The sequence below is a fragment of the Argiope bruennichi genome, chromosome 1, assembly GCF_947563725.1.
Source record: "Argiope bruennichi chromosome 1, qqArgBrue1.1, whole genome shotgun sequence".
Taxonomy (NCBI): Eukaryota; Metazoa; Arthropoda; class Arachnida; order Araneae; family Araneidae; genus Argiope; species Argiope bruennichi.
This window is the reverse complement of record NC_079151.1, coordinates 123,770,597-123,842,685: the sequence shown is the minus strand read 5'-3', so window position 1 is coordinate 123,842,685 and position 72,089 is coordinate 123,770,597. Positions and strand designations below refer to the sequence as shown.

Genomic DNA, 72,089 nt, shown 5'->3' with positions numbered 1-72,089 from the left:
AACATTATCACCCGATAGTTTTCAAATGATGCAAAACAATATGTACAGAAATATATTTTGACGCGTAGATCCTCCCACACATGTAGTAATTAGAAAATAATTTAATTGTACTTGCTTGTAATTTCGTTGATATCTATGTATAGGTCCCGAATGGAGCAATCAAAGAATAATCATACACAACACATTTGCATCGTTTTCCAGCTATACTTTTATTCATACACATTTTTGATTTGTATGTTTTGATTTATTTAATTGATTTATTGTTAATATTTTTAAATTTACAGAAAACTAACATATTCAGGGTTTTGAACGACTGAAAATTCTGAAATATTTCAAACATTAGCAAGAAAGCGTAAGTTTTGATATTTTCATATGTTCCGTCTTAGAGACGCCTTTCCCCTATTCCAGCTGTAGTCATCAGGAAACCGGCGCATGCGCAGTTTCTGTTGAACTTTTTTTTTAGTATGTTTACTTAGCTATTTAGAATTTGTAATGTCTAATTAGAGATGTAACGTTGAACGATGTTTCTTTGTGTTCGTGTTCGTCAATAAATGTTATTCTGTGTTTTGTGATATCTTCGATTCATTGAAAGCTAGAAATAGATTTTAGATGTTTAGCGGTATGTGATGCGCGAGGATAGAACCTGGGACCTTTTGGTTAGCAGTCCAGTAACTAACCGATTTTGCCAAAACAGCTGTTCGGGTGGAAGCGCTGTTACTCGCTTATATGCAATTCACCACAGATGTAGATCCTAAATAATTAAAACTACATAATGGAATTAGATAGGCGCGATTCCATTTAGATTTATTTGATGAAAATTCTGGCGCCATATACATCAATCAACATATATTTTGAATGCAAACGAATTTTTTCTGTATCTGGTTAATTCCAATTCCTTTCACCTCCCCCTTTAATGGAAGATTTATGCTGAGAAACGAATGACCTTAAACTCAACATTTTTGAAGTGATTCGATTTTTTCATGGATAGTCGTTCTTAGCGTTTGTATTTTTCAGATTGCTTTGTTTCAAAAGAGCCATTATTATTTCCGCCATTTCCTCATATAAATGTTTTTCATCTATAAGGAATCTAACCTAAGTCTCAAAAAACAATCTGGTATTGTTTGTTGTTTTGTTTGTTCCTTATGGCACTTGCCACTGACAAGCCCACTGTTACGAAGACAGCGATTTAAGCCTGAGGGGGAACGTCTCTTATTTTTTTATAGCAGCGCCAACTAGAGCCAAGAGTACGACTTTGCCACTCACGCATCACTCATTCGCTTGCACAACCCCTTTTTACAGGAGGGTACATTCACACATCTCACAGATAGAACAACAGAAGAACCACCATGCCCAAACCGGGACTCGAACCCGGGACGCCCAGATCACGGGGAAGACGCGCTACCCCTATGCCAGGAATCTGGTATTGTAATCATGATACAGTGCAGGAGATTTTTATCTATGTTCCCTAACGCTAATCGGTCAAAGTTGAACCAATTAAATACTTGTGACAATTTAAAAATCAAAAATTTAGAAAATTTACTTTAAATTATCTCGTAGTTGGCTTTAAGCTGAATGTTACAAGACACATAATTCTCAATAAATAGATCGATATTTTTTAAATTCAATAACTAATTGAAAAAACATCGTTAAATGTCGCAGTAATGAGTTGTAATAATTTGATATATTTAAGACTAACCGCCTTTGGCGACCAGCCAGTTCACCAATCTTAATGTTCGTTAACATTTTAATAATTAAATATTTTATGCAATTCCAACTTTAATAGATTCTTCAGCAAAATATTTTAAAACTTCCAATTTTGATAGTCATATAATTCACTCATAATATTATAAAGGCCTTCAGTCATAACGTGATATGTATCTCTCTCATTTTCTGTTACCCCTCGTAGAATTTATGCTTTAAATTAAAGTGTAAATGATTAATCTGCAATTAATATAATGAAATTTTTTACTGAAACAAAGCATTTTTTTAATAATATGATTACTGATAACAGAGTCACTGAGCGTTTAAACTTTATTGGCACTAAAGAATATCTTTCTTAATTTATGTAATATCTCAAGAATTTGTCAACAACATTTTCTCAGATTCATCATGTACACATCGATTCATTAACAATGTTTCATTTTAAATGCGTCAAACACTCAGAAAATAAAATGAATCGTTTAAAATAATCGGTCTAAAACAGGTTTAAAAAAACTACTTAAAAAACGATGTACATAAAACTATAAACATATACAAAAAAATATATAACTAACATAAGTACAATTTAATTACAAAAGCATGCAACTAACCTAAAAATAATTTAAATCATTGAAAACAGGTTAAGAAAAAACTACTTAAAAAACGATGTACTTAAAACTATAAGCATATACAAAAAATATATAAACCATAAATACAATTTAATTACAAAAGCATGCAACTAACCTAAAAATAATTTAAATCATCCGTTGATAATGGTTGTCATGACAACAATCAGAACACAATGCGCATGCGTGAATTTTCTTCGCCGGTTACCGTAACGCAAATGCTTGAATTTTTCTACGCCAGTTGGGGTAACGCTATGCAGATTATACATTTTTAATTTCCTTGATTCTGTGTTATTTTAATTCAAAAGTACTTCAGAATGAATCAGAAACATGGATTAATTAACAATGTTTAATTTTAAATGCATAAAACATTAAGAAAATAAAGAGAATCGTTTGAAATAATCCGCCGAAAAATGTTAACCCTAGCCTCATTACTGTTGGTAGAAAAAAAAACTGAAGCCTTACTCATTTGGCGGTGGGGAAAATGGAAGATTATTTTGGCGGAAAAGTTGGCGGTGGGTAAAATGGAAGATGTTTTTGGCGGGAAAGTTAGTTTTTAATTAATAATTAAAATTTCAAAAAAAGGGACCCCAGGTGCACATTTCCGACCTCCAAGGTATACATGTACCAAATTTGGTAGCTGTATGGCCTGTAGAGCGCCAACACACACACACACACACACACATTGAGCTTTATTATAAGTATAGATAAAAAAATTATAATGAGTCATTAAATATTATTATTAGAGTAATATAGTCAAAATTCATTATGAATTCTTATTGCCTGTTTTTCAATTCTGTCTGAAATTTATGCATATAAGTGATTTTCATTTTAGGTTTGTAGTCTTTCTGATTTCATATATGCCAGATATGCTGTAAATAAAAGCGTCGAATGCGATCCAAAGGGTTCTAGAGGGATTGATGCACTCATGTCTCACCACTTTGTAATAATATTAACAATTATATACTCAATTTTTAAAAAACAATTTTGGCTCACCATTAAAATTCAAAAAGTCATTACATAAAGGTGGGTTTACACTCGGCCATTTATAAGACGGGCGGTAAGACAACGCATGCGCAGAAAGGGGCTGATTTATGTTTGCCACTATTTCATGAGATAGATTCAGGCATGCAATGCTTGGCTATAAATTGTCCTTTTGGAGTCCCTTAATTTTTCATTTTCACTGCATATCGTATTAAAATGATAGATATTTACACAAAGAAACATGGTAAAATAAAAATAAAAAAAGTCAACATATTTAAATTTGGAAAACTGTAGAAAATAATGGCAAATAAAATGAAAAACAACCTTGCATTAAAAAGAACAAAGAGCAAAAATCGTCAGAATTAATATATGATAAGTGTTCAATTTTTTCACGCCAAATTTTACAAACATATGCTCAGTAAGAAAAAAATACTGTTACGAATCTGTAATGCGGCTTCCCAGCATAGTCGGTTCCATAGGAGGTCCCAGAGCTTGGCGACAAACTTGGCGACTAGGCGCCAAAATAGATTACACCCGAAACATCGAGAATTTTCCCGTTCCGTTCAGTAGGAAACGAGTTACGCCTCGAACGTTCCTGATTGGTTGAGAGGCGTCTAGCCCCACCTCCTGAGACCTATAAAAGGAAGCAGCCGCAGCTGCCGGGCAGTCGTGAACCGGGACGGTGAATTGAGAAGAAGTCGGAAGCGGCAGAGCAGAGTAGTGTGAACCAGTGGAGTCGAAGAGTGGCGGTGAACCAGATCGGAGAGCTGTAGTCGGAAGCGACAGAGTGAAGAACTGGTCTTCCAGGGACTAGCGGAGCAGCGACGGAGTCGAGCTGCTGTTGTATTCTGCTGTTATATGCTGCTGCGTATGCTGTTGTTGCTACACGTCTCGGCTGAAGATAATCGTCTTCTGTGCTGTATATAGTTGTCTTCTTTGTGCTGCCCTGTGTGTCTTCATGTAAATAAACGTCGTTGTTTATTTTTCTATTGCCCGGAATAGAACTCCAGAAATTTCGTAACAATATAACACAGCGGCATGCTATTGTATAGTCGGGACAAGTACTTCCCAGGGACCGAAGAGCATTTTTCAGTCTTTCTACGCATGTTCTGCCTACTTACCGTCTTATAACTAGCTGAATGTAAATCCACCTTAATTCTCAATTTCCACATTTTTTATGGCAATCAATTATATAAAATTGTATCTTTTTCAATTCTAACATCTTGTTCTAAATTCCTATATATCCTACAATGTCTGTTTAATTCACAGGAAATCTCGTTTCCCAAACACGGCTAAAGCCATTTTCCCCCAAATAGAAAAATTCAGTCACCACCTGATGCAGCACTTCGCATAAACAGATTATAACTGGATTTCACCTTTCTCTGTTTAAACAAGACCTTAACCGTGACCCTGGCATCTAATTACTGCTCCTGTCTGCAGAGGTGGAAGATGTGCCGGATTTGCACGCTCTGTATTAAATAGGGCATCCCCAATGGAGTGGAATCGAGATTATTAGGGTCATCGCATATGCATAAGACGCACGTTAGGACCCCACGTCATCGCCAGCTGCTTCCGAATATCGCATTCATTTGCTTCAAATGAACTGGAAACGCGCGGAACGAAGAATGGAAAATTAATGGGATTTGGTAAAATTCAACAGAGAAATGTGTCGGCAGAATGTGATGCGATAAATTGATAAATGATGAAAAAATTATTTGGATTGTCGTTTAGGAAAACTGCTCATTGTATAGACATTGAATGAATTCATTAATTTTGACGCATAGGTATTTTTTCTGACTTTTTGAGTACTGTTCTAAATGTAGGAAAAGATTTAAGTGTGTAAATTGTAGATTGTCAGTGGTCCTGCGTGATAAAAATCTTGCTTAGAAACTTTATTCAGATAAAAAGAACCTCAAATTCAGATTTCAAAAAATATGTTTTAATTAAAAAGCAAATGACTATGAACCAAAAAAAATGAACTAACAACTTGTAAACACAGAATTCACTGTTTATTAATTCATAATTGTATAGAACATTGCCTTACTATAAATAAAAATTGATCAAAAACATTTTCATGGTGATATATATTCTTTTTTCGCTATTTTGTAATTAATTATGAATAATTAGGAGTTAATTTTTAGATAAATGAGTAATAATATATTGGGGATATAATACGGAAAATTTGAAAGAAAGGGCATTTAAAGTGTGTATTGTTACGAATCCTTGATGCGGCTTCCCAGTATAGTGGGTTCCATAGGAGGTCACAGAGCTTGGCGACCATTTAGCGACTTGGCTACGAATTTGGCGACTTTGGCGCCAAAATAGATTTAACCCGAAACATCGAGAATTTTCCCGTTCCGTTCAGTAGGAAACGAGTTACGCCTCGAACGTTCCTGATTGGTTGAGAGGCTTCTAGCCCCGCCTCCTGACGCCTATAAAAGGAAGCAGTCCTGGCGCTGCCGAGTGGTGGTGAACCGGACGGTGAATTGAGTCGTGAACCAGTGGAGTCAGAGAGTAGTTGAAGACTGGTGGTGAATTGAGTAGTCGACGAGTCGTGGACCAGTGGAGTCGAAGAATAGTCGGAAGCGACGGTGAAGAACTCGTCTTCCAGGGACTAGCGGAGCAGCGACGGAGTAGAGCTGCTGTGTATGCTGTTGTATGCTGCATGTCTCGGCTGAAGATAATCGTCTTCTGTGCTGTATATAGTTGTCGTCTTTGTGCTGTCCTGTGTGTCTTCGTGTAAATAAAGGTCGTTGTTTCATTTTCTACTGCCGCCTGTTGATTGAGCGTTCTCCACACCATATAACTCCCACTATCCAAACGAACCCCCGGAAAATTTTCGTAACAGTATGTATTAATGTATAAAATGATAGTTCAAACAAGTGATTTTTTTAATTTATACTTTTTTATGGATTTTCGATACTGTCCATAGATAATTCATTGAATGCTGACTTCTTTTATATTCTGAATTTCAAAAGATAAAAAGAAAATTTAGATCGCCAAGCATTTTTCGTTAAATAATCCTTAATCTTAAAATAGGTTTAAAATAACCAGAAATTGAGCAAAAATTTCATTAAATTAATAATTTTTCGAATGATATTGTGAATGAATACCAGAATTTTTGGAGTGTGTGGATTTTAATAAGTTCGTTAAAAATTCGATTGTCTATTCGTCGTTTTACTTAGTTATGCTATTTCATTCATTCATTTCTACAAGCTTAATATGACTTTAAAGTTTATTTTAAATTATCTTTCAGCAATAATTTCATAAATATGTAGACATGAGTTTAAAGAATATAGAAAAAAAATAATTTTAAAATGTTTTCATCTTGGTTTTAAAAATTATTCTGTTAATTATTAAATTAAACGTTCTTCACAAAAGTATATTCTATTTCAAATCAAAATCTTGAAAGAAAAATTTTTTAATCATAAAAACTATTCAAAATTAATTAATAATTTAAGGTATACAGGTGTAATTATTCTACGATGAAATATAAATTTGTACCCTAAAAATAAATTAACTCATTGATAAGGTCCATATACTTTTATACAACTTCACATTTTTCATGTTTGTAAATATGAATTTTTGTTCTCAATTTTTCACTCACTTCTTTAACAACTCAAAAAATTTTGTATATAATATAGAATTTTATTACCTCCAGAATTAAAATTCCAGCTAAATTATAAATTTTAATTAATTTTTAATTTTACATGAAATGGCATTGAATTTGAAAAATATTTGATTAAAAAATTTTGTAATATGTAGCAATAAATTAGAAAACTTATTAAAGATCAAAATGTAAAACAAAATTTAAAAACACGACTTTATAATAATTTTAAGTAGAAAATAAATTTTTTATTAAAGAATCTAGAAATCAATACAAAATCTTTTAGTGTTGTTTTTGAATATAGTAAGTAATATAAGAAAAGTAAACCATATTGAATATCATAAGAACAAAAATTCCTAAATGTTCATAAAATTTAAAATCATATTATAAATGAGATTAAAAATTGAAAATTATTTATAATTTCTCTTTCAAAGCAATACGCATTAACTACATAATTAGCAATCCAAGATTTGGGATTAATATTTAATTATTTCCTGATTTTTAAAAAACAAATAAAAGCATGATTTTAAAAGCCTTTTATTTTTATTAATAAATTTTCAAAAAGATCAATAAATCCCTGATACAATAAAAGTTAGCAAAATAAAACCATAATAACATGAAATAAAATTATTAAAACCAACAAAAACACAATATTGATTTTGCGCATTTATGTAGCTTCGTTTTCACCAGGCGAACTACAAAAAACAAAACAAACAACTGGACATGAAGAAACGCTAAAGAAAAGAGCGAGGAACAATCGAATTAATTAGTGTCTTTCAAACGATGTTTTTATAATTTAAATTATATTAAAATAATTTTCATGATCTTAAATTTCCTAATCTGGATCCTTGCGAAATCAGCCAAGAAAATCTTGGCATCTTGCCAAATCAGTGAAAAAATAAAATTTGTTCAATGGATCATCCACTCATTGACCAAGAAAATTTTCGAATTCATCAAAAGAATGATGGATTAAAAAGCGGTTAATAAGTTTACTTTGATCGTTCTTGTTTTTGAATTGAAACCAAGTGTTTAAATATTCATTTCAAAAACAAGTTGGAAAAAGATAAAAGAATTAGAATTTCGGATGAAGTAATTTTAATTTCAATTATCAAAGTTGCTAAAATTTAAAGATTTCATAAAATTCAGTCGATTATGTCAAAGGTGAAATTGAAGTTTTAAGAGTGACAATTTTTTTTCTCTTCAATGGTACTCTGATAATTATTTGAAACTATACTACAAACAAATATGTATGAAAATCATTCCAAAATAGCAAAACATTAAATGAAAAACTTTCTGCATTTAAATTCGACCATGGACGACTGCCAGTGTGCAAAGTTTCATTGTTATACGATAAATTTATACGGATATTGTAAACATATACACACAAAACACTTCCTGCATAATTTCTTTTTTACTTTCTCGAATACGTAATATAGCGGAAGTATTATAATCATCAAAGAATTCGGAACTCGGTATGTTTTAGGTATGTTATGCCTGTGTTCAAAAAACAGATTTTTAGGAAAATGTCTATATGATGCTGTCTGTGACAAAGATAAATCGAAAAACGCTTTGAGATAGATATATGAAATCTGATGTCAATCTTTAATTTCTGTCACATTTTGAGGAAATATCCGTTCAAAAAAAAGTTTATATTCGATCATTCATTCATCAATCAAGAAAATATTCGAATTCATCAAGAAAATAATGAATTAAAAACCATTGTATAAATGTAACTTTGATCGTTCTTGTTTTAAATTAATACGAAGTGTTTAAATAAACATTTCAAAAACATAATTAAAAAAAAGATAGAAGAGTTAGAAGTTAGGATCAGCAATTTTAATTCGGCTCTTAGAATATAAGTTAACCCTTTCTAGTATGCTTCCCACCAAATTTATCAATCTTTGTATGAAATTATGTAGGTTGGCATAAGTTCTGACAGATTTTTTTAGTAAGTCAGAAACTTAGATGCTTCTGTTCTTTATCTCACACAAAATGATGTGTCTTGATTTGTTACTTAATTATTAATTAGCCAAATTAATTAATTAATCAAATTAAATTTGTCAAATAAGCTAAATGAATCCCTTTTCTTATTCTAATTTCAAGCTTAAAAATATTTTAACATAATATGACTAGAAAAAAATGGCCCTTTAGAGGGTTAACCTAATAACTTCAAAAAAAGAGAGCTAGATTAAATTCGGAGCGCAGATTTAACAATTAGGGTTTAGACACCTATCAAATGTTGATAGGTGTCTAAACCCTAACTTGTTTTTAAGGTGACATTAACATTTGATAGGTGACACCTATCAAATGTTGAGTACCATACAACAAGTAGTTGACAGTCTGTCGGTCTGTGCTTTCAGAAATATGTTAACGCTATAACTCAAAAACGTAATGTCTTAAATATATCAAATTTGGTTTGGGATTTTATGACTACAAGTGTAATTTTGTGTCAAATTTTTGTTTCAATCGGTTTGGGAAAACACGTTTGAAACGCAAATTCAATTTTAAGATAACCACATGCCAGGGATTAAATGTCAAAAAACTCGCCAAGGATGATGCTATAGACTCAGTAAAAATGCTAAATTAACGCTAAAAGTTAATACTTCGTAATTATTGTACACCAATGTCATACAAAGCGTTCTCTTGGATAATATCTTGTGGTGGTAACATTATAAGCCAGTTAACAACTTCCGGAGAAGAGTGTACACTTTTGTCTAGTGGCTTTGTTACTCGGCTACGAACCCTGACGTTGCGAGTTCGAACCTCAACCTGCACATTGGTGACCCTGGTTCTGAACAACCGCATCCTTCATTCAGCTGTCGTGGCTCCATCTATCGGCAGCAACCACTCACACACGCTCGCCGTCGCCCGCCATAACACTTGGCGCGATATCAACGTTCGTCGCTCGCCATAACGCCTGGCGCGATAAACTCTACCAACTCACTGGTGGGGGACTGTTGTGGTGGTAACATTATAAGCCAGTTAACAACTTCCGGACACTTTTGTCTAGTGGCTTTGTTACTCGGCTACGAACCCTAACGTTGCGAGTTCGAACCTCAACCTGCACAATCTTTATTACAGAATATGCGAGAAAGTTTTGGTAAGACTACTCCTGCTATTTTAAATATAGATAAAACATAAACCTTTCATGGATGATGACTTTAATGAGCATCAGTGTTTCATTATTTCTTATAAATGCTATATTTTAATCTCTGAAGAATTAATAAATATTTTAATCAATTTCTCAAAAAAATAAATAAGCACTTAAAAAAAGGGAAATGAAATAATCAAGACTTATGATGTAAAATGAATTATTGACAACAAACAAAATGAATTTACACGTAACACCAAATCAATGAAACGACAATTTCCTTCAATTCTTCGTATCACCATTGCCACCACTCACAATTCACAAAACTTGGAGCAATCGATTTATTTGGTAAGTAAATCTGGATATATCCCAGAAAAAGAGAGAGTAGTTTTCACAAAGTATGGCAGGTGAGACATCGTCCGATATCTATTTTTGCCGGAAAGACTATTTCTCAATATGGGCGTGGCGGTGCATCGAAGAAGCCTTCCAAGGTACTGTCAAGTATTCGAGATGAAAAGAGATATTTTTCCCTTTGATACATTCCTTTTCCGAGGAATCATGACATCTCATTTCGGAACTCCAGAAACATTTCTCTAAGTCGGACTATTTTTAAAAGGAATTGTCCGCACTGCCGTGAAAGGCATTGAGATGGTAACTCAGTATTTGATGTATAATATGAATGTGGCGTCAGGTTTTATGAAGAAATGTAAATTGTAAAGTTGAGGTTTTGTGAAATTGTAATCTTGAGAATTTTAATCTTCAGATTCGATGATATTGTAAAATATTATGTTCAATGGATTTTTTTATATTTTTATAGAAATGTAAATAAATGGAGAAGCTCATATTTCCATTTTTTTCTTGAATTATCAGAGAAAAAAATTCAAATGAGTTTTCAAATAATAAATATATAAAAACAGTCTTTAAGTACTTTCCTTTTTGTAAAAAAAATAACATAATTAATTTTAATCTTTTTCTTTTCTTATTTTTTTTTAGTCTTCGACATATCATTTCCAATATTCACTTCTAGATGGCGCCTCCAGAATGGTATCAAAATTTTATTAATTGATAGCTAAATTCTGAAAATAATACAATTAAGTATTATCACTAAGAGTAGACAACTATATGAAATTCCAAACATCTAGCAAATGTAGAAGTGAATGAATCAACAATTTTCAGTATTTATGATCTTAATACACATAAGGTAAAACAAAAATATATAAAAATTAAAAGCTCACATTTTAAAAACACGAAAAATTTATACCTATAAATGAATATCTACATTTGCAAACATTTTGGTGAGTTATATTTTTAATGTGAACATCCACAATCTTCTTGATAAAATATCCAATCATTGTCCGTGTTAGCTCGTTAATTATTGAAAATAAAATAAATCAGTGTTAGAACTGGAAAAAAAATAATTAAAGGAAATTAAAGGAAGTAAAATAAAAATAAAAAATATTACATCCAGAAGTATATAAAAAAATTAATTTTGAAAATTTCTTTATTCAGCTACCTATAATTAGAGTATTTCAAAATTATTATATTTAAACAAATGTCCACGAATTCTAGTAACCAATCCTGTTGTTTTTTTCATTTGTTTGTTTTGTTTTATCCCTGTTTTTTTCTCTTTAGAGAGAAGTCTGTTTGAAGAACATTACCTGTCTCAGAAAACTTTAGAGAATCCCTGTTTTACAGATAACCTTTTCCTTTCTATTATTTTTTTTAATTTTCATTAACTAAAAAATGGAATAATAATATTTTAATCTCCCATATATTTAAAAACTATTACTTTTGTACCTTAATTCCATAATTTATTCTAATAGCAAAACTTAGTTACGAGTGGAATCCTTCCCTGTTGGTCTTATCGTCTTTACTTGAAATTATAATTTCAAGTTAAGAAAGTGTAAAATGCACTTTTACAATTGGATGTAAGAGTACATGTTTATCCATCAAACACACTATTACCCTAAATGCTACTCGTGCTCATAAGACGCTGCTTGCAAATTAAAATTTTCTATGGTTCTAATCTCAAAGAAAATAAAAAAAGGTATTAAGCAAATTTAGTTTTAAAAATAATCTAGAATTTCATTAAACGTTTAATATTTTTTTATATTCAAATAAGTAATTGGAAGTAGTTTTGAGAATTTTCATAGCATTGGAAAACTGTTTTAGCGTTTACCGGAAAACTATATAGTTTAATATCAGCATACAATATTAATCAATATAATAGGTCTTATATTTCCAGTAGTAAATAGCAATAGTAGTAGTTTTCAGTAGTAGTTTTTTATATTTTCCGTAGTAAAAAACAATATTGTTCAATATTGTTATACAATATTTTACAATATGGCGAGTTACTTATCTTTGAAACTCGGATTACGTGAAAAATCAAGCAGAGTACCATTCTTAAGATCTAATAAATTTCGAAAGCAGATATGAATTTTGAATTGATACGATTTACTGAATATTTTTCTATTAATCTAGGGTTTTTTTAATTATTTTCAGCAATATATTTGTATTCTAAAATTGGCATAATTTTAATTTTTCTAACATATTAAAACGAATTTTACTAATGTTTATGCTTTAAATTGATTTTGGCTTTATAGGGTTAAAATGGCTTAAAAATAATTCTCGAAGCTATTTCCGAAAATATCAAAATCAAACAATCAACTAAAAAATATCATTGACCAATCCTGAGTGGGAAAAGTAATTTAAACAAATATTTTGAACTACCAAAACTGATACGTTTTTATGCAGTGAAAATTCAGGAAAAATTCAAGAGCAGATGTTTTTTATTTTAGACAACTGAACATTTCTTTTGTCATAAATTACTATTCCAGTTTCTAAATCTATTCTGTCTTGCCCTATTTCCTATTGTCCTATAATTCTCAACTATTTACCATTTAAAAGATTGGCAGCAACTATTTATCAAATGTTTGATTTTGGCCATCTCCCAAAGAGTTTGGTCAGAATGCTCTATTCTTAAGATTATAAACTGTATAAACAAATGGGCTCATTTTTCATATTCAAATAAACTTGACATTATCTGATTATTTATGTGATCGCATGAAGTATAATCCAACTTTTGTTTATTTCTTTTCTTTCAAAGATTTCACTATAGTCGCAATAGCATGTAGAAGTTTTGCTTTAAAACCTGGTAAATCATATTCGTTTTCTTATCTTAAGTAATAAATTCGCTTACTCAAGAAAAATGCAAAAAAAAAACCCTAATAAAATAGTAGACGATTTTACAGATAAAGTTTTAAAGTCAATATTCTCTAGCACTTTATTTATCTCTCGATATCTATACGACAAAGGTAATTTTTTAAAAATCTCACTCTATACTAACAATATTTTTTTAATCAACATTTCTTTTTAAAACAACTTGATTAAACGAACGAACGACTTTTTAAAACGAAAGGAAATAATTTGCGCACTTCATAACCATGTCAGATAAAAGAAACAATTCCAGGATTGGCAACACAATTTCAAAGCATTTTTTCCTTATGGCGAAGGGCGGAGCTTCATTTAGATTTATTAGATAATCATTGTTCGGTAAATATTATAATCTAAATCTGTAAATAGACATTTAGCAGACGATTCTTTTTCAAACATTTTATAACTGCTACTATTTTTATTTTGTTAAAATATTATTGAAAATTAAAAGCAAACGATTTTTTCTTTGATAAACGTATTTTGTTAATATTATTTCGTTTATTTTTTGTATAAAAGCTGATGATCAATTGTAAACCTTTTGGAATCTGGCAATGCTTGTAAAATACGCTGTTAAGTTGAGAGAATAAATAAGTTGATGGAATTCTAAATTGCTTGAAGTATTATTTTAGTTTTAAGAATTTAAGATGCTCTGCAAGCTATAGTTGGAAGCTTAAGAAAACGGGTAGTTTTCTACAAACGCATGCAAAAATCATCATACTCATTAGATATTAGAGAAAATGAGACATTTAATGAATAAATATCCTGTTTTGAAGAATGCTATGTTGGATCGAACTTCTTAAATATGAACTGCCATTAGATGAAGAGGATTACATCCGAGTGGGCAACTACTTCAAACTTTTATAATACGTCAATGAAAGGACATTTGACCATTAACCCTTAGCACTCTGATGACTTCTCTCAGGTACCATTCAAGACGGTGCATCATTTTGACACTTTATTTGTTTATTTTTCAATTTTGATTGTTAAAATTGCCCACAGAATGGTAAAAAGACTTAGATTAATTTTTCGGCGAAATTCAACTTAAAACAATAATATATTAATTTAATTTTTGGAACAATAAACAAGTTCTTGTATTAAGTGCGCAGTTATGCATCTAACTACTTTTCAGAGTGCAAAGATTTCAAATATCGCTTTTCAAGAGTGGAAATTAACATTAAATCACTCTAGGAAGACAGAATTCGATGCAAAACTTGTATTCATAAGCAGTTGAAACATTCTATGGATTCTAAACTGAAAAAGTAAAACAGCTCATTCGTAGAATGGGAAGTATTATTAAATGGTACAGAAGATATCCCAACAATATCTTCTATATTCCCCGTGCGTGCGTGTGCGTGTGTGTGTGTGTGTGTGTGTGTGTGTGTGTGTGTGTGTGTGTGTGTGTGTGTGTGTGTGTGTGTGTGTGTGTGTGTGTGTGTGCGTGCGCGCGCCTAACGCATTTTTTTTTTTTTTTTTTTTTGCAGTTCGATATTATTTTGTTCTATTTTCGTTTCCACATTGTATCAGCATAGATTCATCTATTATAATATTTTTTTTATTTTATTTCATTAGAAGTCATTGATCGAGAAATAGTTAGGTGGAAGATTTTCTAAAAGACCATTCAGAAAATTATAATCAGAAATTTCTAGATATTTGGAAGTAAAACTAAGTTATAAAAATTGTATTATCTTGAGAAATACATTTTGCAGAATTGTCCTTTTTTGAACGGCGAGCCACAACTGAATTTGGCTGATTAACAGTTCACCGAATAGAATGCTGATTCACGACAATTAGGAATCTCATTTTAGTAATTACAGTTTTTTCATTACTCTCCTTTTTATTTTCTCCTATAGGAAGTGCACAAAAAGAAAATATTCTAATAGTCAAAAAGTTCCAACTCGAAATTTTGGAGAATCTTTACTTTCCAGACTCCCAAGTCTGACAAAAAACAACTTTGGAATTTTGTCTGTCTATCGCTTTGTCTATCAATCTTTATATATGCAAATACAATAACTCATTTAGCTCATGGTCTTTGGTATGAAATTTGGCATACAGTCTTTAACCAAATTTACAGACTTCTATTGAATTTTGAACGAAATCCATTAAGACGAAGTCTGTGTTTCCAACAATCCAAACACAAGTGAAGATGATAACCACAAAATGTAAAGCGTTAGATTGATTAAAATTTGGTGTAAAGTTTTGGCGTCTAAAGTGTAGATATATTTTCAATTTGGAACTCAATCTATCAAGAGGGTGATCGTCTTTCTGTCTGTACTTTTGCATACATGTAAACACGATAATTCAAAAACCTGTACAGGTTTTTAAATTATCTGTTTGCTAAGGTATCTATGAATTATCTGATGCTAAAATACCTGTACCGTGCTAAGGTACCTGCACAGGTACCATGCTCGTAAATGCAATAATCATAAACTGTTGTTGTTGTTTCTAATGGCACTTGTCCTAGACAAGCTCACTGACTTTAAGAAGACATTTGTGGATTAAGCCAAGGGTACGTCTCTTGTTTTTACAGAAGCGCCATCTAGGGCCAAGAGAACGACTTAGGTACACACACGTCACAATACGTTTTACGGGGCGGACTTCATTCGCGCATTTCATTCATTCAACCACAGATCGTCATTTAGACCTGAATCAGAGAGAACGGTCACCCCTGAACCAGTACCCCCAGCGGTATTACTCTCGACATGCAGGACTTTGTGACCATGACGGATTTATACATGTGCCAGCCACCACACACACACACAACCGAAGGGACGTGAATCCAACGCCCTACCAACCAGGCTATCCCGGCCTAACTCATAAACTAAATGACTTAAATAATTAAATTTGATATATGATTTTCTGATTGCAACTGTAGTTTTGTTTAAAATTTTAGTTACAATAGGTCGAAAATAAGACGTCCAGTATATATTTTGGAGGAGGGGGGGTTGTACTTCTGTACCAACTGCAAACCTGCAATAAATCGAAAAAAAAAAAAACAGTGATTGCTTTCTAATAGGTATTTTGTAACTCCAGTTATATGCGGTTGATGTACAAGGGCAAGTCTTCTTTGCTATATAATAAAGCTCACAGTTCTCGTGTGCGATACTTTGAAAATAAAAATATGAGCCCATAACGGTCACAGTCTTGTCCAAGGTCTACATTTTACACTAAGGAAGGGAGATAACATTTTTATTAGATAATATGCGAGAAAGTTACGAGGAGACCCCTCCTCCTGCTTTCATTAGCAAAACCAACATATAATGAAATGTGTTCTGTTATACCAAACATATATTTTGAAAATTCCTTTTTAAAGGCTAAAAATGTTAAGCTTTCTTTGAAGCAATAGCTAATATTTATTTTCTAGCTGTTTAATGAACGTATTCGCAATCATTTAAACACACACATGTTTTAGAAAACTATTGTAAATTGTTTTGAAAATTATATTGTTTTAATTTTTGAAACTAATGCTCTTTCCTAATTATTGTACTTATTAATCAAATTATTATTCATTCGTAATATCAAAACAATTTTATCTGAATTATTTGAAACTCTTACGATGTAAGAATAAGAGAAAACATATTATTATGATATCGAACATGAAAATGATAACTTTCATTGTAATAATTTTTATAAAAATCTGCACTATTTCAGGTGTTATTTGCTATTGTGGTGTAATAAAGACAGCTATTATATGTATGTGGAATTGGAATTATATACATAGATTAATATTTTATGAATACATTGTATGAACTATATAAAAATTAAATGGTATAAATTATCTTTATCATATCATATAAATAAATTTTTCGAGAGATAAAAGATTATAATATGATGTAAATTATTTTCGTAGTAACTAAGTGAAAAGAAAAAAATAATGCAATTTTAATTCCTACATTAAATATTTGTGGCAATATTTAAAAAAATTCTCATATAGGAATTGGTTTACATAGTTAACATGCTGCCATCTGCCGAGTATAAAAAGAACTATTTTTGCCATAAAAGAAGTATAAAAAAACGGCACGATTTTGATTGCCTTAGTATGGATTTTGTTAAAAAAAATGGCAGAAATATGAAAAATTTGGTATAAAGACCATATATTAAACTTCATCGGTTTATCTCAAAGTATTTAAGAGCTATACTGTTCACAAAACGGTAGACAAACAGACTTAATTCCAGAAATATGTATTTGACTCAAGATCTAAAATCTGCAGTTCGTAAAAATTTCAAGTGCGAATTTTTTTGACAATTCACACTACTTTCTTTTTATATACTTCGTATACGGAAAAATAATATATACGGAGTTCATATACGGAGTCGGGAGGTTTATGAAGGAAATTAATTCCAAGTCAAGGTCATATTTTGCCCGTAAATGCCATACTTTCTCTCTTCTGTGTTCATGTTGTTGTTGTTTCTGATCCCAGGTGGTATAGCTGAGCTATACCACCTGGCTCTTTGGCTCTTTGGTTTAGAGGTGGTATAGCTGAGCTATACCACCTCTATGAAACCAAAGATCTCTAAACAGTCCAAAAACAATAGCGGATCCCTTAAAATCTCAAAAATAGTAAAATTTAAACATTTAAGAACATGATTGTGGGAGGCTTGATCTGCTTTGCACCAAGGACATTCAGCAAAGATAATCCGTATAAAACCAAATTGAGTGGTCTCTCTGAAACTTTCTCACATAACCTCTAATAAAGATTTTATCCCATAGAACGCCTTGCATGGTATTGGCGTACAAAAATTAAGAAATATTAACCTTTGATGTGAATTAAGCATTTTTACTGAATTTATCCTGTCACCATACCCAAGTTATTTGGCGATTCGTCCCTGGCATACGGTTAATAGTATCAAAATTGAATTTTTGTTTCAAATAAGTTTTTTTCCCTACCGATTAAAGCAAAAATTTGACACAAAGCTACTCTTGTAGTTACAAAATCTATCCCTTGTTGCATTTGGCTCAAAATTTGGTAAGTATCTAGACTATAGATGTTAATTTCTGTGTATCGAATTTTGTCTACCTCTCTCGCTACATTTTGAACTTATCGTGCTAAATTGTATTCGAACAATTGAACAGATAGATTTCCTCTGAGAGAATTTTGCTGGTAATTTGATAGAAATCTACAAATTTGGTATAAAGACAGCATACCAAATTCCATCCATGTAGCTCAAAGCCATTTTGAGTTATCCTTGTCACAGACAGGCAGGCGGACATTTTCCAAAAATGTGTTTTTCGAACTGAGCGATATTTGAGCCGTTTATTTTGAAAGTGGGGCAAGTCCATTTTTGAAAAAAATGGAGATAATGGCAGTTATAACTTGTTATAATCTTTATATGAGTAAAAAATTTATAGTAAAAAATTATTTCGATTCTAGTATTTTGGAGATGGAAGTTTTAGCACTTAATAGTATTGAAAATCTGTTTATTTTGAAAGTGGTGCAAGTCTATCTTAGATTGAAATTATATTTGACCGAATATATTACGGCAAAATTTAGCTCCGGTTGCTCTATGATGAAGGAAATGTGACCGTTTGACATCATGTCTGAAATTTAAGATATTTCTATTTATCTATTTTTGATATTGAAAATCGGTGGTTGTACATTATTTTATAAATAATAAAAAGTATATCTTAATTTTGTGTGTCGATAATAATGTTTACTTCTATCACCGATTATTCAGTCCAGTGACAACGAAATAAATATCATTGATCCCAAATTTTTATTGTCAGGACATTCATTTCTACCGAACGATCGTGATTTTGAAGTGGAACTATCCAGTAACTATTCAATCCAGAAACCTGTCGTTTGCATATTCCCCAGGATTACTATAAAATAATACAAAATTGTCGAAAACATAATAAATTTTTAGTAAATGAAATTAAACATGGAAATTTATTTTCAACCAAACCTCTGGGAAAAGCGGTTTTAAAAAGAAAGAAAAATACCGATAGAGAAACCGTGAATTGATTGATTATATGCTGGATAAGATTTACAAGGGATGCACCATACAAAGTGTTCAACAAAACTTCGATAGAAAGCTTTTGAATTTAAAATTATTGATTTGTCAACACAACGAGGAAGGTAAATAATTCCACGTAATTTCAGAAACATAAAATTATCTTTTATGTAAGAAAAAAAGGAGATTTATTACATCTGAAAAATACAAGAATATGATGGATTTATTACCATATATACCTCCCGTTCATCATGAATTTTTTAAAATGTTAAATCTTGAATAAAATTCAAATTGATTATACCTACGTATAAACTAAAATATATAATTTCATTGAAATTCTTAATAAAACTGAATTGTTTGTTGTTATGTTATATTTTTTACTAGAATATTCTTGGTTTTGTTTCTCTTTTTACCAAATGAATAAATATTTATAAAAAATTGAATAGTATTTTATTTTTATTCTTAAAAAAAGGCTGATGCAACTGAAATATTATTTCCCAATTAAATGAATGATTGCAGTAATTCTTTAATTTTGAAAGTGAGGCAAGTTCATTTAGTTATAATGAAACTCTTATATTTTTAGTCAGCACTGTAAACACTATTGGATTATAAACTTACATTATCTGGTTTTACAAAAGTATATCTATTAACACTTACCAATATTTTTAAATTTATTGAAATGCAAACCTTTAAATATTTCACAATAACAAAACAAAAAAAATAGGCTTGCCCCATTTTTAAAATAAACGGCTCAATTTTGAAAGTGAGGCAAGTCAATTTTGTTATAATAGAGCTCTTATTTTTTTAGTCAGCACTGTAAACATTATTAAATTATAAACTTACATTATCTGGCTCCACAAAATACAAAAAAATATATCTATTAATACTTACCAATCTTTTTAAATTTATTGAAACGCTAACCTTTAAATATCTCGCAATAACAAAAAAAAAAATGGATTTCCCCCATTTTCAAAATAAACGGCTCATTTAAAACGTGGAGATCTGTCAATATCTGAATTCTTATTTTTTAACGATTACTATTACTATACTTTATCTATATTACGTACACGAGAAAGCAAAAAGAGGAGAAACCATTATTTTAACTAATCAAATACGTCAAGATATACATCATAATTAATGTATTTGTTACATCCATATGATTCGTATGCAAACCAGAAATTCACCTGAAAAATATCTCAAATTTATTCGTTAAGCCTACTTTATCCTGAGTGAGCGAAGCCCTGTTATTGCTAATTGAGAGGAATGCTTCTCTAATTGGCAGAAACATGCCAAAATACTTATGATAATAAGTGGTTGCAAATTACTATTTATCAAGCTTTCAGTTTTGAAAGTTCCATCTTAATCCAATTTATTAAATGAAATTATTATATCATCTCTTTCAATTCCTATCGGTTGTTAAATTATCAAAAATCATTTTATGTATTGATAGGTTCGAACTTTTCAAATACATGTTGCAATGTCTTTAAATTTGCTTTCCTAAGTTAATGAAAATATTCCTAAAATATTTAGAAATATTTATTCTAAAATATTTAGAATAAATAAATAAAATAATTAGAATAATTAGAAATAATATTTAGAATTATTCTAAAAAAAATTAGAATAATTAGAAATAATATTTAGAATTATTCTAAAATAATTAGAATAATTAGAAATAATAATTAGCATTATTCAAAAAAAATTAGAATAATTAGAAATAATATTTAGAATTATTCTAAAATAATTAGAATAATTATAAATAATATTTAGAATTATTCTAAAATAATTAGAATAAATATTTAGAATAATTATTTCTAAAACATTTAGAAATAATTTGTATTATTTTTGAATTAAAATAATATTATATATTAATAATATTATAATATTATTTTTGAATTAAAATAATTATTTACAGCATCAGCACTTTTTTCTAAATTTATTATGAAGTAAATTGAATTTCTTTTTTTATTGAAATTCATTTTTAGAAACATTCTTTTATTAATGTATGAAACAGTAGATATATTTTTATTTCTATTATTTATTTTTCCTTTTTGAAAAATATATATTAGAAAAATTGTTAAGTTATATATTATGGAATTTCCTGAAATAAATATGTGATTACGTTAAACAGACGATTTTTTTAAAAATTATGCATTTTTTAAATTTAATATTCTTAATATTTGAATATGTGGTACTTAGTTTCTAAATCCATTTTTCGGGAAGTTACATTTATTTTTATATGTGCATTAGGTTTTGCAGTTCTTGAACTGTAGGCTAAGTAATCTATTCATTTAGAAATATTTTATAACTGTTCTAGTGCTTCACAGTGTGAAAAGGAATTTAAAATTTCGAGTTAAATATCAGTCGAACCCCAATATTCAAAAAATGGATAAAAATGCTTCTTATTCTTTAATTCAGGAACGATATAATATATTTCTTAAGCCATTTGAGATATTTTCAGCAAATCATTTGATAAACCTCTAAACTTGAAGATTTTTGCTTCATGCCTCTTTTTTAGGCAAAAAGGGCCTTTTATTCGAATTTTTAAAACACTTTAACCGATTAACTGGTATATTTTGTTTTCATAAATGTTTTTTCAATTTTTATTATGCAAATATTCAAAAATATAACTATGTTTAGAATTTTAAATTTTTTCGAATTTTAAAAATTTTTTAATAATTTTTCCACATTCATTGTTTGCTGACGTCAGTGCATGAAAATAAAATTATCGCTTTCAAGTAATTTAACTGACCTTTAAAATTTAGTTTAATTATTCTATTAACTGATAATTAGATAATGAAAATTCAAATTTTAAATAAGTCAGGAACTCATTAACTACCATTTAATGTAAGAACACAGTTGTGACCTTCTCTATTGAAAATGGCTGCTTTCCTGTTCCACGTAAAGATATTTTAAATTATAATTTGCAATCATCAACTAAATAATTTATCATTAATAACTTATGGAAAAAGGTTTTCTGCTGCTTTAAAAAATAATTTGAGGTACTCTAATTTTTCGAGAAACATCGAGGTATCAAATTCTTTTTGCACGACATATTTTCTCATGTAGACTAAAATTAGATTGCATACGATAGAAACATTTTATTCATTATAATAGTGTATATAAAAATATTTTGTATTAAAAGTATGATACTTAAAAAGCGTTTTTTCACAAGCGATTTGGGATTTCATGGAATGCTAATTTTAATGTAAATAAATGTCATTGTACTTATTTATGTATGCACACATGTCCAACATCTTCTCCTAAACAAATGCGCAGGATTTAGCTAAATTTTACATTGATTTTCTTAGAAAAGAGAAAAAATATAGTCCACTTTTCAAAGCACAAAAGTCAATTGAATATTCAAATAATTAGAAATTAACCGAAATTTTGCCATTTTTTTTACGTCGAAGCAAATTGTTACATAGGAAATATTTTATACCATTGTAGGAACAGGTTGTGAGTAACGCAACTCATCATCGCAAGTTATTGTGGTTCACACGTAACTAAATATTATAAATAATTATTAATGTTTTGTATTTGTTTAATTGTTATAATTGTTCATGTTTGTTTTTGAAGTAATTGCATCAAAAATATTTTATATATTATTTTGTGTTAAATGAAACTATTTTTCTGCTGTTGCATCTGGCAACGAGATTGATATTGTAAAAATAAAATAGAACGAGTGAGATGCTCGCCGTTGCTTGGATTTGACGTAGTTTGTGTTTTTATTTTAATTTCTTTAAAATACTTTAAATCGTTGGTCGTAATATCCTAAAATAAGAAATGTTTATTTTATGTATCGAGCGTTTACAATCTGCACATTAAAACGCAGAGTCATACGCCGATAAAGTGGTGACCCGGAAACAGAACTGCAATGGCGACCAGCGAAAAACACGAACCGAAACTAAGTGCAACGGAAACTGCAGCTAATGGTGAAGTAGCGAAGGTTAGTGTAAAAATTCCTCCATTTTGGACAGAAAAGCCAGAAATTTGGTTTTACCAAGTGGAGGCGCAATTTTCCATTAGTGGAATTAAATCAGAGGAAACAAAATTTCATTATTTAATTGCGCAGATGGAACCAAAATTTGTTGAAAATTTATGGGATATAGTCACTGATGCTAATGAAAATAAATATACCGCGGCGAAGGAGAGATTGCTGAATATCTTTAAAGAAAGCGAAAATAGACGTATTCAGCGTCTCGTGTCAGAAATGGAGTTAGGCGATTTACGGCCAACTAAACTACTTCAAAAAATACGTAGTTTGGCGACAGATGGGATTTCCGATAATGTGTTGAAAACCCTATTTCTTCAAAAAATGCCAGATTCCATCCGAAATATACTAATCGTCAGCAATGAAGATATCCGGAAACTTGCCGAAATGGCTGACCGTATTGTAGAAATGCATCCGAATCGGGAAATATATGCTACATCTAGAGGTGATATACAGCAGGATAGTGAAATAAATAGTTTACGTTCACAAATTGTTTCTTTAGAGCGTAAAATCAACCGCTTACAACTTGAACGCAGTCGTTCAAGGAGCAGAGCTGCTAATCAAAACAATCGGGGGCGCAGCGCGTCTCGTAAACGATTTAATCCTGCTGGTAAGTACTGTTTTTATCATTATAAATTTGGAGCAAAGTGTCATCCCGATAAATGCAAGAAACCTTGCGAGTGGAAAAATGCAAATTCGGAAAACTAGCATCAGCAGCAGACTTAACGGCGAGTTCTGCTGCGGAAGTAAATCAGGATTGCCGTAAATACCGTCTATTTGTCTTTGACAAAACAACGGGTTTGCGTTTTCTTGTGGACAGTGGAGCTGATGTTAGTATTATTCCCAATACCGCAAAAAAAATTTCAACTAGTGACTATAAATTATATGCTGCAAATGGAACTGAAATTGAAACATATGGAACGAAAGTATTAACCCTTGATTTGGGATTACGTCGTGAATTCCAATGGCCTTTTGTCATAGCAAATATCAAACAGCCAATTTTAGGAGCAGATTTCCTAAATCATTTCCATTTGTTAGTTGACGTTAAGAATAAAACATTAATTGATGGAATAACTAACCTCTCTACTCAAGGTAAAGTTGCACCTGCCTTAAACGTCAGTGTAAATACAATGTACAGTGCCTGTAAATATTCAGATTTATTGTATTTGTACCCATCTATTACAAAACCTAATTTTTTTATTTCTGATGTAAAGCATACTGTAAAGCATCACATCGAAACTAGGGGACCACCAGTATATTCTAAAGCAAGGCGATTAGATCCGAAGAAATTAGAAACTGCTAAACAGGAATTTAAGTTTATGCTGGACAATAATATTATTCGTCCATCTAAATCAGAGTGGGCCAGTCCACTGCATATGGTCTCGAAGAAAGATGGATCTTTCCGACCATGCGGAGACTACAGAAGGTTGAATGACCAAACACTCCCAGATAGATATCCAATTCCTAGACTCGAAGATTTTCAGCACATTTTGCCAAACAAAGTCATATTTTCTAAAATTGATCTTTTTAAGGCCTATTTTCATATTCCTGTTGCAGAGGAGGACAAGAAAAAAACGGCTATTATTACTCCATTTGGACTTTACGAATTTAACAGAATGAGTTTTGGTTTGCGGAATGCTCCGGCAACATTCCAAAGATTTATTCACGAAGTATTTCGAAATTTAGACTTTGTGTTCCCTTATTTAGATGATGTATTGATTGCCTCTCCTAGTGCAGAAGAACATCGCTCACATCTCAAAATTGTTTTTCAACGCTTAAATGATTACGGCCTTCGCATAAATGTCAGCAAATCAGTTTTCGGAGTTGATTCACTAGAATTTTTGGGCTATAAAATTTCGGCTAAAGGATCAAGGCCCCTGCCTGAAAAAGTAAAGGCCATATTAGAGTATCCATTGCCAAATACCCTCCAAAAATTGCGTACATTTTTGGGTATGCTAAACTTCTATCGTCCATACATAAAAAATGCTGCGGCAACTCAAGCCCCTCTTCATGAATTTTTAAAAGGTGCCAAAAAGAAAGATCAGAGAAAAGTGCCTTGGAGTGAGGCAACTGTAAAATTATTTGAAAAATGCAAAATGGATATAGCAGAAGTTGCAATGTTGACATATCCAAATTCCGATTATCCTCTGTCTCTTCACACAGACGCATCGGATTTGGCTATAGGAGCAGTTTTGCAACAACACGAACCTGATGGGTTGAAACCTATCGCATTTTATTCAAAAAAGTTAAATGAGGCACAAACCAATTATTCGACGTACGATCGTGAACTTTTGGCTATTTATTTGTCCGTAAAACATTTTAAGCATTATTTGGAAGGTAGAGATTTCCAAATCTTCACTGATCATAAACCTTTGGTTTTTGCTTTTAAGCAAAAGAACGACAAAGCGTCGCCAAGACAGTTCAGACATTTACAGTATATTTCTCAATTTACCACAAGTATATGTCATGTAAAGGGTCAGGAAAATATTGTCGCAGATACATTATCGAGAATTGCTAATGTTAACCTGCCATCTATAGACTATGATCAAATTGCTGATGCCCAAATTGACGATGACGAACTGAAACAACTGCGACTTTACAGTAAATCCTTGAAATTTAAGCAGTGTCAACTTCCATCCGGAAAATCTTTATGGTGCGACACATCTACATCAAAGGTTAGACCTTTTATTCCAAAGCCTTTTCGTATGCGGATGTTTCAACAAATCCATTGTTTAGCTCACCCCGGAATTCGTACAACAGTTAAAGAAATGTCATCACGATTCATTTGGTCTTCACTGAAACAGGAAGTTCGTAACTGGACACGAGCATGTCTCCATTGCCAAAAAAATAAAATTTCGCGGCATACAAAATCCGAATTTGGAACTTTTAAACCGCCTGATGATCGTTTTAGTGTAATTCATATTGATTTGATTGGGCCGTATTCTCCATCGGATGGATACATCTATTGTTTGACATGCATCGATAGACACACATCTTGGATGGAAGTGGTTCCTTTACGACAGATCACTGCTGAAGTTGTTGCACAAGCTTTTTACGAATGCTGGATAACACGATTTGGAGTACCTTCTCTCGTGGTTACGGATCGAGGAACTCAGTTTACTTCAGAATTATTCAAAAAATTAGCAATCATTTGTGGTGTAAAATTACGGCATACGACGTCTTATCATCCCCAAAGCAATGGAAAGATAGAACGCCTACATCGCACGCTAAAAGCAGCCATTAGATGCCACAACTGTATTCGATGGACTGAGTCGTTGCCTACGGTTCTCATGGGTTTACGAGCTTCTCTTCGAGACGATTGTAGTTTTACAATAGCCGAAATGGTATTTGGTAAATCTATCAAATTACCTGGTGAGTTTTTTGAAGATTCGAAAACTGTGTCCATTACAGATTCTTTTGTTGATAATCTGCGAAAACAGATGCAGTTAGTAAAACCAAGAATACCCAAGCAAAAATGCAAACAACACATTTTTGTTCCACAAGATTTAAATACAGCTACTCACGTATTTCTTAGGATTAATCGCGTAAAAAAACCCTTAGAGCCGCCATATGAAGGACCATTTTTAGTATTACAACGAACGCAAAAATTTTTCACGTTATTAATCAAAGGTGAACATGTAAATATTTCTATTGATCGAATTAAACCAGCCTATAAGTTAACACATTTTGACACTTCTGATGCTCCATTGCCATCAACTGTTAACAGTCCTGCATCTTGTGAACCCAAAAGAAGTGGCTCAACTGAAAGGATGCAACATAAGAATGCATTAAGTGATTCAATAAAGGACGAGAAACTGCCTGCTTTAACCACACAAACACGTTGTGGAAGGAAAATAAAACGACCTGTGCGTTTTACAGACGATGCATAAAATGTTGTTCTAGTGCATTCTATTCATATTAAATTTAAATGTCATTTTCAATTTTTTTCTAATTAACGTAACTTCGTTACTGGCAAGGGAGTGATGTAGGAACAGGTTGTGAGTAACGCAACTCATCATCGCAAGTTATTGTGGTTCACACGTAACTAAATATTATAAATAATTATTAATGTTTTCTATTTGTTTAATTGTTATAATTGTTCATGTTTGTTTTTGAAGTAATTGCATCAAAAATATTTTATATATTATTTTGTGTTAAATGAAACTATTTTTCTGCTGTTGCATCTGGCAACGAGATTGATATTGTAAAAATAAAATAGAACGAGTGAGATGCTCGCCGTTGCTTGGATTTGACGTAGTTTGTGTTTTTATTTTAATTTCTTTAAAATACTTTAAATCGTTGGTCGTAATATCCTAAAATAAGAAATGTTTATTTTATGTATCGAGCGTTTACAATCTGCACATTAAAACGCAGAGTCATACGCCGATACCATCTTAAAATTCAAAATTTTGCTCTTTCAATTACACCTATTTCATTTCATCACCGCTTTTTTTTTTTTTTTTTGCTTCAATTTTTGCTATATTTACAAATTTTTTAGCAAATAATTGAATAGATCCAGTGATACTGAGATAAGAAAATTTTACAGACTTTGTTGCTAAGCAACGGTGAAAATTTGCTTTATTTCACTTTCATTTCAAGATATTATCTTTTAAATATTCTTTGACAAGATTGTCTTTTTTTCCTGCGATATAGTCTGAAAATATTATCTCACAAAAATTATTTTATGCTATATTAAATCTATTTTTAAAAATAGCTTTTCCAGATGCACATTTCATTATAGTCAAATTAATTTGTTCCATTTTAATAATGTTTTTCAAAATTCATTTCATAAACAATTTTTACAAAATATTTTTTTTTATTATTGAAAAATAAGAATTCATTTGCTGAATATCTGCCTGAACATATTAACAAAATTCAGAAAGAACAAACACTTATAGAAAAGTTTAAAAGCAGACGATTAACAATTTATATTTCAAATAATTATTAATTGAATTTATTTTCATGTTTTTATTAATAAAAAATTAGCTTTTTTTAAAAAATTATCTCAAATTTTCATTATTTTTTTATACTACAATAAATAAAATATTAAGTATTTATATAATTAGTAACTTATAAAAAAAATGTTATCTTTTTTTTTTTTTAAATCGTTTGGCTCAATCAACTGATATTCTCATTTAATCAATAAGCATTCCAGATGTTAAAATGATTCTATGTATTATAATATTTTATATAAAGAAATTTTTACATTTAAAATATTACATGTAAAGGCGTTAACGCCTGAATATATAAATATTTATAGCTAGTATTAAATACATTTTTGCTTTCATGCATAAGACGTTTACACCAAAACGCTTTCAACAACTGATGTGTGAACGCTTTAACTTTTGCTATAAATATTTAGTGGAATCCTTTTCTAAAATTTACAAATAAATACTGAAATAAAATCAAAGTGTGTAATAAATATTTTATGACAACTAATTAAATTGGTAATTTTCCGTTAGTAAAAAAATATGGAAATAATTCTTACACTAGCAATACTGAATATATCAGCTAGTTATAAATGAAACAGCTTTCTCCTCATAAATTTATTTAAAAATTACGTTTTCAGAAACCATAATTTTGATTTTCTCTCAAATAAACTGGCAACATAAAAATCCACAACCAAATTAAGTTCTCCTTGAATCTTTGACCACCGTTGCATGCTGTGATTTGCAAAATTCACGCAAAGCAGAGGTGGAAATTCGCCGATAAAAATGCGTGTGAATTATAAAACTAATTAAATATTCATTGCAAACACAACAAACTTATAAATTGCACTTTATGCATAAACCTCAAAGTGATATGAAGTGAAAAAGTAAAGTAAAATCAGAAGAAATTATGCAAATTCAACTTAATACGAGTGAACATTACATTCCGCTCCGGTAAACCAAAAGTATCCCTTGAAATATAATAAATGCATTTCACTTTTTTTTTTTTTTTTACTTACATTGAAGAAGAAAAGAGTAATTTAAGAATGTTGAAATAAATTGATTTTGGGGAATGCATATATATGATCAAAAATGCAAGACATTTTCCTTCTGCATTTTATAAATTTCTGTTCATTTTTTTTTTCGATTTTTTTTCCTTAAAAAAAGAAAAGAACATCATTTTAAATTTTGAAACTCTTGTCACGCAAAACTTGAATCACTGGTTAAATACACTTCAAAAAGGGTAAAAAATAAAGATGTAAAGAAGGTAAAGGGGAAAAAGATTTAAAAAAAAAAGATTACGAACTGTAGATTTTATCGATTTAGAAGTTCCTACTTCGATTAACCACCAGAAGATGAAATGGAGGAAAGGGGGGGGGTAGTATTTGCTAAAAGCTTTAAAATGGAAAGAAAAAAAAGTTATAAAAAATAGGAGGGATTTAGAAAATTACTTTTTTGCATGTTTTCATGAACCGAGTGGGTAATGAGATTTTTAATCGACCTTGAGGCATGGCTTCTATTACCTTTTTTTATATATTGCACATAGCATTCCAGCTAATACTTTCATATGAAAGCAGACAAATTTTCTCCTTGTTTCCGTTTTTCTTTTTTTTTTTCAGTCCTTATATTTTGTAAAATATTGAGATTCTGTCCAGTTCAGTTAAAGTTATTATTAATAATGATCTCATATGTTTGACGCAATAAAGTAGACTTTCTGAAAGAGAAAAAATTACTTTTATATATATATAGCGGTATTTGCTATAGCGTGCCTTTAACGGGTTTGCGGTTGATTTTAGAATATTGAAATATTGTCACGTAGATATTTTAGTTTAGAACTGAATGACACACACAAGAAGTAGAGCTAAACCAATTTATTAACTGAACTCTGAACACAGTGACTGACAGATCTGCTTTTATACAAGCAGAGAAAGTTCCAGAATACTCTTCTGGAGACAGTAAGAAAAGTCCAGAACACTTGTCTGGTAAACTAAAGAAATGCCCAGAATCTTCTGGAACATGAAATAAAGGAAAACATAAAATCAAGGAATTAAATATTTACACAGACTGCGAATCGCATTGTCTCTAGCGGGATTCGAACTTACGATTTCTTGGTTAAGGGACCAGTGCTATGACCATTCGGACATGCAGAGTCGACTGCATCTTTTCAATGCGGCAATATAATAGCGTTTTAATAAATATTTTTGTTATTGAATACATTATTTCTCTTTGTTATTGATTTTGCTGTTATAAAGGAATCAAAAACAGCCCATCTTGCAAATTTTGATACATGTTCGTCTCCCAATTTATTAAAGTAGATTCTTCAAATATCACGTAATTCTTACGTCACACCTGATAAAGAAGCAATAAAAGACACTCATAAAAGGCAATATGTTTGAAAAATTTTTAAAATGTGGATTAAATGAACGGGAAATCCCATTTTATTGATTTTTTTATTATTATTTTTATTCTCTTTATGCTTATTCATATCACTTTGATCAACTAAATCCAATAAAGAATTTCTCTCGATATAAAACAGATCGCTTTAAAAAAATGAGTTGAATAAGTTGAATTTATGCTACGTCATCATGTAAGCCCCACCTACTTACTACAACGCCCTCAAGCGATCAAATGCAAGAAACGATCCGTTTCAAGTAGAAGCTCATAAAGCAGTATTACCCAAATGTGATCCAGTTTTCTACTAGAATGGAATAACTATGAATAAAAAAATTATTTATTTCTAAGAGGTATATCTTAACTCTAATTTGCGGTCATAATGAAGATTTAAATTATTCCAATTGATCAAGACAGTGGTTTGCTTGTAATAAAGTATACATTTAAATCAAAGGAAGTGGCATTTAAACCAAAGGAAGATTCGCTCATTTTGCGGTACTATATAGTGTATTTTGAAGTCCTTATGAACTGTAGTTTTGCATTTCAAAACTTTTTGCATTTAATTCTTTCTAAAACCTTAATAAGTAATACACAATGTCAAATTCATCAGTTTTTGCATGGAGTGATGTAGATTATCATGCGTGCTCTTCAAATGGTTCGATAAAACAAAATTCTAGAAAAAAGGGATTTAAAAAAAAAAAAAAAAAAAATTCTCACACCATAAGGAAATGTCTTAATGTGTTAGTCAACAAATCAAATTATTTATCTTAATATATATAAATTACGTGTCACGTTGTTTGTCCGCGATGGACTCCTAAACTACTTAACCGATTTTAATCAAATTTGCACACCGTGTGCAGTTTGATCTAACTTACAAGATAGGATAGCCCTTTTTTGAATTTTTAATTAGAATTTTAATTATTAATTAAAAACTAACTTTCCCGCCAAAAAAATCTTTTCATTTTTCCCACCGCCAAATGAGTACGGCTTCAGTTCTTTTTCCCAACAGTCATGAGGCTAGGCTTAAGATTTTTCGGCTGATTATTTGAAACGATTCTATTTATTTTCTTAATGTTTTATGCATTTAAAATTAAACATTGTTAATGAATCGTTCTGGTCATAATGAATCTGAGAATATTTTGTTGGCAAATTCTTGAAATATTACATAAATTAGGAAAGATATTCTTTAGTGCCATAAAGTTTAAACTCTCGGTGATTGTTTTCAGTAATCATATTACAAAAAAATACTTTGTTTCAGTAAAAAAATATTATTATATTAATTGCAGATTAATCCTTTCCACTTTAATTTATAGTATAAATTTTACGGGAACTAACAGAAAATGAGAGACGTTATGACTGAAGGCGTTTATAATATTATGAGAGAATTATATGACTATCAAAATTTGAAGTTTTAAAATATTTTGATGAAGAAACTATTAAAGTAGGAATTGCATAAAATATTTAATTATTAAAATTTTAACGAACATTAAGATTGGCGAACTGGTTGGTCGCCAAAGGCGGCTAGTATCCTATAAGCCTAAATGTTTTTTGCAAATTAATCTCCATCCCCAAAATGTTTTAATATACAATTACTAAAAATATGGCCCTTTCTCGTGTAAGAAAGTATAGTAATTGTCAAAAAATTCGAACTCGAGATTTTGATGAATCTCCACGTTTTAGACCTCCTCTATCTCGTGAAACACATTTTTAGAAATGTCTGTAACAAAGATAACTAATAAACGATTTGAGCTAGACCAGTGAAATTTGGTACATAGTCTTTACACCAAATTTGCAGATTCCTATCAAATTTTGAGTAAAATCCGTTTAGAGGAAGTCTGTCAGAACATAAGTTAACATGATAACTACAAAGCGAAGAGAGCTAGATGGATAAAATTAGGCACACAAATTTAACATCTACGGTGTAGACGCCTATCAAATTTTGAAACGGGTCGAGCAAGGGGGCTGATCATCAGTCAATCTGTACTTTCAAAAAATGTAAAAATGCAAAGACTTAAATATATCAAATTCGGTATGGGACTTTATGTTTGAAATCACAATTTTGTGACCAGTTTTTATTTCAATCAATCGAGAAAAACGTGTCTAAAATACAAAGTCGACTTTTGTATACTGTTAACGAATGGCAGGAATGAATCGCCAAAAAACTCGCCAAAGATGACAAGACACATTCAGTAAAAATGTTAAATTCGAGCCAAAAGTTAGTATTTCATAACTATTGCACGCCAATGCCATGTAAACCGTTCTCTGGATGACAAGTTTATTAGAGATTATGCGAGAAAGTTTCGGAGAGACCACTCAATTTGGTTTTATTTACTGACTTTGTGAAAATTTATATGTTTTCATTTATTTATTTACTATGACTAAAGAAAACGAGGCATCCAGTGTATTCACTATTATTTCAGCAAATATTTGTTATTTATAAATACAGTAATAATTAAGTAAGCGTAATTGTACTTGATAAAGCTTTCATATAGCTATATAATTTGCAATTTTTGCAGCTTTATTTTTTAATTACAATAATCACATTTCTTATTCTATCTCCCGGCAGCCCAGTCTTAAATTCACTATCGTGCATCAACAAGTGTCGCGACGTGAATATAAAAATGAAGTACATTGTTAACCATCATAATTTAATTTTTTTAACTCAATACCAACTTCTCCCTAATCATACACCTAAAGGGTTAAGTATCGCCAGACTTTAAATCCACTTCGAATTCATATCGCGAAAGTAAATGCTAATTCAATTTCCCAACTACGTCCCGAGTTGATGAGAAGAGTAAGGTTTCTCTCCCCCAGCAAATGAATTCCCGGCACGTACGCCATCAATCGCCAAGAGAAAATTCATTATCCCTTTAAAAATAGATTAATTACTTCAATTTGGCGCCACCCGCTGCTTCATTACGCTTCATTTGGCGGCAGATTAAAAAGCGACCCCCCACCTTCGGAAAAACCTGCCTTCATTAAGGCCCTGATCCCTTCTAATTAAAGGGGTCACCAGGCATTAATTAAGGAGGTTTGAGATCAAAGTGTAGCGAAGAATGCAGTGCCAATACAAAAGGGGGGTAGAAGGTGATGTGCTTAGAAATCCTTAAGTTGAAAGAAAGTTAGAATTGCGATGGAAACTTCAGGTGGACGAATAACTAGACGTGTTGTAATAGATTAGCCCGCACGATAAGATGTTAAATTAGCGGAATTTTTAAAATGGGAAATAATTTCTGTATAAGGTTCAAGTAAATTGTTTCGGAACTTTTATGCAAATTCACTTAAATTGAAGGTAATTATATTTGTTGGAAACGGGGAAGGAACAGAAAATTGGGAAAAACTGACTTTTACAGTAATCTTGAGATCTTCGAATCGTAGGATGTAAATTGAATAACAGTAGTGCGCAGGTGGTAACTAAGGTTGAGATCTGACGGTCACCACCGGTCATAAAACAACCCTTCTGGTAGGTAACTCCCAATTCCATCACTAATTGCGAGGATCAAAAAGGATAGATTGAATGCTTCGCTGTGCTCGAACTCATATTTCGAAAGTAATAAAAATTTGAGTTCGCAAGGGGTCGATCGGATTCCTCAAAGACTAAAATTTGTAAAACCGGAAAGGTGGAAATAACATATTTATAGAGAAGTATGCGCAAAGGCATCGGCCGAACATTCGTTTTGTATAGAAAGGAAATGAAAATTTTCAGCCGAATTTGCAAAATAGGGCCATGTTCTTCGCTTAGGGTTGGCGATTAATTTTAATGCTTAGCCTTTTTTCCCCCCTTCTTCTGATGGTAAAAACGATGGTAGCAACATAACACGCCTTATTCTGTTGTTGCAATCTTAACTTTATTTTTATGACCTACAAAATTTGCCGCCACAGGCATTCCATGAATGAGTTTCATTCAAAATTGATTAGAAATCTGCAAATTTGTGGTTAAATCTTTGTTTCAAATTTCTTTCCTCTAGCTCAAAGCGTTCCTCAAATTTAACATTGACAGATACAATTCCAGAGATGTGTCTGTCAGAATCAAGCAGATTCGTTAATATCTCGAATTCGATTTTCTTGACGATTATAATAGTTTCTCTTTGTATAATTCGTATAAGAGAAAGTAAAAATGGATGAACATTAATTCTGAAGCAGAATTTCAACAGCCGCTTTCTTTTATTAACTACATTTCATTGTGTAGCCATTTGTCAACGCGTTTTTATTTCTATTTATTACCTTCACATGAGTGTTCCAAAGTTCAAAAAGAGTATTTTGAATTCTTTTTTAAATGCTTTTTGGTAAACATTTGTAGAAAAGACCGATATAAGGTGCTAGAATTAGATTTTAATTGGAAATTTGGAAAAATACGAAGATGACTGTCGTATGAAATAGTCCCAACATTAAAAATAATATCAAAATATTTTTTGTATTTTAAAAAATATATTGGTAAAAGGCACTTCCATTTTTATAGCAGAATTGTTATAATGTGATTTGTATCACAAGGAATTTGTTTAATTCTTAATATAATCATTTGGCACATTTTAATTCTTTTTAATTTCAAGAAAAAATTAAAAATATTTTCAATAAGGCTCCTAAATCATAGGCAATTATTCAAAACGTGTTTTTTTTTTTCGGTTCATGTGTGTATGCGTAAAAAAAAAAAAAAAAAAAAAAAAAATCATGCATTCTACGGTTAACAATACTTTAAGATTCAGATTATGGGACTACTTATTTTTAACTCAAACTAATTATCTTGACTTATAGAAGTAATACAGCATGTTGCATGACAGTGGAAGATATTGTGCCATATTATATTTCTCAATATTTGTCAGCATTATAAAAAATTGAAAATAATGCAGTGCATGCAATATCATGCATATTGTACAAAATATATCTAACTGATAATAAACAATTTGCCATACGTTAAATAAAATTGTCTTAACGATATATATCTAAATGAAAAAAAAAGTAACAATTTTCACATCTTTTGTAGCTATTACAAATTTTTATGAAATAAAATTACAAGTTAAAACATGTTTTCAAATTATTCCTTCAATATCTTATTAAAATGAAAGACCCGTTTATTTCGCCGTGCATTTATTTTAAATAAAACATACATAATAATTAAATATTTGTTTCCAAGAAGCTTGTAATTTGAAGTGTTACAAAGTAATAATAAAGTTTCACAATAGAAATTCTCCGATTATAAGCAAATGTTCGATCAAAATCATCATATATTTTTTTTAATATTTGAAAACGAATTCGCCAATAATAATTATTTGTCAGATTTAAATAAATTTTAAGGGGAAAAAATCACCTCATTATTATCCTCCTTATTAAAAATACCTACAAGGCCGGGATAGCCTAGTCAGTAGCGCGTTGAATTCGCATCTCTTAGGTTACGGCCGAAGACTCTCCGTGTACATGGTGGCTGGTGCACGTATACATCCGTCGTAACCACAAAGTCCACCAAGTCCAGACAATATCACAGGGAGTACTGGATTAGAGGTGATCGTTCTGATGCAGGTCTAAATTACGATCTGTGGATGAATGAATGAATATGTATGAGAGAAGAACGCCCCATAAAAAGGGCTGTGATACATGAGTAGATAAGACGCAGTCATGGCCCTAGATGACGCTAGTGAAACTAGAGACGCTAACACACGGCTTAAAATCGCTGCCCTAGCGAGCTTGTCTATGACAAGTGCCATAAGCAGCAACAACAAGAATGCCCATTTTTTTTTCAATATTTACTAATGTGCGAAGAAGCAAAAATATTGTCCAGTCAACACAGAATCACTAATAATAAATGAAGAATTGAAGCATATTAATGCCATTTAAGATGCAATGGAAATTTCAAAAGGAAATGCCCGTTGAAATTGAAGGGATTTTATTGGTTTATGATATTCTTTGAAAGCTCTTTGAAAATTAAATTTTAATGTTTTTTGCTGTTTGACAATGATCCTTTGAACAAATTAGATTCAATTGATTTTTTTAAAGACTTTCAGAACTGTTGTCAAATAGATGATAAATTATTATCGAAGAAATTCAAAAATGGCTTCTTGAAAAACAATTCCCATTATCTTTTCTCACTAAAAGGAAAAATGTACTAGAATTAAGAAGATAAAAAAAAAAAAAAAAAAAAAACTAAGATGTTCTGAGGACTGAGAAATGAAAACTGATTGATAGTCTTGTTTAACCAGAAAGCAAAGGCAAAACTAATCCACCTTCCTCGTCTCCCAAACAATTTTCGCTAAAAAAGTCACTCGAAATGCAAAGTGATTAATAAACCTGAAAGATGATTAGATTTTTGGATCTAAAACAGATATCCTTATAATGTACGATGCAATTTAAGAATAAGTCATTTGATTAGCTTGGATAGATAAGTAAAAAAAATCTGCATAAAAATCATCAGACATTCAGTTGGCACACTCCGTGCTTTATTCTACAGGGACAGCAGAACGTATTGGTCCAATAAACAGAAAGTACTTCTTGCGTACAGCTGACCAGTATCGACAAAATTTGTTGTGGCTGACTGCTCTGTTTATCATAACCCATCCATAACACCAGCCGATTCACCGAACTGACATCTTTTTCAAGGCAGTTGGTCCACCAATCATAAAATGGTCAATCTGACCTTCCGCCTCGTCTTCCCGTACACCTATCATCCTGTTCAACGAGGAGCAGGCCACCATTTTAAGAAAATATCCTCAAAATTCTCAATATTCTTGTTCCACAACAAAACAAATCCAAACGCTTTAAAACTTTCAAATAGTTAGTTTAAAAAAATGTAAATTTTTAACATCATGTCCTTCAATGTTTCAAGAGTTTTCTGGTGCAGTCAGTAGACTGTACTTAAGTCATTATTTTGAATTTTTAGCACAGAAAGAATGCGATTAAAACACCAAGGATTAGGGAATCAAATGCAGGCTCTTATGCTGAAATATAATTAAATGAAGTCATTGTGCATTGTTGAAGCAATCAATTTTGCATTTTGTTAATTTATTCCCATAAAATTTGATTTCCATATCATTGTATTTCAATCTTTAACAGGTGGTTTCTCAAGAATTTAGGTTTCAAGGTTTAAGAGTTAAGACTCCTTTCAGAGAAGAAGGAATATTCATTTTATGAAAAATACTTTAGTAGATAGAATTTGAGGGTGTAAAAATTGTGTAAAGCTGAGACCAATTAATACAGTCAAAAAATGGGATTACCAGTCAGCACGATAGCATGTATGGGTAGTGAAAATTTAGGGCCGGCCTTTAGCCGATTGCTTACAGTTGTGTCCAGCTCCAGAGTTACAAAAATATACTCGGAAGTTATTCATAATATAATTAAATATCTTTTCATGATTTGATAACTAATTTTAGAATTTTTTCATGTGTTTAAATTCGCTTGTTGGTCCATGAGGTCCGTTTTTTTTTTTTTTTTTTTTTTTTTACCACACTTAATTTTAAATAGTGAAAAGTAATTGCAAAAAAAAGGGGGGGGGAGAGAAAACTCCTCACAGTCGCCTATCACAAGGACCTTTCTTATGCAAAGTAGGATGGTACTATTTGGTACCAAAAGAGGGGTTGGCAATTATTTGTAAAAAAATGCTAACATCTCAGATGACTATAAGAAATGAAAAACTAATTTTGAACTTGCTATATAAACTGCCATAATTACCATATTTATTATATTTGACAAGAAAGCACCAGAAAATTAATTTTGGCGATAGAACATTATTCCAAGTTGAGCCAATTGTATGCTATAAGTCAACATGCAAGCAAAAATAAAGATTAAAAAGACAAAAAGTCAAATGAATAAAATTTGACATAAATTTCATTACCTGAATTTTGATCTATATCAAATTTTGATTTTCCATCAATAGTTTAACCATCTATGTATTCAAAATATGTGAATACAAGAACTCAAAAATACGATTTAAAAAAAATAAAATTTGGCATGTGATCTCACAATCTAAAGTCTAAATCTGAATTAAATTTTAATTTCAATCATTTTAAAAAAATAGAGAAAGAGAATATACTCAATCATAAACATATACATGGTTCCCCCCCCCCCAATATTCTGTGAAAAGACAATTTGACATTTTGTGATACTATGTATGAATGTTAGAGAGAGCTATTGCATTTAGATTGTCTCTCCTTTGCTTTTTACTCAATTTCTTGTTCCAAGGTAATTAAAAATAGAAGAACTCAAGAAATTCATGATTTTACACAAGATCTGCTTGTGTGTGAGAGGGGGGGGGAGGCGATGACACCTTTATATAGAAGCACAAGAGTAGTGTTTTTGCTGTTGTTTTGTTTTTTTCTTTCTCAGAATCTGAAGGACCACAGAGAAGGTCAAATGGAGGGAAAAAATGAATTTATTACCAAAGACTACATACAAGCATGGTTGCCCTTGAACATAATCACTGTGAAGATTCAGACATTTATCATATCATCATATTTGATATAAGGTTTCTGGTCCCTTTTTCACAGAACTTTGACACTAGCAATGTGAGATTGGCCTTAACATTAGTCTAAAAGTTCTTTGAATTTTTTTTCTAAGGAAAGAATATAGAGCAGGCATGTCTAAACTTCATATCAGGGTCCTGACATGCTGGTCTGCCAGCTTACTACCTGAGATTCCAGTGACCCCTATTCCATTCTAACCACTAAATTAATTCATTGAACAAGATCTTCTGCCATGACAGACTTGTACCCTTATCCCCCTGCATCGAGCATGTGGCTTAAAGTAAAGAGATCTTCCACTCTTCTCTGAATTGAACTAACTATGAAGTCAAAGCTAAACAACTAGTGTAGAGCTTTGAAAAAATGCAAGGCCTATTTGCCTGAATCGTTGCAGCAATTATGTCAAAAAGTAATCATGACTGAACATAATTTTTGGAAATAAATGCATAATAATATAAAAACAATCTTTATATAAAAGAAAAAAACAGATTTGGCTGTTTTCAGCGCCTTATCTTGGTAAAAAGAGAGCACATCAAGACAAAGAGAAAGAAAAAAAAATGTAATATTCTTTTCACATTTTCATAAAATATTTAAATTGGCACAGAGTATATAAAATAAAAACTTGATGAAGACAATAAAATTAGATTTTAAAATATAAACCCAATGCACAAGAATAATTAGGTTATATATGAACACTAAAAAAAGGGAAACAGCCTGTGAATCTCACGTTTCAAGAAATGAAATTCAAATAAGTAAAAATAAAACATTTTATTAAAATATTTACAATAATTACAACAATTGAACTCTTGATTCAATTTTCCTCTTTACTTCTTCAGATTCCAATTGTTCCAATGTGAGTAAAGATATACCAAGCTGGTCCTCCTAAATATAATCATAAATAAGTGTTTTAAATATTCAAATAACATCAAATAAAAAAAAAGCTAAGTTAAAGATTAATGCAGTTTATACTAGAAATAATTTAGTGACAAAAATGTATGTAGATGTTACAATAACAATATGCTATTGGTTGATAGTTATTGAATACTGAAGATAAATTTTGCACTGTTTGAATCTTTCCCAAATATTAATTGTCTTAATCCATTGTTTCTATACTACTACTTCAAGTTTTTAGTACTAAAATATTTCATATGAATTATGTGAAGCCAAAATTTAACATCAAACTGAAGTTTGTTGCAATTTGTTAAGCAGTTAAAAAAAATTATCAAAATTTCCAAAACATGAAGCTAACTTCAATTCTAAAGAGACCTTTTTATATACTGCAATTCATTTGGAAAAGAAACAAAGCAAGGAAGGAAAAAAAAAGTAGAAAAAGAAAAGAAATCACAGCAGATAAATATTAAAATTTCTAATTTTAGACTACTTCATATAAATTTCAAAAATTTCACAAATTTCTGTTACTGCATTGCTCACATTTCCTAAATGAAATTGGAAATATCATCTTTTTGTGGTAGAAAGAAATTCATTTATATCTAATAACAAGTGCAATTATTTCCTTATCTTTTGATGCTACTTACTTTAAATCTAAATTATGTAACAGATATCAAAACTCACCAGCAAAAAACTAAAAATAATTTTTTTAAAAGGTTAAAATTTTACCCTTGTAAATGGTTGTGCCATTTGCCGCAGAAATCGCTTAGCTATCTGAACACCTTCTTCAATAGATAAATTGTGTAGAGATTCCGAGAGGTATTCTTGAATCCATTTTGGAAGTTTTCCATATTTATCTGCTCTAGAAAATCTCTAAGAGAAGAGAAAGAAAAACAAATTCAATAAGAGAGGGGGAAAAAAAAAAGAGCATTTGTTATTTCTTAAGAAAATAAAACTATTAAAATTTTGAAGATCACAATCAAATCTATGTTACCACCTTAAATAAGCATAGCCAGCTCATAGAGGGTGGATGGGGAAACGTGAGTGCAAAAGACCCTGCAATTCAGAGTACAGCAAACATCTATGAGCACCAAACATATACTGGTCCCCATGACCATCAAAAAATATGTATTCATTGTCTTTTTTTTTTTTTTTTTTACATCTTTAAACTCAAAAAATTTTATAGTTTAAGTTTACTCATGAACTTTCGAAAGGGATTCTACAATACAAATTCATATATGGTAAAGGGATATAAGATAACATATAGGACATAGGATATGACAAAAGCATAGTTGTAAAAATTCCAACAAACTTCACATATGGTGAATGGCTGACTTTGGCGATTCCTTTCGATAATAATAAGAAATCTTCAATGATGTTTTCTTCACTCATTTCGGAAATGATCATGCTAATTTAATACTCAATCATGGATACAGGGATAACTTTTGAGGACCATACAGCAGAATGATTAATGAAAGGCAAGCTATCACTCACTTGGGCTTCATGTTCTACATATTTAAATCCAATAAATCATTAAACTTTTCTAATTATATTATGGTAATATATTGCCATGGATATTGAAAAAATTCTACTTACTGTCCTTTAAATATCATTATGCTTGAAAAGAGCATATTTAAATAAATACATTTTCCATTAAATTTTATAATATTTATTTTGTTTTACAAATATTCTAAGGTCTCCAAAATTCCTTGTACCTGCACCCTTGAAAAAAAGGCCAAACCTGCTTCTGAAAGCTTCAATGCCAACTGATTTTGTAAAAGAAAAATTTCCTTCATTTTTTTAAAGTTATATCAAATATACATACATTTAAATAATAAATTTTTGAATCCATGAATTCAAGACATACTGAGAATAATACTTAACATTGATTAAATAATTAAGCTTAATCCAAAGTGTCATTATATGTTTTTAAAAAATATTTGAAATTCATATTTTATGTTTGTTTTTTTAAATATTATTTAGAAAATATTCATGAACTGACTGAAAATTACCTTCAATGAGTAAAATGCGATTTTCAAGACAATAATGATAGATTATTTCATTAAATCAAAACATTTTTTGACAAGCTTTGAATTCCACGATCACAATACTACAAATATTAAAATACCTATATAAAAATTATTTAAAATGCATCTGAATTTTGTTACTGTTCTAAAAATTATATTAACCTCATCAATTACCTCTGTGCTAATTTTTTTCTCAAGAATGAAAATAATAAAAATAGCAATATTATCTAATTTGGTATAATATAGCCTAAGAAGTAAACATACCTAAGGAGTAAACAAAAATAATAGCTGAATTTAACCACTTAATTTGCTAAATTTATTATTGTGCCACTTCTATGAAATCTAACAAAAAAAATATTACCTTGTCAGCAAAAATCATGATACCATAATCTGTTTTTCCTCTGATGGCACGTCCCACACACTGGGAAGCATGCCGTAGGGCATCAAAAGTCAGAAAATCACTTTCCCTTATTTGGAATTGATCCCTTAGATATTCAAGTCGAGACTATAAAAAAAGAAAAGTCTTAACATTTCTTTCAATTATTTATTCTAATATGCAAAATATTTAAACTCTCTTATTTATAATAAAAGATATTATTTTAAATTAGTTTAATAATTCTTGCTTAGTTTTAAATAAATCTAACTTTCTCAAAGATTGTAAAATTATTACACAAATAAACACAAGACAAATATATTGCCAATTGAGAAACATAGAGGTTAAAAATCTGAAATTCATTATCTCAAAAAACATTAATGCAAATATCAATACATATAAAAGAAATTACTAAAATGACATAAATGAAAGATTTGTTCTACAAATCAACTAAAAATGTTTGTCATTAAAATTAACTCAAAGTTAAATTACTACAAGACACTATGAGTTTAAATCTCTAATGCATTGATATAGATAAATTGCAAGTCTTAGAAAAAAATCAAAAGTATTCTATTGTAAAAGTGTAATCATATTTCAATTAAAGTGATTAAAAATATAGAATAACAAAAAGCTAGCAAAAAATAGCATTCCAAAACAATAGAAAGGTCAAATGTTTATCTTCTCAGAGGGTGCTAATTGTTCCAGCAGAATAATTAATCAAGTTCAATAAGCTTCAGATGAGTTAAAGAAGTTGAAATCTCTAAACTTATTAGAAATTTATTTCTGCTGTAGTGTGAAGTGTAAAATACTTCCGGCAGACTAAGGATTTCCTTAATTGAGAAATTCATCATTGAGTCAGTGATGCTCTTGAACATGTAATTAGCATACAGCATGTCACAAAATAGTACTACTTTTTAAAATCAGGTATAGAGGCAGTATGTGTCAAGTCACACACTACTCACTTAATTCAGAATTTCAAGCAAAGCTTAAAGTGAGAATGTGGGCACTCTCAATTTGTTTCTTAGCTATTATTCCTTTTTCCAAAAAATGAAAATGCATTTGCAAAGAATAGGTTCTTTTCAGATGATTAAATCATGATAATTGCCTAGAGCATTTAACAAACTGCTATGAACAAGTTGATCCTACAGTCTAATAAATAATGATAATATATATATCTTTTTGTACATGTTCATGTAGATGCATAAATCAGAAAGAATTGTCAGGACAATACAGACTCTTTCTACTCTAAACTTAAAAATTTTGATAACAGAATAGATAATGGAACCTTTCTTTCATTCCATCAAATAAAAATATAATAGCTACCTTCAATATTCTGCTTTGTGTGTACACAAAGGGAATTCCAAACATAATAACACATCTTCCAAGATGATGATCTGAAAAATAATTAACAATAGAATTATTCCATTCTGTTTGATCCTCTTTGATTTTTACAGTCAATAAACTTAAAATACTAAATACAAATATTGATTTCATTGCATAAAACTTATTAATTATTCATCATTAAAAATAATGTTAATTTACAAAAACATGATGTCACAGATATAGTCAATGTGACAATAATCAGACAAGACAAACAAAGTCATATTAGCATTTCCTTTTGAATCTATATAAGGTCTATTTTGGACTAAACTTCATAATTTTGATTTGTGATTATCAAATAAAAGTAACTGAAGAGAAGACTAACTCTTCACCAATGCAAAAGCACTTAACCCACAATATAGATTTAACATGTCTAAACTCATATACACAACAGATCTTTAGTGGAATCATGAGATTGAACTCATAATCCTCCAATCTTAGTTATAGGACATTGTATTCCCAATTTAAATTAATGAATATCATGTTATGTTTCTCACTCTTGAAAGAATTTTTTTAATTTCAAGTCTCAGAGATAGAATTCAATTATTTTTTTTTACAAAAACTTGTTTTTAATACATTTGTATAAAAAAAATCAATTTGATCAAAATACTGATAAAATTTTTTTAATCCCTTATATAATCATGTACTACAATTGATATCATTTTATATATTTCGAATAATTAAATAATTAAAAAAAATAATTCATAGTAAGTAAGAGATAAATATTGATAATAAACCTTTATTTCGGAAATATGTCTTATTTAATAAACAGGAAGATACATTTTTTAAATTCCAAATACTGTAAATATAGTTAATTTGCACTTATCAAAGAGTGAATTTTCGACTTTGAGGATCAGCTATGTCGTTTATTTCAAAATGTAATAAAAAAATTGTCATAGAGATTAATGTAGTGAAAGAATGTAAACAAAAATTCTACAAAGCATATTCATGTTGAATTTAATAATTTTTCGATCATTTTGAAAATTATCTTCAGAATTTGCCTATCCAGGCTGCCACATAAAATGTTCAATGGAAAGTTAGGAGCTTAGTGAACAAGCTTGCCAAAAGAAATCCATGCACTTCCTAAGAAAATTCAAACACGCTAATGTTAATTTTTTTTGAAACTATCCTAAATTTCAAATATATATATATATATATATGTAATGATATTCTAACTCTAATTTCAATTTAATTAATTTTCAAGATTTTATCTTAATTTAGCCCATAGTAACTTCATTCTAAAATATTCTCTTATTTCGTGATCCAATTCCACTGTCTCTACTTAATTAATTCAAGAGAAGCTTTGTTAAATTGTTGAATCAGCTAAAATCTAACTTTCCCACACTACGCGTGAAGAGATAACATACCGCTGATCAAGAAAATTCTTTTTTTAAATCTCCCTGTGTTTCCCCTACCTTCTCCACCCCTGTAATGAAAATCTTTATCGAAATCTCATAATACATTAGCACTGTAAAGAAATATTTTCCCTATCAAAATCATAGGTTATATAAGACCGGGGATAAAATGCCCAAGAGCTTTCTCCTCATTCCTTTCTGTGTCGTTCTGTGTGCTCGTCGCTTGTACATATGCCTGCTTCTTCAAAATGAAATAAAATGATGTCACAAAAAGTAAAGTATCTTCAATGTCTTCAAACTGCATCATGCTTCACAACAAATAATATTATATAACTATCCATTTCACCAAATAGAAAATTTTGAAACAAGTTTTAAAAGAAAAAGATTTTTAAAAAAAAGGAAACTAACCAAAATCTACTCCTTCTGACACTTTTCCTCGAGCTACAGAAAGTAGAACTGCACCTCTTCCATTTTCACATGCCTAACAAAGAAAAGATATATGAAGATAAGTATTATATTCTAATAATTTAAAATAAGACTTTACATATGCTGATTAACACAGATTAGGGGTTTTCAAAAAATTATGATTATAAAAAATATAAATTAAGATATATGTTATAAGTATGGTCAGTAAATAACTCATGGTCAGCCTGAAATATGCCTTTTAGACAAAGAATCCTCATATTGAAATCGATTCCATATTCATTGGTCCATACACATTGAGCATCTAGCAGCATCAGCTTGTGAGAACCTTATTTCCATCCATCCTACTGACTGACACCTTAAAAAATCAGGTAAACCACTTCTCTCGGGCACTGCTAAACTGTGCCAGATATTGTCAATGAAACTGATAATGGCAATTGCAGATAGATCAACAATCATGCACAAATTTTACATATGAAATCATGAACATTAGAGTTTTGCACATTTTTTTCCATTCCTATTTAAGTATTCAACTCTTTCAAATAAAAATGGCAACTATCACTTTTACATAATTTTTCTCAAAGTTTGTTCTATCATGAATATAAACTGTGAACTTTAATTTATTGCCAATTTTTTTTAATGATGAGTTCAGAAAAACATACTGTACCTTAACTTTTAGAGATCAGTTTATACTATGTTAATCTTAATATAGATTTCATTTCATATACACATACAAATTAAATAAATTTCAAAGCTTAAAATGAATATGTGTAATAAAATAAGCAATTAGTTATAATATTTAAATAATTATATTACTTTCTCATAGGTTATGTAAAAATTACCAATCAGTAACGACAAAAATATAACTCCACAAAAAACTGTGGCAATTGTTCCTCTCCCCCTTTCCCACAAAAGAGCCAAATGAATTGAAAGAAAACAGAAAGTAAATACTTTAACATAAATTTTGTAAGTATGCATCCATGAAATTTTTACTCACATATTTAACAATCTCATAACATAGAAAAAGTTTTAAAGCAGTGCAGAGTGAATTAAAACAACAAATAAAAACCCTTTTTTATAATAGCAATATAAATAAGTTTATCACATAACTAGTCAATATGCTTACAAATTCTAACTTTTTAAAACAAAATAAAGGCAAATTTGTACTCAAGTAGAACTAAAAATGTTTATTTGGCATGTATTGCAAATAAATCAATAATTTATGAATCAGTAAATTAATAATCCATGAAATATAATAATATTATAGACTAGCTTCCAAATAGTAGCCTCTCAAAAATAAATGTTCCGGTTAACACAAATTTTAAATATGATAATAAATTCTTTTATTCAGAGAATAATAGCAATAATTCCAAATTTAATTAATTTCATACTAATTATGTCAATTTGAATTTTTAGAGCAATTTTAAAAATGATAATATAATAAAAATTAAAATCTTCGGTTGTTGTCTTTTTGAAAAAACTAGCAAGAGACATCTCTTTTGAAATGCAAACACAATCAAATCAATATCATACATCTGAAAGAAAAAACTTGTGCTTCTGAAAAACAAAAATACTTGAAATAGAAAGACAGTCAATTGACTTCACATTTATATTAATTTTCACAAATTGTTACTTACCTTAATATAATTAAGTAGGGCTAAACTAGTTTCACCGGAATCTTGTGTTTCCAAAAACAATAACTTCCTTTTCAAAATATTATCAATAATCCCCTACCATAAAGTTACATAATATTATACTATGAAAATAAATAAAACAGTTGCAACAAATAATATACAAGTAATTGAAATTCAATTCTTTAAATTAAGTCTAAAATAGTCAGTATTTGCTTTATAATCATTACAGGCATTGCGGCTTCTTTTTTCAAATATTTAATTTAACAGGCATGAGACATAAAATCAGAGAAGCAGACTAATTTATTTTTCTTTTTAAATGCATTACACTATTTCATACTGCAACTTTAATCAAAATTTAATTGCATTATTGAAGGCTTGCAGTTTTAACTTATATCAAGCTCTTACCAGCATTACATCTAATATATAAAAATGAATTTTTGTTTAATCGTATTTTATACACTGTCATATCATTCATCCGATAGTGATAAAACTTTGTCAACTTATTGCTTTCATTTGCACAAAGGTTATAAGCGTACTACAATTTTTATATCTAATATATAAAAATGAATTTATTTGTATATTATGCACTGATGTACCATTCATCTGATTGCGATAAAACTTTGCCAACTAATTGATTTGAACTTACTGGCCATGTGAAAATCCATGTTTTTCACATGGCCAGTTGTATGTTGAATGCTCACGAGTCACACGGCTAAGAAATTTGTTTTTCCTGAAGACAGAAAAACAAAAAATATTGTCTACCCTAAACTATACTTGAATAATAAAGTTTTAAAAAAAAAGAATAAATATTATTCAATGGATGTCTTCTTTCAATAGATGGCAACAAGAAAATAAATATCATTCTTTATATCATTCCTAACTAAGCAAGATAGCTATTTCAAATTTCAAATGATATTTCTAAAATTATTTCTTCTATGGCAGCAATGTGCCAGGTACCAGCTAGTATATGTATAATTCTCTGTAAAGTTACTAATTCTTTAAAATAAAAGTACCATTTTTACAGTACATATCATTGCTATTAATGGCATTTTAAAGTATCTTCAAGAAATTATTTCTCTATAAATATTATACATACACTAAAGGTTTTCATAATCATTTCATTATTTAATTTTGGCATTTTAAACCATTTTTTATTAAAAGAAAAAAAAAAACAGAATTTAGATCCAAATACTATTTTTTTTTTAATCTACAAATCTATCTAAAAAAATTCATTTTCTCTTTACAAGAAATACATAACTAGTATTTTGCCTTTTTTTTTTTTTTTTCAGTTGAAATAGCATTTTACAACCCTTCATCATCATTGATTACATAGATTTTACAATATAAATTAACATGAGGAGAAAATTTTCAGATCATTTATACAAAATAATCACTAAATTTTCTAAAAAAAAAAAAAAAGTAAAATAATGATTGCAACTTTGAAATCCTGAGTATGTTTTCAACACAATTTCGGTTACTTTTATTTACTATGTTTAGGTAAAATAGATAAACATTTTATTATTAGAAGCTGTTCTTTCACCAAAGAAACTTTTTAAAAATTATTAAATTCTAACATTCTTTTTCTGCCCTCAAAACTGATAGAACTTGCATATTCAGAGCACAAGGGGGAGGGGATGTTTTTAAGAGACCAAGCAGAAAGAAATTATAATTACTTTTCACAATCATGTTTATATACAGATACAATTTACAAACATAATCAAGTTTATATCCCTCACTGTATCATCTTCACTACATAGCCTGACCAAATATTCATTTAAATTCTGAATATATGAAATTGTTCTCTTATTTTCATTAGGAAAGAAATATTTAAATATTTTTACATGCATCATTCCACATAAATATTAATTTCATATAAAATATCTCATTCCGTTTTCAAACAAAAAAGAAAGACCTATGCTTAAAAAAAAACCTTTGGCAAATTTTGTTAAATCTTGTAAGGCATTAACAAAATTTTACATAATTAAAACATTACAAAAATATTTTAATTCATTTCTATAATCAAATTCAAATAAAAATTCTCAAATTGACATTTTTGGAAATAATCGGCAAATTTTAACTAAACATCATGCATTAATGGCCAAAGAAAATACATTACACACACATTTTATGCATGAGGCTCATGAAATCACTTTAAAAAATTATGTAACAATGAAAACATTGAAGTAATCATGTATCTTTATTGCAAACAAAGAAAAATTACCTATCTTATGATAGCAACATAAGACAAATTTAATTATATTTTAACTTAATTAATTATTGTAATGTTTTAATTTAATAAATTGTATTTTATTAATTTAATTATTTAATTTTAATGCCATACTCATAAAAAATATAAATGCAGTACATTCATCAGCCCTTATCTAAAACTTGTAATATTGTAAGTATATTATTTTTACATATTCTATTTAAATCATACCTGTTCATACCATGCTGCTACAACAGCCTCCATGTAAGTATAACTAGTGAAAAACCCAACTATTCCATCTGGTACAATGTTCGACATTTCAACCAAAAGGTTTCCATAATTACGAATCACAGCTTTAGGGAGAAAAAGCAAAGGCTCAATTAAATCAGACTAGTTTATTAAAATTTGAAATACATTTTCAATGATAATTAAAACTAAACACCAAGAAATATCTTAATTGATATAACTTAACAAAACTATCCAAAATATAATTCTATCTAAAAAAAAAATGTTTTAGTAGAATAGGCAATTAACACTTTTATAGCATTTGAAAAATCATATAATGAAAAGCATTAGAGCATATATTAATAAATGAATAAAGCAATTATTATAGCAATGCAATTTATTAAGAATTTCTGAACATATATTAACACTTTAATTGGAAACTTAAAAAATAATAGCATAAATAGAAAAATTTTAAATATATTTATATCAACATAGAAGAGTTAATATTATGTACAGATTTTGATATTTTTTATAAAACTTTGTAATTTATCTTTAAGCAATCATGCTTTTATTGATAAAGAATTTCCTATAAGAGTGACAAAATAAGAATTACAATTTTAACAAAATCAAAATTTGTATTATTTTAATGATGACATTTGAACTGAAATAAAGTTTAAACATAATTATTTAAAGTGTTTAAGGAAAAAGAAGAAATAAACAGAATACTGAGTCCAGTATTAGTAATTGATGTTAATATAAAAAATAATTAAAATTCAATACCTATATCATCTCTAGTTTCAAACTTGGATGTCATAGTGACTTGATCATTTCCTTTACTAATAATCTACAAAATAATAATAATAATAACATATGTCAAAATACACATGATAAATTTTCAAGTCAAAAATAAAATTCCATAAAATACTTAAAGCTTACCATTGGACAAAGGCAAGGTCTGGCTAGTGTCATTGTAAAAGAAGCCATTATGACAGGTCGAAAATCTAAAATCTTTGGATACATATCTAAAGGAGACAAAGTCTGAAAAAACAATGAAATAAGAAAATTAATTTTTAAAAAAGGAAATGCTTTTTCTTATATTTAAAAAAATCATTTAAAAAAAACTGTCTGTTAAAGATAACTGTTTTTTTTTTATTTTAATTACATAAATTCTTCATAATTTTAAAAATTTAATAAAATTTTTTAGAAATCCTCAAAAGTAATTTGTATTTCGTATATGAGTCTTCTTTTTCTTCATATAATAAATAAACTGCTCTTTTTCCACCTTTAAAATTACGATTCTCCTGCATATGTATCTTAATTCTTGTAACAGTTAAATCAATAATGGAATTTTATGATCATAATAATAATTATAATTGAAAATAAGAAACAGATTTTAAAAAATAACGAAAATTTAAATCTATACTAGGAGATATGAAAAAAAGTATTTTGAATGAAAACGTATATGGTCGAATTCTAAATAGATAATGAAATCACACTAATGTTTGCATTTTTTGAAGTATGGGCTTCAATCATAAATAATTTAATTTTTGAAAATATCAAATTAGCAGGTGACTTAATTCAATTGTCTTTTTTTTAATTAAATACAGAAGGACTTCTGAATTAATTTACATAACAAAAATAAGCAAAGAAAGCATAAATAAGCTATATAATTAGCAAATCTTGGAAATATCTATTATTTTTAAGTTACAAAGAAAATAAGAAAAGTATGAAGTATAATTTGATGCAAGATAAGTATTTAATTTAAATATTTATTTAGATACACTTTTAGCTTTACAAAATCACAATGACACAAAAGCAAAAACTTTATTTCCTGAAAACTGCAAAAAAAAAAAAAAACTGAAATACATGTAATTATAGTTTATTTATTACTACTACTTCATAATATATATATATATATATATATAGTTATTTTAAGTATTCAAAAAGAAAGAATTTTCAAATGAGCAATGTATTTTTCAGGAAATGATTAAAATATATGTTTCTAATAATCCAAAAAAAATAAATCTTCTAATTTTTGCCTGAGACACATAAAAAATGTGGAAATGTAGAAAACAGCAATTAATTATATACAGTTCAAACAGTTAGTGAATTAAATTCTAATAATAATAATAACTTTTTAACACACACATATTAAAATTATCGGAGTTTAAAGTTTTGTAAAAGCATTTCCATAGGTAAGTTAACAAATACAAATTCGATACTTATTCACTTTAAAAATAAAAAATCTGTATATGTGATATCAATTTTCAATAGAAAACTAATGAATGAAAGTGAGAGTGAAAAATCTGTATATATAGTATCAATTTTCAACAGAAAAAAAGAAAATCAATGACTGAGAGTGAAAAATCTATAGATGGTATCAATTTTCAACAGAGAAAAGAAAACTAATGAATGAGAGTGAAAAAAATCTGTATATTTAATATCAAATTTCAATAGAAAAAAGAAAACTAATGAATGAAAGTGAGGGATTATTTTACTTTCAAACAGAAAGAAAATTAAATTTATTTCAATATTTGAAAACCAGAAAAATTCTTAAGGAGCATTTAGTAAAATTACAGAAACTAGTGGGGCTTAGTCAAGATTATTGAAAACAATATACTTACACCTGATGTTATAATGACAGTTTGAAATCGTTGAAATACAGGTTTAATGGCAACAGAAGCATCCATGCAACTGAAGTGAAGAATAGGATTTGGTATTGATGGAGTTCTGTCATCAAATGGTTCGATGATTAGGGTGAATCCTACAAAGAAATATCAAATATCAATATTACTACAACAATTATGGGGAAAAGAAAACTTTTCATTATTTCAGTTTTAAACAATTCACAGCAAATGCAGAAAAACACTTATAGGATGTGCTTTTATTTTCAATAAATAATTATGTTTACATTGTACTTGTAATTTATACACTTAAGAAGGATTTACTACAGAAAGTTCATAAAACAATTATTCCCTTAAATGCCAATGAGATTTAAGAGAAAGTTCTCTATACCACAGCATTTAGTATTAAGACCTATCGCAGTGATGGAACACACACACATATACGAAAACAATTCTTCAAGTAACATATGTTTGCATAAAACATAAAGGGGAAAAAATAAATAATCTATAGTTAATGAAACATGCTAAAAACTACACAAATTACAGAATTTCAAAAAATAATATAAATGTAAAATAAATTTAATTTTTTAAAAAAATTTCTGCAAAATGTAAAAAATGGAGTACAACTTCATAGAATTTCCTGAAATGCACTTAGGCTGCATTGCAAAAAAATAAATACTGAAAAAAATTAGAATGCTTATTTCTAATTCTACACACTAATGAATTTCTTTAAAACTGTAAAATTAAATTTTTAAGCATATATTATATAAAGATATATATATATATATTTTTAAAGGAAGAAGAGAAAAAAGAAGGGAATGAGGGATGAGAATTTTCTTCTATATCAGCATTACCAAGTTTTCAATGATCCATACTGGTGGTATGTACAATATCACATTTCTTAATCATCTTTATAGCAGTATATTTATAATGTAGTTTAAGCCAATTTTTAACATTAATTCTCTCAATATCTGAATATCTCAATTCAAATAAATCTTGAATTATAAATTCAAGATTTATTTAGTTTCATAATAGATGTATATGCTTATAACAGCACAAGAAAGATATATTTCTCATAAATATATTAATTATATATATATATATACATACATAAAGTAATAAATTTGAGCCAGCAACATACTATACAACAGCAAGACATCCATATTTCACATATGGCATTTTTTTATATACACTGTTTCTATTCAATTTCATTAATTTGACTCATTCATATAAAATAAGTATACAAATTCAACAATTCAAATTTTATTAAAAATTAATTAAATTTAACATTATCATCAATTAAATTCTTTAACTTAAAATGTTAAAAAATTAGCACATATTATTCCCATTAATGATAGCATATATCATAACCCCCCCCCCCCAAAAAAAAAACATTTGTGATTAAGAGAAGAGAATTGCATATTTTTAAATCAGAAAAAAATTAGCCTTTAATATGCAAGAAATTTATTTTATTTTCATTGAGCATTTTAAAAATACTGTGAGTTTATTAATTTATTAAACTAAACTTAAATTATATTTTATTAAGCTATTATTTATTATTTAACTCAAATTATATTTTATTAAGTTTTATTTAAGGCTATCCAAAAATTGGAAAGTAAAATCTTCTAAAGCACCATTATGGCATAAAAAAAATTAAATGCATCTCTAAAAATAGAGCAAAAGAGAATAAATCATATTTATTCATACATTAACTAATTAACAGCTTTATTAATTATATGAAATATAATTAATGACATTCATTCATAATATAAAAAAGTATAATATAAAAAAGTATAATATAAAAAAGTAACAAGATAGCATTTATCATATATATATATATATATGCTAATAATCCAGAGAAAAATTTTCAGAAAGTACCTTTCATGTAAGTACTGACAAGAGTTGCAAAATTGCATAATGCCATTAATGATGACATTTCATTTAGTTCTGTTATTTCTAAAGTCCGCACTAATGATCGAAGTCTTTCTGAACAAAACCTACAAAAGAGAAGAAAATTATTTATCATAATACAGGAGAAGAAAATGAATCTAAAATTATATTCTTACTATAATAAGTATATACTTGACATTTTTAAAAACAAATATAAACGAGCAAGTGGTTGCAAAGGACTTTCTTGAAATAACTTTAAAGCAGAATATTGCTTAATTTTAAAAGCAGATAAGAATATAATCAGATGAATAACTTATTTTAAAGTTATATAAGAACTACTTTGGAATGAACTTAGCAATTTTGAATTATAATCAGATAATAAGGATGACACTTGAGCCAGCAATCCTCTCCAAGTGTGCATGCTAACAAATGCAAAGATGTCTGAATCCCAGGACCTATGATGGCTATTTCAACAAGCGTAGATCAACATATAGAATAAATTTTTAAAGAATCAGTTCTTGTAACTGCATATCTGACCTCTCTTCTCCTTCATAAAAGTAAGGTATACAGACTCTTTCATTGCAGTTAATTCTTTTGGGTACTAAGTAACATATTGTTTTTTTAATCCGTCATGAGGTCTATAATTACAGTGTGTTAAAAAAGATTATAAGAAGACAGTGTGGCTTTTCACAGATTTAATGTACATCAAGTCATATACATAGCAGGTCTTCCATAGCCCAGCCTCAAATCTGCAAAGCTCTGATTTTAAAATCAAGACTCTGCAAGAGGTTGCCAGTCTGAGAAAAAGAAAAATGACAGGCCTTATTCACAGATTTATTTTAAATTAAATATATATTTCCAAATTAATACCCTACAAGAAAATCCTAATAAAAAATTTAAAGAACCTACAAAACATACAATCAACCAAAATTATAAAATAAATTCAATTTATTTTTATTTCCAGATCATAAAATTAAAAAAAAATTAAAGGTTTCAAATAAACATATAACTTACCTCAGGGGCTTCCTTTCAATGCAAACTTTTGAAAGAATATCTTTCAGAAAAGCAGCTGGACTTTCTTGGACAACATGTTGTACTCTAAGTCTCATTTTCACATACTCAAGAAATCGTTTTAAGAATGCAATGAAGTGCTCAGCACTTCTTATGTTACCAGGGACAGCCTCTGCAATTATTTTAATAAAATCAACAACACAATTTTATCTAATATACAGGGTGTTTCTAAAACCATGGGACAAATTTTAAAAATAAGAGAATGGAATTGAACCCTAATGATTTTAATATTCTAGGAAATACAATGAAACTGTGAGGTATTGAAAGAGGTATTTTAATTTTTATATTCGAAAAGAGGTATTTTAAAGTATGTGGTCAAGAATGATGAGAAAAAAAGTAGTTATAGTGACAAAATATCAAAAGGCACCTCTCTTATCTTTTTATTAGAATGTAATATTCAGAAAAGAAAATCATAAATGTCACTGGAATAGTACAAAAATAGAGGTGCCCAACAGAGATTAAGAAAAGTATGAAAACAACTCATAAGAAGGAGAAAAGCAAAACATTTTATTATGCTTTATAAATTTTCCATTTATGTTCAAAATGTTTTTTTATATGAAAGTAAGCCTTATACATCAAGGTGTGTGTGTTTTTTTTAATAATCACCTTTTAATTCATTAACAAAAAGCTTTGTAACAGCCACTCTTTGCATTTGTGATCACACATTCTCATTCTATTATAAAACTGATTTGCTTCTGTATTTCTAACCTACTCTGTTAAAGTCTGGCCTATGATTTTAGGAGAACAATGTGTCATAACAAAATAGAAACTAAAAATACTGTAGAAGTACTTGATATTTATTTAGCATTAAAAAAAAGATTTTCCCAAAAAGTGTAGATATTTGTTTCCAAATAAAAGTTTAAAATAAATTCTAAAAATATTTGAATAAAAAAAAATTATAAAATATAAACAATCAGAAATAAAAAATTTGGATTCTAAAGCAATTGAAAAAAAAATAACTACTTTCCTAGTAGCATAGAAACAATTCACATTACAATTGTTTTAAACAACTTTTTACATACATCAGTATTTCTCAAAGAAATAAATTTTTAAACAAACAAATTTTTAATATGGTCTTTCAATCCAAAAATATAATTAAAAAAATTATTATATAATAAAATTCATATAATTTTGATGGATAGCAGTTTCTAAAACCTCAATCTAGATGAACAAGGATAAAAATAAAACCTTTAAAAAAAACTGTAATTTTATCTATAATACAAGAAATCTATAAAACCAAAAACATATTGGTTCTGGTTAAAAACAATCTTCAAGTATATATTCATTTATAAAACATACAAATGTTTTTAAATCATTCTAATCACTCACTTCTTTTAGAATATTTATCACAACAATATTTTAATATTGCTTTGAAATTATACAGTAGAAAATTCCTTTTTTAAACTTATATAGTCTTTTTTTTAATAATTTTTTTTTATTTGAATCAAGTAGCTTTGAATACATTAGCAAAAATAATGTTATGTTAAAATGCTATTTCAAAATGCTTAGTGTTTGATACTGTTTTATCTTCAAAAAAGAATCCCAAGCCTTACTGGTGTAATTAAGAAAAGAAGAGATGATTGCTCACATGTAAAACAACCTTTTGAAAGACTATAAAAATAATTGTCATCAAAATGCAAAAACAAATAGAATCTACCCAAAGATGAAGAAAAACACACACTATAAAAACAAATAAAAAAATTTCACATAACAATTTGTTTTTTGATTAAAACAATGAGGAAATTTGAAGTATGGATGCAAATTCAATAATAATGAAAAGAGTACAAAAAAAACTGAAATAAAATTTTCAAATAATTTCAGTGAGACTGACAAAAACTTACCTTTGAGAATTTCGTCAGGAAGAACTGAAAATAAATGGAAGAAAAAAATATAAACTTTTCATTAAAAAAATAATAAATATCAGTAAAAAGAAAGACATATTATATATATATTATTTAATTAAACATTATTCAACAAATCAGAATTTATTTCATTACAAAAAGTACTCCACAGAAGCACAGAAAGAAAAGAAAATCAGCAGGAGTAGTCTGCCTGAAACTTTTTCATGCACTCACAAAGAAATACACTTTTATATTATTAACTGCATGCTATTGGCAAATAGTTATAAAAAAGCCAATTAGCATGCAATCTTTGGATTTTTTTTTAACGCTTAATCGCTTGAATGCAGTTATTAAATAAGAATGAGAATAAAGAATGTATATTTTGGTCCTTTTTCCTTCAAATGATTGAAACTAAAATTTGGCCCAAAACTGCAATTATAGTTACAAAACCACATGCTGAATTACAAATCATTGTGCTTTTGAGTTATCACATTTACATTCTTATGAGAGAAAAAAATTGACAGATGGTCACCCTGTTGATGGATTGATTCCAAATTTGATAGGTATCTAAACTTTAGATATTACATCTATGCATCAAATTTTATTCATCTAGTTCTATACATTTTGTAATCATCATGTTAATTTATATTCAAATAGCTAAACAGACTTCCTCTGAAGGGATTTTGTTTAAAATGAGACAGAAATCTACAAATTTGATGTAAAGATTACAAAATTTCATTCATCTAGCTCAAAGTATCTTTGAGTTATTATATTCACAGATAAATAGTCAGATATAATTCCAAAAATGTTTTTCGGGTTTGACTCAGGGACATCTGATATGTGGATATTCGTTAAAATTTTGAATTCAAATTTGTTGTTGATTGCAATACTTTCTCTTTGTATACAAAATAGCAAAAAAGAAAATACCTGGGTTAGAAAGAATAATGTCTGTTTCTCGAGCAATACCAGTCTCCCTCAGACCTTCAACCATTCGCTGATATTCTTCTTGCAACTTTCTTGTATCTGTATCCTTTATTCTAAGAAAAAAAATTCTACCATCACATACTTATATTCATAGCATTAAAAAATTCCTTTACAGATGCAAACTTTATGCTACTTACTTATTAACAGTCTTTTCTAAAATCTGAATGCCATTGTGACTTCTTTCAATTGTTCTTTTATTGATATCAACGCTCATCGATTCAATACAAACACTGTCTGAAAATAAAACATTCAATATACACATGAATTTTGTATCTAAAAAGTGTGTATTAAAACATGCATAAAACAAGAAATGTGATGCAAAATCATTGAAAAAAAAAGATTTCTTTAAAATTAAGCTTACAAGCAAAATCAAAATACAAAGGTGTTTCAAATGGGCAAAACTGCAAGTTGGGTAAAATTAAAAGAACAATTTCATAACTGGATGATTTAGTAAATATAAATCCAAAGTCATTTCATTTTAATTGAAAATAAAAAAGGCATCATACAACTGATTTGGTTTTCCTAGCTTTAATATACATTAAATTGTGTCATTTCCATCATCATGAAACTTTACTTCTTGGCAATACAATTCATAGTATCTCTAGGGAAAATTGGACTATCATGAAATGTGTTTTATGTAATGGCAGGAAAATATATAAAGTTACTTCCCATTTTTTAAAATTTAAGATGGGGTTTATAGAATTATTTCTCTCTCTCTGATTTAACTAAAATCTGATCATTATTTAGTAATCATTCTTTATTTTATAGCCTTTTTGGACTTATATACCTTTGTTCAATATATGGTAAAAATGACTGCTGCTGTACTCTTGTGAATGTGACAAAAACCTAAATTCACAATTTTTAAATTAATGATTAAATATATAAATGCAAAGTAAATTTAATATGGTGAATTACTAACTCTCATATCTGATATTTTCAACATATCTTAAAAACTCACCAATATTGTGAGCTTCATCAAACACAACAACAGATGTTTTGCTGAGCTCTTTAGAAACAAGATCAGCAATCTTTGGATCTAGTAAGTAATGATAACTGTAAACTACAATTGTAGCATGTGTTATCTGCAAAGAAAGTAAATATAAATACAGGAATAAATATCTATGTCTATATAAATACATGAATATATCTATCTATAAATATCTACAGGAATGAATATATAAATAAGGAATGCCTATCTAAACTTTGAAGTTCGTGAAAATAATAGATATAACATTCAGTTAAGATTTTAATAACATTAAAATGAAACAAATTTATTTTAGAATATAAGAATCTTACGCAACCCACCAAAACAAGAATTGGGTGGTGGTTGTTGTTTTTATGGTAGCAATTGGAATAAATATCAGAGAAGAGCATTAATTTTTGATAAAATATATATTTTTCTCAAATTTACAGGATCAGATTACCACATTTATATTAACGAAACAAATGATATTTTGCAACATCAGCTCTGTGACAACAGTTTACACATAATGAGCTGAAGCTTCCAAAATTTAATAGAAAGAATTGATTAAGCCTATATCAAAGTATCATTTCTCTTGCCTCTGTATGATAGTTAAAAGGAAAAAAAACGAAATTATTGTATTTGCATGTTGTCTTCATGCTATTCCTTAAGAATGGCATTTATATCTATACATTCCCACACCATTATTAATATACCACTGAGACGATAACATTACATTTTTTTTAGTCATTATTTTCAAGTAATTTTGAAGAAATAGGTCGATACTGATACACCAAGGTTAATATACAATAAAAAATTTTAAATGTCAAAATTACTGCAAATTCACTGCATCAGACTTATAGGGAGCTTGCATAATTTTTAAACATTTAGAACTAATAACTGGTTTGCAGAAGAAATATATATATATATATATTTCAATTCTTTCCACTTTTAATAAGAAATGGTAATTTCTGTTCTGATATTAAAATATATTATTTTATTATTTCTCTTTTGAAATGTTAAATCCTAAACAGAATATTCATGCTAGTTAATTTTTTTGTATAAAAGAATTTAAAATAGAAAAACGCAGTCAAATCGTGGATTTTGAAATAAATATTTGTGGGTCATCAATATTAAATTGTAAGGTTATATTTTTAAAAATTTACTCTATGAAACACATAATACTCCCAGGAAAAAGATTTTTTTTTTAGATAAAGAACTATGAGATTATTTCCATCATAGCAGCCAGATAAAAATTTACATTTGCACTGATAAAAATTAATGGAATCTTAAACAAAATATTATTATTAGTGATATTTGATATTAGATTCATAGAGTATATACTATCAAATATTGATTATTAAAATATATTGAAACTGGAGCATAAATGATTGAAAATATCGTAAAAATGCCAAAATTAATATTTATAATATTATATTCAAAAATAAAATTGAGATTGATAAAAAAAATTATTTTCAAATATATCGAGTTGCAACAAAATTGGGAACGATTTCACACTTTTACAAATGGTATTCAAAAATTAATGAAAGAATAACTAATAAATTACTAAGATCTTAAAGATTTTTTTTAACTCTTTCAGGATGAACAGCATGTATGTGCATTTGTACTAGATTACCCTCATAATTGAACGCTTCATCTTTGGATTACAGCAAAATTTGATTTGCAGAACAACTGATGAGTAGATGCATCGGACTTTAGAAACAAAATGATTTTTTGTTATCAGTTATTATTAATCATTTTTTTTTTCAAAACATTGGTCCTATACATTAGAATTTCTCTCTCCCAGTCAGGTTGGGGTTTCATTAATGACTGTGAATGATTGGAGTTTCACAATCACACAGAAAATAGTTAGAGTTAGTAGAGAAACATGTGTCCAAAAGTGGGTATTCATAATTTCTCTTCACATTTAAGACATTCTAACAAGGATCTGCAGATATAATCTAGAACTAATTTACATACTCACATTAGTAGTATAAATACATTTGATTTATAATTTGTAATGTTAAATAAAGTAATAAATAAAACTTTAATTGATTAATAAATAAAATTGATTAATTTTTATTATAGTTCAAAATGAGATATTTATTATCACCTATTGAAAAATGATTTATATTTTATGTTACAAATTATTATGTACATTTTAATGAAATTTAATGAACATTAGGCTCAATTGGAGAAAATGCTCCAGCTTGTACGGATAGTCAGTGGCTGACAGGTCCCAGCCTGTAAGGAAACTTCTTTTGTGCATATCCGTCCTGAAGGGAATACTACATGTTATTCAAAGTATATATTAAAAATTAAAACATTTTACAGATTAGAGGTCTTTTTACCAAAACAAACATTGAAGATAATTGCCTTTCAATGTTTTTAAAATTGTACAGTTAAAATTTTTTTTGAAATAGGATGATAAATGAGAAAAATATACAACAAAAATGATATGATTATGTAATAATTAAAAAACTTACAGCATAACGAGCTAAAAAGTATGGGCACCAGCCATGTTTTTTTCCATAGTTCTTAAGATCATCCTATAAATCAAAAGATCAATCAAAACTTGAAAACAAAAGATATAACAATTTAAGGTAAATCACCAGGGAAAGCAAATTTATGAGTTAATAAATAAAATTGTTTAAATGAAATAAAGACTGGAAATGGAAAACACATAGTAAGATCCAAATTGCAGATTTTAGAGGCAAATGAAAAATCAGTTACAGACCAGTATTGGCACTAATAGTGTTCCCGTGGGACAGCCCTGATGGCATTTATTACATTCTCTATAAATATAAAATATTGAAGTATTTATGCCACTAATGATATATGTCAATGTGGTTTTTAAATCCTTTATAGTGTACTACATGCTTCCATTGTTTTTAAAGTTGAACTATGATGAACCATGCATTTATTACATTATAAGGAGAGAAAAAAGAGAATATTTTGGTATTTACTTTTATTTTTTATTTTTGGTTATTTTTATTTTTTATATATAACTTTTCTTTATATTACATAAACAAAAAAAATTCAAAAGATTTCAATGCAACTTTGAATCGAAAATCTTACAAATGTAAACATCAGGTTGGCGAATGCTGTTGATCATATTTTTAATAATTAACACTGATAAACATCTGAAAGTCATTACATCAATGATCATAATGTAAATTATTAAAAACTGATGGGCAAAAAGTTATATGACAATTTCTTACTAGCATATTTAATTACTTAGCAATTATAATTTATTAAGCAAATTAACATAAGCAAGTGTTCTTACCAAGTCATACACACCAGCAGGTAATGGAAACTCTCTCCCATTTCTCTCAAAAGCCTGAAAGATATATATTTTTTAAAAAATTGTAGAAACTGTTATTTATGAACAAAGCAGAAAATAAACATGTCTATTTATCTGTTGCAAGAACTTTGCCTAAATAGTGAATTATATTGACAAGAAATTCCTACATGCCATTCTAATGTCATTTCCAGGTCAACTGCATAATTTTCATTTTTCAAAACTACTTTTTTTTTTAAATATTTTATCAAAAAAACAAAAATTAAATTAAAATGCACCATTTTCAACATCGAAACAATTACAGATGAAAAATTATTTATTTACTACTTTGAAGAGTAAGCAATTTATCTGTCAAACAACAGTTTAATTATTATAACATATTTAATTTTTAAGAATTTTTAAATGATTATTTTGAATGTGTAATGTAATTCAAGATTATAGTTTGCAGTTTCAAACAAATGTTGAGATCTAGGAAGAAGAAAAAAAAGGAACTCTATGCAGTGGTCTAACAGCTGGACAAATAAACAAAAAAAGAATACCTTTTTTTTATATAAATTCATGCCCAACTCAAATTATCAATATCTTTCATAATGAAACTGCGCTTGTTACAGATATTTCTTCTAAACATAAATATTTTGGAAGTTATGAATTATTAAATTTAAGAACCCTGTTCACTCTTCAGTATATCAGTAAGAATGATATTTCAGGTCATGACATTAAAAACCATAATTGAATGAGCAGTGAAAAATATATGCTATTTATACTTAATTCAACTTTGGCTCAAAAATACCATGACACATGAGAAAGGTTTTAATGATTACATCATGGAAATTTTTATTTATTTAGTTGTTTACAAGTAGAGAAAAATCTATTTTATCTTTAATAGTACCATATCTAAGGAATAGAAATGTATTTTTGAAATATGTTATGTACAATAATAAGGTTTCAATTATTTCCACCTGAGTTTTACTTGTAATTTTTAATTAAACTTTATATTATTCAATAAAAATTATTAATAATCTCTAATAAGTCTTTGGTATTTTTTAAAAATCATTTGGTTAAAGTAATATTCTTATTTTAATTTAAAAACACACATTTCAGATGACAAGAAGATTGCATATGTTAAATTATTTTATATAAAAGTAATGATATAAAGTAATACATGATTATATAAATTATATAAAGTAATTACATGAAAATGAAAGTAATTTCATTTTGGCCAACATTAGATATTTCCAGTTCTTTTGTATGTAAAACAAACAGAAACTCACTTCAAAATAAGCGCAAATATCAACATTAGGGTCTACAGCTGCCATTGCTCTTTTATGAGAAGCTGTTAAGGCAAAGCATTTCCCATCTACAATTCTGCCATCCTTTTCCTTGCTTACCTAAATACACAAAATGCATACATTAATTCAAATCTACAATAAAATAATTTGTACCTAAATAAGAAATTCATAATTCAAAAATAAGATTAAGATATTTTTTTATTTCATTTCTAAGCTAAAATAATAATCTATAACAATTTTTATAGTAATTTATTACAATTTTTCAACAAAGCTAAAGTACACCCCTTTTTATTCACAAGAAAATTTACAAACAATGGCTATAAAATATAAAAATAAATAAATAATGAAAAAGTAGTAGTTTCTACATATGTAATATCAGTTTATCAATTAAAAGCATACACATAAATATTAAGCTACAAAATAAGTAATTTCTTCTTCTAAAGATTAATTTTAAATTTATACAATTTAATTTCAACCTTTCTTCTTTAATAATATTATAAAAGTAAGTCTGCTTGCTTGCTGCTACTTTGCAGAGTATTTTATTGAACAAGAGTAACCAAATTTGTCAAAAGCATACTTTAAAACCCAGGTAGAGCATCAAAATATAGTTGCGCTGTATAATGACAGTTTTCACACTTTATTAATTAAAAAAGTTCTTCCAATTTATTTACAAAAGGCACACATATTAAAATAACTGAAATAAAAATATTTGGACCCAAAAAAAAGGAACACCCTTTATAAATAACTCACTTTTGCCATAAAAAGAAAAGATATTTACCTGTGGATGACAACAAAGATTTTTTCTAGAACTTAGACATAACCCAACAATTTTATTTTCCTGGCCTGTTTCTTTTTCGATATAATTCAGTAAACGCCGAAGTTCCTGCAATACCTAGTGGAACAAAGTTAAACAATAAACAAATAATAATTTTTTTCAGGGTAAAAAACAAGACATTTGTATAGCTTTAGAAAACAAAACAGACTGAAAAACTTTGAAAACCATACTTAATGCACATAAAGAAGTTTTAATATCTTGGAAAGAGTGTTTAATATTTAAATATAAATAATCAATTCTAAGTATTATTTAAATTGCTATATTATTTAGAAAGAAAATTTGTCTTTTGATATTACAGAATTAAATAAAGTGGTAAAAAGAAACAAGTTTACAACAAATTCAATAAGGTCAGATTAAATTCTTGTTACAACAAAAAAATAAAGACAATAACCAATGAATAATTTATAAACCAAAAAAGTTTATTGCTTCAATATATTTACAGAAAAAAAAAATAATAAATAAAACTTTTTTATAATTTTTTATTAGATAATTTTCATAGGTGCAAACTAAACCAAAAATACCTTTTCAATCTCAGGAATAGTTCGTGAACAATACACCAATTTAGTGACAACAGATGGGTATGTCTGAAATTGAATTTCGAAATATTCATTTAGTTACACAAATCAAACACAAAGTAGTATTAATAAATTACAACAAAAGAAGCTAAAAAATACAGTAAAAATGTAAATAAAGTAATTTTTTTTTTAAATACTCAAAATCTTTAATATAAATTTAATAAGGTCCAAAAATTTGCTTTTGTATCCTCATTTTGCTGAACAGCAAGATTTATTCTAGAATATTTTAACATATATAGCTTTTCATTTACAAGATTTTAAAGTGAAATTATGTACATTTTACAATTACTTTATTTACAATCTGTTGCTGAACTATAATCATCTCTTATAACTTAATATTAAAATAAACAACATTACATAAAATAAAAACATTGATACTTTACATGTTTTTAATTTTTAAATCAACACGGATTAAAATTAGATTGATGGTATTCTTTAAATACATTTTTTTTCAAAAAATGAGAAAATTTATACATGCTGAAGAAGAGAGGGAAAAAACAAACCATTAAACTGCTGTACATATGCATACCTTATGATAGGCTACAATAAGAGAAAGCAGGGAAAGAGTTTTCCCTGTTCCGGAAGGCATCTCCAACAGGCCATGCCCCTAAAATAAAAATAATATTATATATATATATAATAAATATTAATAATAATCAATTATAAAAGATATAAAGTCCATATAAAAATAAAAAACACAAATTGCAAAAAAAAATTTTTTTTAAGGCAGAAAAATAAACTTCAATAGTTTGTGATAAATACTGACATCAAAGGAAGGTGTATGTGTGTGCATGCATGCATGTATGTGTAAATTTAATATTTCATTTTCATTAAAATTTCCCTTATAGACTTTGGTACTCTTTACTTGGCAATACAAATTTACTACATTTTATCAAATGAATTATGACTATTTACATATGCACAGTTAAATAGAAATTTAAGCTTATTCTTCAAAGTCTCAGCTGGAACTTCTACTAAACACACACTCTTACCATTATGAACCACATGTTCCCTGTGTAACATGTTCCCTTTTCTAAACACTTCTTCTATATAGGTCATAGGGCTAAAACAGCTACATGGAATTTAGTGGCATGACAATATGTTTCAGAATTTGATTTGATCTTTGAAGTTTGATTAAATCTTTTAGCCATAATAAGTAGTAAAAACAAAAATAAAATATATTATAATTGCTAGTAAAATTATAAATTAAAAATATTATCATTCTTCACAAAAAGTAAAATATACAATACTGCTGAATGACCCATTGCTATAGGTATATTCATAGATCAAACATTGCTATAGGCATATGTCTATAATACCATTTCTCAAATCAAATATTTAAAAAATTGTAATATTTTTCATTACTCAATAAACAAGAAACATGCAAATCCAATATGCAACAATTTTATACAGTTAACTGTTTGCCAAATGCTGTTGTTAATTTATATTTGCCAAATTTATGATGTGATGAAATAAATACTTAAGCATTTAATATATTTAACTAATATTTTGCACCAGTGTTTATTCTTGGTGAAATACTGCTGAATTAATAAAAAAGAATTAAATAACATATAGCCAACTGAATTAACAATATAATCAAATTTATAAAGGTGACAATATATCAAGTTGTAGAATTTTTGCTTTTAGATTAAAAGAAACTTTATACCTTAGCATCAAGACTCCTCTTCAGTTCAAGCATATACGAATACTGCTCTGGATAAATGAAATCATAAGGGAAATAAACTAAAAGGCCATCAATATTAACCCTAGAAAGAGGAAAATTTATAAATGAGCTGTAATCTGACTATATTTTTTAGATATTCTACCTAAAGCAAACAAACAAAATTCTTTAAAGCTAACAGATATTAGATGTACAAATCACACATTTAATAACTTACAAGTTATGATTAGAATCATTATAATTTTGACATAGAATATGGAGCTGATTTTGATATTTAAAAGAAATTTAAATTACAGAATTTTATTTCTAAATGTATACTAAAAGAAACTTAATATATAATTAGTCCTATAGTAGCCAAGAGATGGTTCATAAAATATTTATAAATTTGAAATTCATCTTTTACATTCAAGAAAATATATGTATGTGATAAAATACATCTGACAGCAAATTTTTTATAGTTAATTAATCTTTATGAGTAAGAAAAAAATTGTAAATCTTAAAATTCAAGACATAGCTATAGGATGTATAGTTTCATTTAGATTATGCTTATTTAAAGAGATTAAAATAGATAATTAATATCACATGAAAAGCAGAAGTCATTAGTTTGAGAATAATGGCAAGCACTAACAAAAAGTTATAAACATTGTCGAGAAAAAGGTCAAAAGTGCTGTCGATTGTCTTAGGCATAAAAAGAACCATAAAATATTCAAAAAAAATATATATATTATGATATTTTGATAATGCTATTAGCATAAAAGATACAAAATACATCCAATTTAAAATCAAACAAGATTCATCTTTACATCCTTTTTAATTATATTCTTTTAGCTAATATGGAAAACATTGACATATATAATGTAGTTATTTACAAACAAAAAAGATAACTTAATACTGCAATTTCTCACTCCCTCCTTAGCTTCTTATTCAGCCACAACCTTCAAGAATTTGCTGTGGCCATTCATTTATCAATTCTTAGATTGACTATCCATTCTCTTATATACTTTTTCTTTTATCAAAAGTCTAATGTTGTAGCTGAGAAAAAGTTGGTTCCTTCTACAATCTACTGGAGATGTCAAAGCACAGTCGAAACTGAATTTAGATTCAAAATGTCAAACCTTTTAAAATACTTTAGGGGTATATTCAATTGTATATAGTGATATAACTCATATATTTATCTATAAGTCAGTTTGAATCTTCATTGATTATAGAGAAATAATGCTGATGATTATAGCAAAAATTTTAGGATGGCCAATGAATAGAATACAGCAAAGAACATTAGTGAAAGTTTGTTCAATATATTTCTAATATTTCTTTTACACAGATAATAATTATTGTATGAACTGGAAAATGATATTTTTTGGATCACTAATAATATAGCTTTGTAAATTATGATTTTAAACAAAATTAACAATTACAGAAACATTTTTATATTTATTTATATATAAATTTAAAAATGATATTTAAACATATTTTTTATTAAGCTATTTTCTTATCAGACTAATGATATATTCTATAAGATTCCATGCAAAAATTAAAATCAAACAAAACAGAAGAATAGTACAATCATGAACTGTATATTGCCTCAAAAAAATCGGTATAAAAATTTTAAGTAAAAAAAAAAAAAAAAAAAAAAAAAAAAGAAAATAGAATAATACTTAGTACAAATTTTTAAAAAAATACATATTATACATAAAAAACTTTTTCATCAGAATTCTTCCTGTGAGTTATCATTGCAAAATGTAAAATTAATAAGAATATTTTTTACAGACACTTAACATACAGTACATATTAACTTAAAAATAAGTAATTTTATTGGTCAGTACAGCAACTAAATCAATATAAAATACAAATAACATAGAAACATAAAACATCATGCATGCATAACTTTTTGCCATATATTAAATCTATACAAATTGGAATTAGAATACATTGTTAAAATTTTTGCAAAATTAATTTTTTAAAAACGTCCCAACAAGAGGATTATAAGGATTTATTATAATATTAACATATAACATCTTGAGATATAGACATTTATTTCAGTTTTGTAAAATTATATTGCAAATTTGTCATTACAAAGGAGTAGATTTGTTCAAAAACTGGTAATAAAAAATTTAAAAGAAATAAAAAATTTTAAATTGTCAATAAGAATCTTTCTTTTATATTTTCTTACACACTACTTACACTTAACTTTTATTATCTTACATTGAGAAGGAAAAAAAGAGAAAACTAATCTTATCCTAAAAATAACTTATTATTAAAAACAGCTATTTTGCATAATAGCAAATAACTTACTTCATCGTGTGACAGATGTTTCAGTATAAAGATACCAAATGAACTGCTATTAGATTCTTCTGTATATATTTAAAGATCTTAAAAAATACAATAAATGAATACAAATTTATTGAGTTAAAGTTTTAAGTAACCATGAGTTTGATTGCAAAAAAATATTTAAAAAACAAACTCAAAACAAACTCGAATCCGTAAAACGCGATTGTTAAGCCGGATCAAAACAATAAACATAGAATTTAACAGTTATAGTTAAAGAATAGCTTTATATCCATTGAAGACTATCTTAGTTGTTTTCAGCAGTGGCAGCATAATGGTTGCGGAATCTCGGATGCTCTTACTACAGAAAAATAAAAACCTCTAAAATAAATTGTAAAGATTGCTCTCTATATATCTATTTATAAGAATATAAGCTGAAGCTTCGCAAAGCTTGTTTACCGATTTTCTTCAATAAAGAAGAGAGAAAAAAAAAAAAAAAAAAAAAAAAAAACATCTGAAGGCTTGTTGTTAAGCCTTGTAGTCACTGGCAAATGTTCTCTCAATAATCTACCAATAAATTAAAGAAAAGTTTGCTTTGAAATGATAGTGTACACAATGGCTTTAAAAAATAAAAAAAAATCAACCCTTTTGAGAGAAAATAAATAATTTATCTGATTAATTTTATTTCAGTCGGTCTTCAAGACCCGACTAGTCTTAACCAAAGTCCGCACAATGATCCATTATAAATGAAAGACCGAAATTCTTCTTCAATATAAAACTGATTTAATAGGAACTGTTAGAGGAAACAGAAAAGGCTTACCGGTGGAATTTAAAAACACAAAATTGAAAAAGCATGAATTGAGAGCATTTGAAAAGGGAAAAATTATGGTACTACAGGGCAAAGACAAGAAGGTTCTAACAATGCTAAGTACCATTCATAATGCTGCATTAGTTAGTGTTGAATCAAAAATATCCACTACAACCAAACAAAAGCCTAAGGTGGTAGTCGATTATAATAGATCTATGGGAGGAGTTGATAAGTCGGATCAGTGCTTAGCATACTATCCTTCACCCAGAAGCCGACAAAGGAAATATTACAAAAAAATATTTCGACATCTACTTGACCAGGCTGTGTGGAATGCTTTTCTGCTTTATAAAAAAAGGGAGGAAGTGTAAATCATCTCGAATTTAGAATGCGATTGATAGAGAGATTATGTGAGGAAGGAAGAGGATTACCATCGTCTAAAGTCCCAAAGAGTGTTGAAAATGTGGGGAGATTGACGGGCAGACATTTTCCGTCTTTAGTTGCTCCAACAGAAAACAAAAAATACTCTGCTAGGAGATGTGTCGTGTGTTGCTCAAAAACAAATGCAAATGGTAAAAGAGTGAGAAGAGAAACACGTTTTGAATGTGTAATCTGCAAGGTTGCTTTATGCGCTGCTCCATGTTTTGAGATATATCACACTCAATCTGTTTTTTAAATTTCCTTACATGTAATTGCAGTGGATGAAATATTGTAAAACTTGCTCATGATCACATTTATCTTTCAAATATTGAATTATGCCTTTTTATAAATTTCATCTAAAAATTTTGCTATATTTTAAGTTCGTATTTTTTTTTCAGTATTTATAGCTTTATGTTAATATTCTCACTTTTAAGAATTCTGTAATGATACGTGGAATTTGGCAGTTATTTTCTAATTTTGTCACTTTTCAAAGAAAGTATACAAACTATTTCTGATGAAAAACTTTTAATAATCGCTTAATTATTTTTTTAAAAATATTTCTCGTAAAAAATAAACAGATTTTATGCAGTACTGTTTGTGTTATATTTATTAATCTTAGAAATTTTATTATATTTAAAATTTCTTCTAGAAGACATTTTAAAATATTTATATTCTGCAGATTATCAGCAGCTATGTTGCAGATATATATAAAAAAATGTGTCATCTGTTAGGTAGTAACTTTTATTTATAATTGCATTCATTTACTTTCATTTTTAAGTTTGCATGTAAATCAGTATTCATTATTAAGTTCTGAATCCACAGCCTTGTGATACGTTCAAACAGCTAGAAATCGTATCAGCCTTTAAATGCATTTGTTTAATTTCATTAAATAGCTAATACTGTTTTAATGCAAAACAATAATTATAATCGCACAGATACAATTTATTTTTTCCATTTTTCAAAGCAATATCTATTAAATTCACTCATCATCGAATTTTGTTGAATATAAATAAATATTTCTATAATAGTTCCCCATTCATTAAATATATTTTCTTTCTTTCATATACTAAACTTTTTTTAATAGTCCTTATTATTTCTATGTTATTTTTTTTTTTTTCATTTATACTTTTCGCAACCCGTCACAAGACACAAAACTTCTTCCCATTTCAATGTGGTTTGTTTTTTTATAGAGATTTTAAATATATATTTATAATATAATTATATATTTTTAAAATATAATTTCTAATTGTTTTTTTTAAATATTTATAAAAGAAATGTTTTTTCCCTTCCCGAGCCCCCCTCCCGAAAAAAAGATAAATATGATTTGCAAAAAGCAGTAAACAGCGCTTGTATTAAAATAGTGAAATAAAAAATAATATTAAGCAGTAAAAAGAATAATAGTAACTACATTTATTAAGATACTTTAAATAAAAACGTTTATAAAAATAATTAAAAACACTTTTACTATAGTTCACTCTAAACTATAAAAAAATAAATATATAATTAGATCCAAAAGTTTTCAAATGTGCCTTTCATTACGTATTAAATACTTCGCCAAAATCTATATACAAAGCCTAAGCAATAATTAAAATTACATTTATAAATAAATATTTGTCTCGATTAATAAGTGGAATGAAAATAAATTTAAAAAATATATATAAGGATTTTTTTTATATTTTACTGCGTTTTAAAAAATGTATTATTAAAAGTTCAAACGTATTTTTTAAATATTTCATCAAACAAGTACTGAAAATTCAAATCTGTTTTTGCGAGCTAATCACAGTCATTAACTGTTATACATGATTATGACATGTAAATATGAGGGATTCCCTACCTTTAATAAGTATGATAGTTTTCACCTGTATATTAAATTTGCTGGTAAATAATGACATATTCAAATCAATAATGAAGTTTACAGCTCATATCACCAATCGATCCTGCAATCGTGAATTCTTGCGAAGAACGTTATTTCCACTTCTCGTGAGTTCATTCCCCTAATTGGAGGGACCACCCAAATTCTAACTGTCAGCGAAAACCACAAAATGACCTTAACAAGCAGATGACCCACCTCGTTTATTGCCTTTAAGGGGGAAAGCATTGACAACTTTCTACGT

The 72,089-nt window shown here is 28.4% G+C and overlaps 1 protein-coding gene across 1 annotated transcript; it reads right to left on the bottom strand.

Moving 5' to 3' along the window:
• Positions 1-39,675: 39,675 nt before the first annotated feature.
• LOC129971330 (general transcription and DNA repair factor IIH helicase subunit XPD-like) lies at positions 39,676-68,996 on the bottom strand. Its single transcript, XM_056084976.1, has 24 exons — positions 68,778-68,996; positions 66,471-66,570; positions 65,334-65,411; positions 64,751-64,813; positions 64,173-64,286; positions 63,377-63,493; positions 62,091-62,144; positions 61,291-61,353; positions 58,802-58,925; positions 57,981-58,077; positions 57,787-57,896; positions 56,860-56,883; positions 54,962-55,130; positions 53,936-54,054; positions 52,058-52,197; positions 50,370-50,471; positions 50,214-50,277; positions 49,440-49,561; positions 47,006-47,098; positions 45,354-45,426; positions 43,534-43,604; positions 42,199-42,342; positions 40,540-40,683; positions 39,676-39,804 (listed from the first exon to the last, which is right to left on the bottom strand). The coding sequence occupies exons 1-24, from the start codon at positions 68,780-68,782 to the stop codon at positions 39,712-39,714; spliced, it is 2,283 nt and encodes a 760-aa protein (XP_055940951.1). The 5' UTR covers positions 68,783-68,996; the 3' UTR covers positions 39,676-39,711.
• Between the last annotated feature and the right edge of the window lie 3,093 nt (positions 68,997-72,089).

Coding starts and splice junctions, on each gene's coding strand:
- LOC129971330 (XM_056084976.1), bottom strand. Junction 64,287..64,750: donor CTATTCCTGAGATTGAAAAG/GTATTTTTGGTT, acceptor TTGTTCCACTAG/GTATTGCAGGAACTTCGGCG. Junction 40,684..42,198: donor TCATGATTTTTGCTGACAAG/GTAATATTTTTT, acceptor CTCTTCTCTTAG/AGATTTTCTAGAGCAGATAA.